Below are 70460 nucleotides of genomic sequence, written 5' to 3'. Positions count from 1 at the left end.
GGTAATTGGGATTACAGAGGCTTGCCACCATGCCCAACTAATTTTGTATTTTTAGTAAAGACAGAGTTTCACCATGTTGGCCAGGCTGGTCTCCAACTCCTGACTTCAGGTGATCCATCTGTCTTGGCCTCCCAAAGAGATTACAGGCATGAGCCACCGTGCCTGGCCTGGTAATTTTTTCTTTTCTTTGTTTTTTGAGACGGAGTCTCACTCTTGTTGCCCAAGCTGGAGTGCAATGGTGTAACTTCGGTTCACTACACCTCCGCCTCCTGGGTTCGAGCGATTATGTTGCCTCAGCCTCCCGAGTAGCTGGGATTACAGGCACCCACCACCATGCCTGGCTAATTTTTTGTATTTTTAGTAGAGACGGGGTTTCCCCATGTTAGCCAGGTTGGTCTCGAACTCCTGATGTCAGGTGATCCACTCACCTCAGCCTCTCAAAGTGCTGGGATTACAGGCATGAGCCACCATGACCAGCTTGGCCTGGTAATTTTTTAGTTACCATTTTAATCTCCCTGCTTGTTATTTGTCTGTTCAGCATATTTGATTCTTCCTGATTTAAGCTAGGAGGGTTGCATCTTTCTAGGAATTTATCCATCTCTTCCAGGTTTTCTAGTTTATGCGTATAGAGGTATTCATAGTAGCCTTGAATGATCTTTTGTATTTCTGTGGTGTCAGCTGTAATATCTCCCGTTTAATTTTTTATTGAAGTTATTTGGATTTTCTCTCTTCTTTTCTTGGTTAATCTTGCTAAAGGTCTATCAATTTTATTGATCTTTTCAAAGAATCAGATTTTTGTTTTATTTATCTTTTGTATCTTTTTTGGTTTGTTTCAATTTCATTTAGTTCTGCTGTGATCTTGTTTATTTCCTTTCTTCTGCTGTGTTTGAGTTTGCTTTGTTTTTGTTTCTCTAATTCCTTGAGGTGGGACCTTAGGTTGTCAGTTTGTGTTCTTTCAGTCTTCTTGATGTAGGTGTTTAGGGCTATGAACTTTCCTCTTAGCACTGCCTTTGCTGTTTCCCAGAGGTTTTAATAGGTTATCACTACTGTCATTCAGTTCAAGGAATTTTTAAATTTCCATTTTGATTTCATTTTTGACCTAATGTTCATTCAGGACCAGGTTATTTAATTTCTATGTATTTGCATGGTTTTGAAGGTTCCTTTTGGAGTTGATTTCCAGTTTTATTTCACTGTACTCTGAGAAAGTGCTTGATATAATTTGAATTTTCTTAAATTTATTGAGGCTCGTTTTGTGGCCTATCATATGGTTTATCTTGGAGAAAGTTTCATGAGCTGTTGAATAGAATGTGTATTCTGCAGTTGTTGAATAGAATGTTTTGTATATATCTGTTAAGTCCATTTCTTCCAAGGTATAGTTTAAATTCATTGTTTCTTTGTTGATTTTCTGTTTTGATGAGCTGTCTAGTACTGTCGGTAGAGAATTGAAGTCCCCCACTGTTACTATGCTGCCATCTATCTCATTTGTTAGGGCTATTAAGTAATTGTTTTATAAATTTGGGAGCTTCAGTGATAGGTGCGCACATGTTTAGGATTGTGATATTTTCCTGTTAGCCAAGGCCTTTTACCATTATACAATGTTTCTCTGTCTTTTTTAACTGCTGTTGCTTTAAAGTTTGTTTTGTCTGGTATAAAAGTAGCTACGCCTGCTCAATTTTGTTGTCCGTTTGAATGAAATGCCGTTTTCCACCGCTTTTTGTTGTTGTTGTTGTTGTTGCTGTTGAGACGGAGTCTTGCACTGTTCAGCCCAGGCTGGAGTGCAGTGGAGCGATCTTGGCTCACTGCAAGCTCCGCCTCCCGGGTTCACGCCATTCTCCTGCCTCAGCCTCCCGAGTAGCTGGGACTACAGGCGCCCACCACCACGCCCGGCTAATTTTTTGTATTTTTAGTAGAGACGGGGTCTCACCGTGTTAGCCACGATGGTCTCGATCTCCTGACCTGGTGATCCGCCCACCTTGGCCTCCCAGCGTGCTGGGATTACAGGCGTGAGCCACCGCGCCCAGCCTCCACCGCTTCTTAAGTTTATGTGAGTCCTTATGTGTTATGTGAGTCTCTTGAACACAGCAGATGGTTGATGAATTCTTATCCTTTCTGCAGTTCTACATCTTTTCAGTGGAGCATTTAAGCCACTTACATTCAATGTTAGTATTGAGATGTGAAGTACTATTCCATTGATCATGCTTACCCGGGTTTTTTATTTTTGTTTCTGCTTTTTAAATTGTATTTTTGTTTTATAGGTCCTGTGAGATTGATGCTTTAAATAGGTTCTGTTTTGATGTGTTTTCAGGATTTGTTTCAAGAGTTAGAGAAATTTTTTTCTTTTTTTTTTTTTTTTTTTTTTTTGAGCCGGAGTCTCACTCTGTCGCCCAGGCTGGAGTGCAGTGGCGCCATCTCGGCTCACTGCAAACTCCACCTCCCGGGTTCATGCCATTCTGCTTCAGCCTCCTGTGTAGCTGGGACCACAGGTGCCCGCCACCATGCCTGGCTAATTTTTTTGTATTTTTAGTAGAGACGGGTTTCCCCGTGTTATCCAGGATGGTCTGGATCTCCTGACCTCATGATCCTCTCGCCTCAGCCTGTCAAAGAGCTGGGATTACAGGCGTGAGCCACCACGCCCGGACAAGATTTGGAGAACGTTTCAGCAGTTCTTGTAGTGGTGGCTTGGTAGTGGCGAATTCTCTCAGCATTGGTTTGTCTGAAAAAGACTATCTTTCTTTCATATATGATGCTTAGTTTTGCAGGATACAAATTCTTGGCTGATAATTGTTTTGTTTGAGGAGGCTGAAGATTTGGCCCCAATCCCTTCTAGCTTGTAGGGTTTCTGCTAAGAAATCTGTTGTTAATCTGAAGGTTTTACTTTATAGATTACCTGGTGGTTTTGTCTCACAACTCCGAAGATTCTTTCCTTTGCCTTAACTTTAGATAGCCTGATGACAATGTGGCTAGGCGATGATCTTTTTATGATGAATTTTCCAGGTGTTTTTTATGCTTCTTGTGTTTGGATTTCTAGGTCTCTAGCAAGACCAGGGAAGTTTTCCTCGATTATTCCCCCAAATATGTTTTCCAAACTTTTAGATTTCTCTTTTTACTCTGGAACGCCAATTATTCTTAGGTTTGGTCATTACATAATCCCAGACTTCCTGGAGACTTTGTTCATACTTTTTATTTTTTTTTTCTTTGTGTTTGTTGGATTGGGTTAATTCAAAGACCTTGCCTTTAAGCTCTGAATTTCCTTCTTCTACTTGTTTGATTCTATTGGTGAGACTTCCCAGAGCATTTTGCATGTCTATATATGTCTCCAATGTTTCCTGAAGTTTTTATTGTTTTTTATTTATGCTATCTACTTCATTGAATAGTTCTCCCTTCACTTCCCCCCCCCCCCCCCCCCCCCCCCCCCTCCCCGCCCAGGGAGAGGAAGTCTCATTGTGTTGCTCAGGCTGGAGTGCAGCCACACGATCTCAGTTCACTGCAACCTCCGACTCCCGAGTTCAAGCGATTCTCCTGCCTCTCGGCCTCCTGAGTAGCTGGGATTACAGGTGCATGCCACCACGCCCAGGTAATTTTTGTATTTTTAGTAGAGATGGGGTTTCACCATGTTAGGCAGGCTGACCTCAAACTCCTGACCTCAAATGATCTGCCCACCTTGGCCTCCCAAGGGATTACAGGTATGAACCACTGCACCTGGTCTCTCCCTTCACTTCTCGTATCATATTTTGGATTTCCTTGTGTTGGGCTTCACTTTTCTCTGGTACCTCCCTGATTAGCTTAATAACTAACCTCCTGAATTCTTTTTCAGGTAAATCAGGGATTTCGTCTTGGTTTGGATCCACTACTAGTGAGCTAGTGCGATTTTTGGGAGTGTTTCCTTCAGATTAACAATAGATTTCTTAGCAGAAACCCTACAAACTAGAAGGGATTGGGGCCCAATCTTCAGCCTCCTCAAACAAAACAATTATCAGCCAAGTGTTTCTGCTTCCTTCAGAGGATCCGTGGGTCCTCTTGGGTTTCGTGATTTATTCCTGCAATCGTTCTGGAGCTAAAATTCATGATGGGGGTCTCCACAGGCTGCTCTGTCCGTTCAAGTCAGAGGTGCAATCTAGTCCTGTCTCTCGTCTGCCATGATGCTCCCAATTCACTCCCAATGGTCAATTTTCAGGCTTCAATTTGCTCAGCCTCTCAATGGCATTTGGCCCAGTTGATATTCTCCCTTTATGAAAACACATTCCGGCCAGGCGCGGTGGCTCACGCCTGTAATCCCAGCACTTTGGGAGGCCGAGGCAGGCAGATCACGAGGTCAGGAGATTGAGACCATCCTGGCTAATACAGTTAAACCCTGTCTCTACGAAAAATACAAAAAATTAGCTGGGCGTGGCGGCGGGCGCCTGCAGTCCCAGCTACTTGGGAAGCTGAGGCAGGAGAATAGCGAGAACCCGGGAGGCGGAGCTTGCAGTGAACCGAGATGGCGCCACTGCACTCCAACATGGGCGACAGAGAGAGGCTCCGTCTCAAAAAAAAAAAAATAAATAAATCAATAAGAAAAAAAAAGAAAACACACTCCTCATTAGACCCCTGAGGGTCTTCTATCACAAAATCCCTGAGTGTTAATGAAAGATCTGAAGTATACCAGCCTCAGGTTTACGAGATGACCTCTTTTAATCTTTTTCACAGCAGAAAGGAAATCATAACTTCCTTGAGTGTTGCTAAAATTGTTTTATTATTCAGGGAGAAGCAGTCTCATGACCCAAAGAATGAGTATCTGAAAAGAAAGAATAGCCATTGGCAATCATCCTGTTACCTCCAATCACTTATAAACCATTATTGTCTATCAGAAACCATCCATTTTTATCTGTTAAGCCAGACGTTGTCCTTGAAGCTCACTGGGACCTCTTAATTCTTTATTCTTTTCATAAATAGTGTTTCCCCAAACTTTGGTGAACCAGTTGCTTTTGGTGTTCAACTTTTTAGGGAGCCAACTGATACATAGCCATACCAGACCCTTCCACCCCCCCCAAAAACATAAATCCAACATAATTATATAATATATAATATATGCATGTATTACTTTAACATAAAATTTTAAAAATAGATGTTTGAAATTATGTTTCATTCTGTAATATTTGCTTTTCCATTGCATAACTGTTATTATTTAAACAAAATAATAGGACTAGTTAATAATGGCAGTTAGTAGTAATTTATAGTAGGGCTAATTACATAAATAATATGTTTGGGAAAAATATAACAATATGTTTTTATTATTTCTATCTGTTCTCATGCAGTGATTTAACTTTTTTAAACTCTTTATTGGATATTTAAGTCTCATAGGCTATATTATTTCAACTTTAAGGTACGTTAATAAAGGAAAAACATAAATACAAAAATGTAAAATACAATAAGAATGTAAAAGAAGAACATAACTACAATAAAACTACTTAAGCAGATATTACCTATATTTAATGAAAAAAAAATGGCATTTCTTTCTGTTCCATGAAACAACTGAGTATCTTTACCCTTTCTGTTTCTTTTTCCAATATTTTTTCTGTGATCTGTCTGCAACATTTAAGACATCTTTATTTTCTTTAATATAGTGGTAATACTGAATACAGTCAAAGATAAAATTCACTTTGAATTACAGCTCTGCTCTCTTATCAAGCCCATATTACTTAGATTCCTGGTATCATTCTAGTGTGATAAAATCACACTAAATATCGTCTCAACAAAAGCATTTGAGCATTGAATACTCAGTATCTAACTTACTAGCAATAGCAGGCTGTTGCAGCAAGCTGAGATCGCACCACAGTACTCCAGCCTGGGCAACAGAGGGAGACTCCATCTCAAAAAAATAAATAAATAAAATGAAATAAATAAATAATAAACTTGGGAAACAAAGCTTGGATTCCAAATAAATTGCATTTTTAGCAAGAGATTGATAAAGTCCTATTTAACTTGCATTCTGAAGCAGTCTTTTTAAAAAAAAAAAAAAGAATTTTTTCTTAGTGTATGAATCTTTATGTCACAATCTACATAACATAACATTGTTAAAATTAATGGGAGGCTATTGTTTTGGAATGAACTCCTGCACTAGGTTCCAACAGACGAGACCAAACCAGAAGGGAGTCACTTGTGCAGGGTACCAAGTGATCAAACTGAACTTTAAAATAGGTCAGTTTTCCAAAAAACAGGAGATTCACAGCAACCAGTAGAAAAAGGTCCAGTCTACCTCAGCCAGCATGATAAGGAAGTATTCTCTGCTTTAACCTACAAGGAAAGTCACTTTGAAATTACCAATCCACTTATTGTTCCTTGTTTGTAGTTTCTTCAGCCTTTTCTACCTATAAACCTCATCTCCTCATCAGAGCACCTTCTTATTTCGTAGATGAGATGCTGCCTGATTCATAAATTGCTAATAAAAGTTGATCTGATCTTTAACCTAAGTGTGTTGAAATTTTGTTCTTTGACAACATCAAACAAATGAAACTGTAAATTTCTGTTTTATGGTAGTTCTTTTCTCTATTCTCACTCTTAAAATATTTTCAAATTAGAGAATAGCATTCCTCTTGTCCCACACTTTGAAAATATGATTTTACACCAAGTAAACATTTTAACATCTATCCTATGGCCAGCAATAATGATAGTCAACTTTAGACATTTCTAAGGAGGCTACCTCCTTTCGTTTTTATAAAGTGAAAAATCTTATTGTTTCTGCACATTTTGAGGAAACTAAAAAGTGACTATAAATCTCAATAAGCCATGAAAGCCTCAATATCACCAGTAAGCAAATCACAGTCCTTCTTAGCAATGTTGTTTGATTTGTTTTGTTTTGTTTTGTTTTGTTTGAGACGGAGTTTCGCGCTTGTTGCCCAAACTAGAGTGCAATGGCGCGATCTCGGCTCACAGCAACCTCTGCCTCTGGGGTTCAAGTGATTCTCCTGCCTCGGCCTCCCGAGTAGCTGGGATTACAGGCATGTGCTACCATGCCCCGCTGATTTTTTGTATTTTTAGTAGAAACGGGGTTTCACCATTTTAGCCAGGCTGGTCTCAAACTCCTGACCTCAGGTGATCCACCCGCCTTGGCCTCCCACAGTGCTGGGATTACAGGCCGAGGCTCTCATGCCCAGCCTCTCAGCAGTGTTGTGAACAACGTGTGCAGAACAGTTCACATGTAAGATCTTTTCATTTTCTTTGGTAAAAAGTTTATAGTCTGAATGGAATTTGCCAAAATTTACATTTGCACTGTCTGCCAAATATGCAGATAGATGAGCAAGGTCTAACTTGTAGTTGACCAACGTATCAATGATTGTTCATGTTTCAAGTGGTTTCATTAAGTCTTCATACATACCAAGAAAGATGATTTTCAACATCAGCTGGTCATCTGATAGAATCAGCTGTCCACTGCAAGAGACCAATATGTGGTATCCGAATTTCCTCCTGTTCACCTACGAGATGCAACCTCTGCATCAGGAAATAGAGTAATTAAGGAAGCCATAAAATAATGTGTGTTCTTTTCTAATATTCTGCCCAATGCTATTTTCTTGTATTTATTTTTAATTTTAATTTTCTTTAAGGTCTGCTTGTAAGCAAACCCAATGCTATTCTCTACAGAGTGTTGGCGTCACTTTTGGGAGACAAAAACTCTTTAGATTGGTTCACAAATTCTTGCCTGTCTCATCCCAGACTGGAGAGATGCAGTGTCCCTGTGTACTTTCACATCCAAATCTGTTTTGAATATTGTGTAGTATGCTCCGTTTTGATTATTTATTCTCCAAATCCAGTTGTATGTGTCCTTCTATCTGTCATTCAAGTAACAGTCTGTTTAGAGTTTTTCAGTGCTATCTGAGTTATGCTGGCATTCGCATGATAATCGTTCTCATTTTCGTTATCTAAACTCTAAAAATCTGGCCATAGTATTCACAATGTTAAAAATTAAACTGGCCGGGCGCGGTGGCTCAAGCCTGTAATCCCAGCACTTTGGGAGGCCGAGACGGGCGGATCACGAGGTCAGGAGATCGAGACCAAACTTCGTCTCTACTAAAAAAAAAATACAAAAAAAAAAACTAGCCGGGCGAGGTGGCGGGCGCCTGTAGTCCCAGCTACTCGGGAGGCTGAGCCAGGAGAATGGCGTGAACCCGGGAGGCGGAGCTTGCAGTGAGCCGAGATCGCACCACTGCACTCCGTCTCAAAAAAAAAAAAAAAAAAAAAAATTAAACTAAGGCCGGGCGCGGTGGTTCAGGCCTGTAATCCCACCACTTTGGGAGGTCGAGGCGGGCAGATCACTTGAGGTCAGGAGTTCCAGACTAGCCTGGACAACGTGGTGAAACCCCGTCTCTACTAAAGATACAAAAAATTAGCCGGGAGTGGTGGTGCAGGTTTGTAATCCCAGCTACTCGGGAGGCTGAGGCAGGAGAATCGCTTGAACCCTGGAGGTAGCGATTGCAGTGACCCGAGATCACGCCATTGCACTCCAACCTGGGCGACAAGAACGAAACTCCGTCTCAAAATAAATAAATAATTAAATTAAATTAAATTAAACGAGCACTGTCTCAATACAAACTAGCACTATGTAGACACGACAGTCTACAGTCAAAGACCGAGTGTTACGCTCACGATTACAAACGCTAACATCGCGCATTTAAGTCGCTTCACTCAAAGAGATGCACGGTCCAAGGTTGTCACCATCAGCGGCCAGGGGAAAAACGGCCACAACTACAAAAGTGGGATAACCTAAGCCCTATTATCCATTGGCAATAAAATCAGTGTTGCTTTCAGTCCTGGGGCAGGGGTGGGAACAAGGGTGGGGTTGTCACTTTTTGTGTGTGTGTAATCTCTCCAACCTATCGCCAAAAACCGAAAGCCCAGACTTTTCACATCCCAGGTAGGGTTTTCCTGGGAGGTGGGTCTTTGAGTGCTAAACCTCAGATAATCCCCTGGCAAACAAAGTCAGTGGAGAAGATAAGCTTTTCACCCCTTCCTGCTTATTACGACCGCTCTCACATCCTAGCAGATGCCCAAGAGTTTGCACCAAGAGCGCCATATTCTTTACACCATGAAGTTGCATTTGTCCAAATCCCTTTGGACTTCCTCAAGACCGAGACGGAGGCGTGATCGGGGAAGATTGCAGTGGGTTGAAAAGTCAATGGGACTTGGGGAGGTATTTTCTTAAAACAGACGGCCTTACAAGAAGTTTGCTGTACATTAGGACAGCCTTACAAGAAGTTTGAGCATATGAGATAGCGACAGGTGGAGACGCCTGTCAAAGGAGGTTGTTTTGTTGTTTAAGATAGTAAAAGCTTCAATGCTTCCCGATGGGAAACACTGGATCACTTTTCCTGTGGGAAAGAACCGGTATGGAGGGAGAGAGGAAACAGGCTGGTTTCCTGTTCTCTCCAGACAAAATGGATGGACGCCCGTGCAGGTTAAGTGTCAGGTTTCTGGACAGGACGTTTAGGAAATTTTCTACTTGAGGTGAGAAGTGGGGAGTCATCAGCTCAGAATGAGAAGGCAAAAGCAGCGGATCAGCAGCGACTTTCTTCATCTGATTCAAGTTTTGGGAGCTGTTGAGCTTTTAAGAGGTTTCATAAGAATATTTTATCTTAGAAATTTAAAATAAAGGTAATGTAGACATTAAAAAGTTTAAATGAAGTAAAAACCAGTGTTGAAAACACCTGACGAAAAGCCTCCGTTGTCTGCCTCCTTAGCGCAGTAGGCAGCGCGTCAGTCTCATAATCTGAAGGTCCTGAGTTCGAACCTCAGAGGGGGCAGCTGCCGTTTTGTCCCCAACTTAAAAAACTAACCGTATTTGTTCATTATGTAATTATCTCTATAATGCCTTGGCCCCGTATATGTTGTCAAACAAATGAAGCCTCAGCTCTCTAAGTCCCGACGGAATATCAAGTTTCAGTAAATCTCTTTTAGTTTTTGTAGTACCATCTCTTTCCAGAGGGCATACTGTTTTGTCCAAGTTCCTCTGATCTCAATTCCCTCTTGGGACAGTATCCTCCTACCGGTGCAACTTAATCTATTGAAAAAATGAATAGACAGATAAAAACCTGATATTCAATTTGTTATGGCAGCCCTAGGAAACTAACACACCATCCCTTCTCTCACCAACCTCCCATCACGTCACCTCAAGCTGTTTTATTTTCTTCATATAATTTTTACTATATAAAATTTCCTTGTTCTTTTATTTTTTAACTTCTTTATTGTCTGTTGCCCACCCATCCTCCTAGATTGTAAATTCCGGTAGAGACTGAGTTTGTTTTATCCACTTCTATATTTTCAGTGCCTAGTACAGTATCTGATAAACAAGTATTTCTCAAATCAATCACTTAATTTGCATATTAAATGTTATGGTTTTCTTTCCATGCTTCCTGTCACTATCTTACTGCACAAAATCAACATTTCAAACTTAGATTATTTGCAATCATTACCCCAGCAGTTACACATACTGAAATTCACCTTACAGGCTATACCTCTCTGGCCCAGTTTGTGCTGGAAAAAGAGAGGGCTCTCCTTAGGCATCTCCAAAATGTCTGGACTTCAAGGGTCTGTATTTCAGGACAACTCTCTTAACAGTTCATTCTGGGGTCGACTTAAGGAAATGTTTTATAGGGAACATCTTAACAGTTTCTTCTGGACCCTAGGCCTCTGGTTCCAGGAGTCTGCAGCTACCACAGTTAAGGAAATGCTGTTAAAGATTTGGAAGAAGGCTAAGAGCTGGGTTGTCTGGCTGTTCAGGCAGCTCTTCAGAGACTGCTTTATCTTTATCGGAGCCATCACAATTCAGAGTCTGTTCCTCTCCTTTGCAGAATCAGACACTATTTTTATTTTATTTATTTATTTGTATTATTTATTTTGAGTCTCGCTCCGTCTACCAGGATGGAGTGGAGCGGCGTGATCTCGGCTCACTGCAACCTCTGCCTCCCGGATTCCAGCGATTCTCCTGCCTCAGCCTCCCCAGTAGCTGGGATTACAGGCGCGCGCCATTACGCCCGTCTAATTTTTGTATTTTTAGTAGAGACTATTTCACCATGTTGATCCGGCTGGTCTCCAACTCCTGACCGCAGCTGATCTGCCCGCCTACGACTCCCAAAGTGCTGGGATTACAGGCGTAAGCCACCGCGCCCCGTCAGAAACTATTTTTAAATTCACCTAGTTTTTCAGACTTGCAGGGCTGACTCACAATAACTAAATGCCAGAAACATGTCAAGACAGAATATGAACATATTATAACTTTCTTGATAATTGATCAGTATATTCCCTCCTATGTAAAATAAACTCTGTACTGGAAAGCAAGTAACAACAGAAGATTACTCTGGCACCTGTAAACAGAGTAACAGGAATAATAAAATATTAAATACTTCGTATTCTAAGGTTATCCTTAAATGCTAGTTTTCTTCCGAAAATCTGGGGCTATCTCACTGTAGAGGTCCCATGTATTCACCTCACTACTTTTATTTTGCATCAGAGTTACTTACCTATCTGTGGGTTGAAATTTGGGGCTCTAACGGGTTTTGTGAAATTTCGCAGTATATGTAATCTGCCCAAAAGGGAAGTGATTCTTTCCTTTTTAACTTTTCCAAACGTGAAGTGAGAATCAGGTGCTAAAAACCACTAACCACGCCCGAACAGGGACTTGAACCCTGGACCCTCAGATTAAAAGTCTGATGCTCTACCGACTGAGCTATCCGGGCTCCTTGTAAAGCTGCTTCTTCATGCATATTCCAGTGAGTAAGAAGGTGCACAAACTCGATACCTTCCAATCTAAATCCTGTCCCCAGCCCTTTTCTTTATTCCCACCTATACTTTTGTCCTCTTTGAATATGGCTCACAGTTATTTTTGTCCCCAGCTCATGGAAAAAATTAACTCCCATCCTTGTGTAATGTAATCCAAACAATTCCTTGTAAAAGTAATGTATAACTATAGACGTAATCGCCGGGTTTGTCTGGTCTTTAGTCTTCAAAGGTTATGCTCCAGTCTCGCCTGTGACCTTAAGAATACCTGTCACACGGGCGCCGTGGCTCACGCCTGTAATCCCAGCTCTTTGGGAGGCCGGGGCGTGCGATCACAAGGTCAGGAGATCGAGACCATCCTGGCCAACATGGTGAAACCTCGTCTCTACTAAAATACAAAAAATTAGCCGGGCGTGGTGGCGCACGCCTGTAGTCCCAGCTACTCGGGAGGCAAAGGTTGCAAGGAACCGAAATCACGCCACTTGCACTTCAACCTGGTGACACAGTAAGACTCCAGAAAAAAAAAAAACTACCTGGCACAAAAATAGGTTTTGAGAACTTATTTTGAGCAAGGCGCTCAGCTGTTGCCTGGGTTTACTGCAGTGCAGAGGTACTACCTCAGCCCTTGGGGGGTTCATACTTTAAAAGCGAAAGGCAGCAATTAAAGGACAAATTACACTCTGTTTAAACAGCCATTGTGATAAATGCTCTCAATAAAAGTTTAGGTTACAAAATGTTGAGAAAAACAAGCATAATCTCATGACTTAACTTTGCAAATTCATTGAGATAATATAAGCAAACTCCTGCTGACATTTCCGTGAAAATTAAGTGTTATCACAATTATTAATCTTATTATTGTAAAATAGATCATTTAGAACACTGTATTTAACTACTTTGGTTGTGCCACTTTAGACAAGTTTCTTAATCTCTCAACCACTTCACTTCCTTAAATCTCACAACAGAAATCCCTTCCTCAAAGGCTAGGTTTAGCACAATGGTTGTCATGTGGTACATTTCCGATCAGGCATTTATTTATGCTACTAGTGCAAAACAGATTCAAGGTTATCTACACAACTATACTATAAGATAAAGTGAAAAATGTTAATAGATTTAAATCAAGATAAAGAGAACACAGAGGAAGAAAAGTAAGGTGAGACAAAATAATGCACACTGTAAATCACACCCTGCCCCCTGTCTTCGAGAGCATGGATTATAAAGGGAGATGACCCCTTCCAGGAGATTAGAGAAGACTTCTCCCAGGAAGTGATGTTTAAACTGAAAACTAAAGGCCTCGTTGGACAAAAATGTGACTCCAGCATTCCAAGAAGATCAAAGAGCAGAGCACTTTCAGACACCTGATAGAAGTCCTGAGCAGCTTGTGTACAGACAGCTCAAGACAGTGTTGATGAGGGTGGGGGCTGAGGTGGACAGGAAGGCAGGGACAGACCAGTGACTCACAGGCTCAGAGGTTATGGCTAGTAGTACAGAGAGCTGACTGCACCCTAGCAGCAATGTGAAGCCACTGGGAATTCTAAGCAGGAAGTAACGACATGATGAGATTACTTTTAAGAGTACACTGGCTTTATGTAAAGAATGAGTCAGACTGAAGGAAGAGATGATGCAAAAACATAAATTAGGCCATTGTGCAGAAGAAGGCCATCCAGACATGGCTTAGCGACTATGTGGCAGTGGGATGGTGCAGAGAAACTGGGGAACAGCTAGAAGAAAGAAAATTTGGGCCCAGACTGCCCCTGGGAACCTGGAGGGCAGGAGGTTTCAAGATGTCTCAGCTGCTTATTTACCAAAAGAAGCTCTTTACAGGGAAAGGCAATAATAAAGCAAAACAGGGCAAGGCCAGTGGCTCCCACCTGTAATCCCAACATTTTGGGAGGCAGAGGTGGGCGAATCACTTGCGGTCAGGAGTTCCAGACCAGCCTGGCCAACATGATGAAACTCCGTCTGTCTCTACTACAAGTACAAAAATTAGCCAAGTGTGGTGGCGCATGACTGTAGTCCCAGCTACTTCAGGAGGCTGAGGCAAGAGAATCACTTGAACCTGGAAGGCAGAGGTTGCAGTGAGCCGAGATCACACCACTGCACTCCAGCCTGGGTGACAGAGCAAGACTTCATCTCAAAAAAAAAAAAAAAGAAAGAAAAAAGAAAAATTAGAAATAAACCGGAATAGGAAACAGCACCTTATAGCTTTTGAGAGTTCTCTGGGAAGCATAGAGCATTTATTCTGCTCTTGATGAGTCTTGTGAAAACCTGAGGCAATTGCTGCTAGTTTTAGCCAGTAAGCAAGGCCTGGATGACCAAATAATAACGAGGAGAATTTTGGGAGGAAGTGATCTCTCCAGAGACAGTCAACATGGGATAAAGGAATACAGGCTGAGTAAGTCCTTGACGGGGGCTTCCAAAATGTTGCCACACTGATGGCATTCAAATCTCCTGAAGTCACTGTTAAAAACCCAGATTTAGGCCACTTGCGGTGGCTCACACCTGTAATCCCAGCACTTTGGGAGGCCCAGGTGCACGGATCATCTGAGGTCCGGAGATCGAGACCAGCTTGACCAACATGGAGAAACCCCATCTCTACTAAAAATACAAAATTAGCTGGGCTTGGTGGCGCATGCCTGTAATCCCAGCTACTTGGGAGGCTGAGGCAGGAGAATCACTTGAACCACGAGGTGGAGGTTGCAGTGAGCCAAGATCGTGCCATTGCACTCCAGCCTGGGCAACAAGAGCGAAACTCCATCTGAAAAAAAAAAAAAAAAAAAGGAGTTTCACAGATTCTATCTCAGACTCACTGAATCAGAATATTCTCAAGGTCTGGCTGACCTCCACAACTTAATTCACTGTTATCTTTTCTCTGCCCTATGCAGTGAAATCCCTCTCTGAACATGATCGTGACCTCTGAGACCCTACATGATCTATGTGCATCATGTAGGGTCTATGCGTATCTAACCCCCTCATCTCCTATCAAGTTCTCCCTTGTTTACTGATCTTCAGCCGCACTATTCTCCTCCGTCGTTCCTTAAACATGCCAATGGCATTCCGGCCAAGCCTTTTGTAATTACTGTTCCCTCGGCCTGAAATTCTCTTTTCCCTGATAGCCTCACAGCTCACTTCCTTCAAGTCTCTGTTCAGATGCCTCCTTATCAGGAAGGCCTCCTTGGTCACCCTTTATTATAAAGCAATCTCCTCCCCTTTGTTCTCCATTCTCTTGCTCTTTTTCTTCATGGCATGTATCACTACCTCACATTTTATATATCTGGTTGAGTTTATTCTTTATCATTCCCCACTAAAATGTAAACTCCATGAGAGCAGAAGCTTTTTCCGTTGTGTGGAGTGCTATCCCTGCGCCCACTATGTATGGTTCAGGTCTAGTTAAGAAATAAGGCCTGGAGCGGTGGCTCACGTCTGTCATCTCAGCCCTTTGGAAGGCAGAAGAGGGCGGATCACTCGAGGTCAGGAGTTCAAGACCAGCCTGGCCAACATGGTGAAACCTCTTCTCTGGTAAAAATACAAAAATTAGCTGGATGTGGTCACGGCGGGCGCCTGTAATTCCAGCTATTTGGGACGCTGAGGCAGGAGAATCACTTCAACCTGGGAGGCAGAGGTTGCAGTGAGCCGAGATCATGCCACTGCACTCCAGCCTGGGCAACGGAGCAACACTCTGTCTCAAAAAAAAAAAAAAAAAAAGAATAAGACTAGGTATGTCAACTAGGCACAACACAGTAACTCAGAGATAACAACTACTGGGAAGTAGCTACCACCTTGCGGGGCTGGAAGAACGAAAAGGAAGAGGTTGAGACCACTGAGGAAAGGCACCCTGGAGTGCTAAAGAGGACGCGCTGCAGCTGGACTAGTACTTATTTATGTAAGGGGCAGTGAGACATTCTGGAATGCATGAAGAGAACAAATAGAGATGGGACTCAACTGCCATTGTTGGAGTGACCTGACAGGAAGAACAAAATTTAGAAAGTAGCCCTTGCTTCTCTCCTCTTGCTTTCTAGTCTCTTTCTGGTTCCTCTTACTGACAGAACACAAGAGGAAGCCAGTGGGCAAAGGAGTTTGGGAAATGTCATTTGCAGGTGCCCAGCCCCAATGTCACAAAACAAAGTATATGAGGGTGATTTTAAAGCTGAGAGGGAATGGATTAATAGGAACACAGCTTTGAACAAAGTAGGACTCAAGAGCAGCACATTAATTATCAGTCTTGTTCATTACTATTTGAGTTAGGGGCTCATCTTGACTGTAAATATCAGCTTGTCTTCTTCACTTCTTGTTTCTCTTTTTACCCCTTCCTGCATCTGGTAGTTTGGATGACTTAGATCTAATCAACAGGACTGGAAGCAAGAGAAAAGGTCCAATGCAATGAGACTGAGGGGGTAGTTTTTTGTTAGCTTTTTGTTTCCTTTCTTTTTTCATATGGAATGTTATTGGTGGCAACCTGGTGGTAAGCCGTTCCAGAAGAATGGTAAAAGATAACCAAGTCAGTAATTGATAATTAGATTCTATACCTTCCACACCCCCTAGTACAACCCTCCACCCACTCTTTCTTCTCTTAGTACTCTAAAACTGGTAAGTTTCTTGACTCTGGTGTTTTTAAAACAAAGACAAACGCCAAGCATATCTGAAAAACATTTGAAAATGCTACCAGCTCTATCTCCAATTGGTATGCAGGGAGGGAGGGGACATGAGAAGAATTTTGGAGAATTAAATTCTTAATGAAAATCACTGTTTTGTAACTGAACATGGTTCTATTAAGCAGCAATTAACTGTTCTGTTCCATCAAAGCAATTTCCTTAGATTTTTTCTTTTTTCCTTACCAGACATATTGTACTCTTTTCTACAGAGAAAGCGGAGTAAGAACAAGGATTTGCCAACTTCCTTCGTTGTCTTACTCATTTTGGGTCAAGAGGAAGAAAAATGGCAAAACAGATGCGTTGCCCCCTCTGAGGTTCGAACTCAGGACCTTCAGATTATGAGACTGACGCGCTGCCTACTGCGCTAAGGAGGCAACTGTCTTTTTTGTTTAAGCAAGGACTCTACCAACGTGATTATGAGGACTATTAATAAGGTTTTAAGTTATCCGAACTATAGTGTTTCAAAATAAGATGGAAATATGATTTAATTCACTTCTAAAACACCTTGGATGACAAAACTACGTAGTACAAGGCAGGGGCCAACTCCTAAACCAACCTCGTTCTCCCACAGCCCTTCCTAAAGAGACTTCAAGGGCTGCGAAGGCAGTTGAGTCCAGACTTTGCAAAAGTCCTTCCCGTACGGGGCCCTGGATTTCTCATCTCATTTCTGGGCCAGGAACGAGCAGTCTTTCCCTCTATGATTAGGGCTTTCGCAGATGTATCGCCTCTGAAACGAAGACAAGACAAATAATAATGAGCGCACTCTTTGCCTCCCTTGTGAAGTTCCGTGGAGACACTCGGTCCCCTGAAATGGACGAAGGGCAAGGGGAGGAGGTCTCAGGATTTTTCCACGCTTTTCTTGGAAGCAACAGGCTCAAACCAAACGGTTGGACTTGCTTATTCCTGAAGTCTAGAGGCTTACTTCCTGGAGTCCAAGCGGATGTGGAGCCCGTGGCGTCCTCTGGCGCTCTCGGTCTCTTCGACCCCTTTTCATTGTGTTGATGACAAATGGGGCAAGATTGCCTTCCTGCACCACCTGCAGCATCCTGTCCGGGATCCACCTGGGAGCTGAAAGGAAGCAAAGTGTCGGGGATCGGGGGTTCTCGGGCTGTGCTGAGAAGCGAGGAATGCTGAAGAAGGGGCCCGAGGGAAGGATTTATAGCGATGTGGGAATGGGAATGAAAAGACTGGAAAGGGGCGATAGTCACTTGGGTGAAAGTGCAAGCGGTGACACAGCCTGCGGGCGGTAGCGTGGCCGAGCGGTCTAAGGCGCTGGATTAAGGCTCCAGTCTCTTCGGGGGCGTGGGTTCGAATCCCACCGCTGCCACAGTGAGTTTCTTTTCTGACCCAGGAGAGGTCCATTTTCAAGCCTTGTGTGGGCAGTTCTCACTGCCTTCTAAGTGAGGCAGGTCCCTCTTCTGTTTCCCAAGGGGCCACCGATAACACCCATATGTACAGTCGCCCAAACACTGCCCAACTGTTTCTAGATTTAGGAGCTCAGAAATCTCTTACCCTTGTTACTCCCTTCAGTGGCCTTCATGTGTTTTCATTCACTTTGCAAGATTTGTGAACCAATCATGGGCAATTCTAAGGAAAAAGTACAACCTTCTTAACTCCAGACTCAAGAATAAATAAGCCACGCACGCTCATCTGCCCTATTTTCCATTGTCTTCTCCAAGGATAAATGTGCTAAGGCTGAAAAAGCAAACGAACCAACAAACGAAACAGTCACCAGACACCTAGAGCCTTTCCCCCTTCACCTATCCTCAGAGAGCAGTTTAAGGCCCTTAGTTGAACACAGTTGAAGAGTTAGCTTTTGAGATTCTGATATTATCTTAAACAGTAACCATTTTTTATTTTCTTTTTCCTTTTTCCTTTTTCTTTTTTTCTAAGAAATAAGGTGGAGGCTCATAGAATAAAAAGAATGACACCTGTTTTAGGGAAGAAGGACTTGATCCGTTATTTACCTGGATCTGGAGCAGTTTAGACCATCTTTTAAGGCTAGGAGACTCGAGGAAATAGAATGGAGAGTTTGTGTGTGCAGGGAGGTGGGTAGATGCTTAGGAGCACTTTACAGTCGTCTAGCCAGAAGTCTTTTAATTTCACTGCTTCCTTCCTCACCTTCCAAAAGATGTATCCAATACATACATACTAATTGAGCAGATAGTTTGTAACAGGTACCTTGCTTGGTTGGAGATACAACGAAAGGATGAATACCAGCAAATGATTCCAGGGTTTCTTAGCAATTCAGTCTTGAGAGGCTAGAGAAGCACATTAAGCATAATTGACCTAGGGCTGGCGCGGTGGCTCACGCCTGTAATCCCAGCACTTTGGGAGGCTGAGACGGGCGGATCACGAGGTCAGGAGATCAAGACCATCCTGGCTAACACGGTGAAACCCCGTCTCTACTAACCATACAAAAAATTAGCCTGGCGTGGTGGCGGACGCCTGTAGTCCCAGCAACTCGGGAGGCTGAGCCAGGAGAATAGCGTGAACCCGGGAGGTGGAGCTTGCAGTGAGCCGAAATTGCGCCACTGCACTCCAGCCTGGACGAAAGAGCAAGACTCCGTCTCAAGGGAAAAAAAAGCATAATTGACCAATAATTAATATTAAGATTGACTGAAGTAGTAATTTATACCTGAGTATTTCTTCCAGACAAGCTACGTATAATGTGGTCTATTTATTTTATGTTGTTCTTACAGTTACTAGGTAAACAACCATGTTATCTTAATAAAGTTAAGATTTGAAAAAATAAATGACTACGTCCAGCATTGTAACATCCTTGTTTGGTCATCCATACTAAAGGACACCAATTTGTGGGGCCATTTGGACGCTAAGATGTCCACCTGGGAGCCGGGACCTGGAAAGGCGAAAGAAGATAGGAGGAAGATAGGAGGAGGAGGAGTTCCCTTTTGAACTTTTAAATTTTAGCCTAGCGAATGAAGGCAAAAAAGAAGTCTAAAGTCTTCCAAAAGTCTAAGCTGGGCTGTCCCACTGAGTATTCATTCATTCGTTCATTCATTCACTCATTCTTTCATTTATGTATTCATGCAACAAACATTGATTGAGCTTCTACAAAGTAGCAGACCGTGGGCTATCAAAGAGGAGTGAGACTCAGTCCTGCACTTAAGGCATTTTGCAGGAATGCGGGAGACAGATTTTAAAAATTCAAGCCCATGGTTACAACTGAGGGGCAGTGCCAAGATACTCGGAGGTTGTTCTAGAGGCATCTGTAGGTATCGTACGATGAATAAATGAGACTGCAGAAAGTAGATAGTATATTCTTCTTTTCTCTCTTTTCTCCCTTTCAAACTGTGAGACTAAAATTCAATCTATCTTTTCGTGGGCTGGAATCGGAAGAAAAATATCCAGGAATAACCGTATTCCCAGATCAGTATACTGCGCTGCCCCGAAGGATGGAAAGAAACCTGGGAGAAAGGCGCAGTGGAAACAGTGTGTGAGCCCTCCCTCTCGCACCCCTGTGTTTGGTACTCCAAAACAAAAAACTGCTCCTGCAAAATTACTTCAAATCAATTAGTAAGTAGAAGAAAAGAGAGATCCCAGGTGGATCGAGTATCCGACCGTTCCTAAGGAGGGTTCCATGGTGTAATGGTTAGCACTCTGGACTCTGAATCCAGCGATCCGAGTTCAAATCTCGGTGGAACCTTTCGTATTTCTCTCTTTTTGCCCTGTTTCCGGTAACTTGAGCGTGAACCTTGCTGCTTTCAATTTCACTTTCATCACTTTGATTTTTGATGGTGTCTGGCCGTGAGGAAAAACACGTAATCTGCAGTCCCAATAACCTATGAGCTCAGGGCCAGTATGTAATAATGGAGTCTGTATACATGTCTTTCTACCCCCACCTAGTTTGGTTTCCTCCCAGGACGCCTCTGGGTGAGTGCTCATGTAGTAAATGAATGCGCCTTTTAACGAACTGACCAAAGCAGAGCAAAACGTGATTCGCTATTAAACAGCGAACAAGACTGAAAAGGAAGAGGATAGACCTTATTGATAGTGTATCATTTTAGTTAGGATAGAAAAAGTAGGGAGAATGAAAACACAGAAATGGCTGAGAAAGTAGAGTGAAGGGAGAATAAAACACATGTGTCAGAAGTGGGATTCGAACCCACGCCTCCATTGGAGACCAGAATCCTCAGCACGAGGAAGCCAACCTTGAGTCTGGCGCCTTAGACCACTCGGCCATCCTGACACCTGGGACACTCGCGCTCGCAAATCAATATAATCTTCAATTGTAATGAATGTGCAACCAGCGTAAGTCATTACTACGTTCGCGGTTTAATGAAAGCAATGGAAAAGGAAATTCCTACAAGTTAACAAAACGTTCTATCTAAATGGAATCAGGAACCGTAACTCAACTCGCGAGGCTCTCCTCCCAATTCAGGCTAGAGTTCAGCGTTTCTCGCCCCTCGCCCCCTTCTACACTTCCCTGCACGTCCCGGGTACGGGGCGCAAGCATCCTAACAACCCAGCCGCGACTCTCCCCTGAACGAGAAAGAACACATAGCATGACAAGAAAAAACTCACATCTAGCGCAAGAAACAACATGTAGCACGGGGGCTGTTCCCGAGATGCTGCTTAGCAAACCAAAGAGCTCAGCAGGGAAGAAATGAGTGAGCCAATGTAGACCGGAAGTGAAGCAGGAGAGTTAGTGGACACTGGGGGATGAATGAGGTCTTGAACATGAAGAATGACTGTCGATGTGAGTAACGAGAGTTAACTTGGTCAGGAGTTGAAAAAGGGTGAACTGCAGGGGTGCAAAACCAGATTAGCATGAAGGAAATGTCAGCACAGAGCCGAAATCCCCAGATCTCTTCCCTCACCACATTCCCAGAACTAGTCAAACAGGCTCATCTCCCCTCCCACTACCTCTCCCAGGAGGTTGAAGGAGTGTGTCAAGGGAAACTGAGATAAAGTTTTCCAGACATAAAGAAAGACAGATGAGATATCCAAGTAAGTTTACGAGGAAAAGATAAAAATTAAACCAACGACAAACACTGGTATTTCAGGGTCTCCCAAAGAAATGGCTGGGTCTCCATAGAATCCCCAAAGACTCTCCAGTCTACAGGCTTGGCCCAGCTCCACAGAGCTTCCAGAATCAGGTGTTTTGTGCCTTACTTAAAATATGTACGACAACCAAGGATAATCAGATGGTTGTGAAAACATTTCTACAATAAGACAAGGTTGAATACCAACAGAAGGGGGCAGGAAAAACCTAAGAGGAAACAAATACAGTGGAGGAACCTGGATTTTTGTTTGTTTGTTTTTGTTTTTGTTTTTGAGACAGATTCTCGCTCTGTCGCCCAGGCTGTAGTGCAGTGCCGCGATCTCAGCTCACTGCAAGCTCCGCCTCCAGGGTTCACGCCATTCTCCTGCCTCAGCCTCCCGAGTAGCTGGGACTACAGGCGCCCGCCACCACGCCCGGCTAATTTTTTGGTATTTTTAGTAGAGACGGGGTTTCACCATGTTAGCCAGGATGGTCTCGATCTCCTGACCTCGTGATCCACCCGCCTCGGCCTCCCAAAGTGCTGGGATAACAGGCGTGAGCCACCGCGCCGGCCGGAACCTGGATTTTTTAAAAATTACAATTAATCCTTGGGAAAGTAAGAGAAGATACGCTGCACTCATGAAACAAAAAGGAGGGGGGAGCTCTTAATATTATTAATAATATTATAATGGCCGGAGTTTTAAAATTTTCTTTTTTTTGTATTCTTGAGACGGAGTTTGGCTCTTATTGCCCGTATTAGAGTGCAATAGCGCAATCTCGGCTCACAGCAACCTCCGCCTCCCAGGTTCAACCGATTCTCCTGCCGCCAGAGTACCTGGGATGACAGGCATGCGCCACCACGCCCGGCTAGTTTTATGTTTTTAGTTAATACGGGGTTTCTCCATTTTGGTCAGGCTTATACTCTAAAGGCTTGTGCACTTTATGTATATTTTACTTCAATAAATTAACAATATGAGACAGTTTATAATTTAATGTCAATTAAATGCTCTACAGCATAAACTCTAAAAATGTTTGATATAGTTTGGATATTTGTCCCCACTCAAATTGGATATTTGTCTCATATTGAGATGTAATCCCCAATATTCGAGGTGGTGTCTGGTGGGGCCTCCTTCCTCCATTCTCGCCAGGCGACGTACCTGCTCCCCCTTTGTCTTCCGCCATGATTGGAAGTTTCCTAGGCCAGGCGCAGTGGCTCAAGCTTGTAATCCCAGCACTTTGGGAGGCCGAGGCAGGTGGATCACTTGAGGTCAGGAGTTTGAGACCAGTCTGATCAACATGGTGAAACCGGTCTCTACTAAAAAATACAAAATTAGCCAGGTGTGGTGTGAGCCAAGACAGCGCCATTGCACTCCAGCCTGCGCAACAAGAGCGAAACCCCGTCTCGAAAAAAAAAAAAAAAACACCCAGAAGTTTCCCAACGCTTCTGCAGAAGCAGCTGCCACTATGCTTCCTGTACAACCCGCAGAGTCATGAACCAAGTAACACTCTTTTCTTATAAATTACGCAGTCTCAGGTGTTTCTCTTTGTTTTGTTTTGAGACGGAGTCTCTCTCTGTTGCCAAGGCTGGAGTACAGTGACACAATCTCGGCTCACAGCAACCTCTGCCTCCCAGGTTCCAGTGATTCTCCTGCCTTAGCTTCCCAAGTAGCTGGGATTACAGGCATGTGCCACCACACACGGCTAACTTTTTATATTTTTAGTAGAGACGGCGTTTCACTACGTTGGCCACGCTGGTCTCAAACTCCTGACCTCAAGTGGTCCGCCCACCTCAGCCTCCCAAAGTGCTGGGATTACAGGCGTGAGCCACCGCACCTGGCCCTCAGATATTTCTTTATAGCAGTGCAGGCACAGCCTAATACAATGTTAAAAAGGGAAAAATTGCTGTGACCTGGGAAGATGGGAAAAGTTTTATGAGAGGCTGATCTGGAGGGAGTGGTCATATGGAAGGAAAGCAGAGGCACCTGCTTATTCAAGGAGTTTAGCCCAGAAAGGGAAGAGAAATAGTTCCAGAGCTCACAAAAGCATTGAAATCTTCCTCAGACCCAACATGTCTAGGTCCTTCAATTATTTCTCCCTTGCAGTTAGGGATGCCATTCCCACCCACTGTGTTATTCTTTCTCATAGCATCCTGTCTCATCCTTCATAGCACTTGTCACAATTAGTAACCACATATTGATTTGATTAATAACTGAATGCCAGTCTTTGTTCTGATTATTTCATACTGTATAACAAACTGCGCAACAGGTAGGGCTCACTGGGATGATTTTTCTGTTACACCTGGCACTGACTAGTGACTGAGAATGTATCCATTTGGCAATTGGGCTGCTCTTCATTGACAATCCTCATGCTTTTGTCAGGGAATGGCTGGAAGCATGGCCTCAGTGAGCTCACTCCCCTTTTATGGAGTCGCATAGTAGAGCAGTTGGACATCATTATGGACCAAGTTGTGTCCACTCAGCCCACCACATACACACAGCTCCCAACTCATGTTTTGGAAGTTTAACCCCCAATGTGACTATATTTGAAGACAATTTTTTTTTTTCTTCAGAGTTTTGCTCTGTTGCCCAGGTTGGAGTGCAGTGGCACAATCTTGGCTCGCTGCAACCTCCGCCTCCTGGGTTCAAGCGATTCTCCTGTCTCAGCCTCCTGAGTAGCTGGGATTACAGGTACCTGCCACCACACCCGGCTAATTTTTGTATTTTTAGTAGAGACAGACTTTTGCCATGTTGGCCAAGCTGGTCTTGAACTCCTAGCCCCAAGTGATACACCTGCCTCAGCCTCCCAAGAAACTGGGATTACAGGCATGTGCCACCACACCCAACTAATTTTGCATTTTGTATTTTTAGTAGAGACGTGGTTTCTCCATGTTGGTTAGGCTAGTCTTGAACCCCTGACCTCAGGTGATCTGCCTGCCTCCGCCTCCCAAAGTGCTGAGATTGCAGGTGTGAGCCACCGCGCCCGCCCTTTTTTTTTTTTTTTTTTTTTTTTTTAATACGAGGATCTCACTGTGTCCCACAGGCTGGAGTGCAGTGGTGTGATCATAGCTCACTGCAGTCTCCAACTCCTGGGCTCAGGCAATCCTCCCACCTTAGCGTCCCAAGCATGTGCCATGATACCCAACTACAGGCATGTGCCATGATACCCAACTTACATATCTTGGTGATCCAATGTCATGTGCATATGAGATGTCTCTAAGATACTGACTATCTTGGAGACAGCTACCATCCCTGCCTCCATCCAGCCCCCAGTGGCCTGTCAGCTCCATAAGGGCAGGAATCTTGTCTAGTGCATTTACCAGGTATAGTCTGCTTATATTCAAATGCCTGTGTCAAAATCAAGGAAATCCTCAACCCCTTGCTGTTTGAAAGAATGGGTCAGATTAGCTTTCCCTCCCACTGTCTTCAAAAATTTTATCCCCAGGAAATAGAATATAGTTAAATGTTGGGAAGCACACAACCAGTTCAAAAATAAATGATATTTAAACGACTAATGACAATTACATTTTTCAGTGAGTCTTGATGCATAGACTAGTGAGCATTATCTCAGTTCCCTTGCCATAGTAATTGGTTCAGGAATAGGTAGTGTAACCAAACTTAAGCCAGTTGGCATATGAATTTCTCTGTCCACAGGGATTAATCCAATCAATAAGAGCAAAATATAAGGCTTTGCTGGCTGGGAAAGACAAGTCATTGATGTTGTGATTGCAGAAATTTTTTAAAATTTATTTTGACATAATTGTAGATTCACATACAGTTATAGGATATAATTAAGATCCAGTGGCTGGGGGCAGTGGCTCGCTCCTGTAATCCTTGCACTTTGGGAGGCAGAGGAGGGAAGATTGCTTGAGGCCAGGAGTTCAAGATCAGCCTGACCAACATGGCAAAACCCTGTTTCTACTAAAAATACAAAAATTAGCTGGGCATGGTGACACAAAGCCTGTAATCCCAGCTACTTGGGAGGCTGAGGCATGAGAATTGCTTGAACCCAGGAGGTGAAGGTTACAGTGAGCTAAGATCACGCCACTGCACTCTTGCCTGGGTGACAGAGCAAGGCTCTGTCTCCAAAAAAAAATAAAATAAAATAAAAATAAAGATCCAGCATACTCTTCACTCAGTTTCTCCCAATGGTAACATCTTGCATAAATGTAGTACAATATCACACCAGGAAATTATTACTGATAAAATCCACCAATCTTACTCAGATTTCACCATTTTTACATACACCATGTGTTCGTGTGTGTTTAGTTCTATGCAATTTTATTGCATGTGTAAATATCACATAGGAACAACAAACATTACAGTCAAGATACAAAACTGTTCCATCACAAGGATCCCTCAGGGTACTCTTTTATAGCCATGGACACCTCCTTCCCTTCTCTTTCCCTAATGCCTAGCAACTACTCATCTGTTCTCTATCTCTATAATTTTGGCATTTCAAGAATGTTATGGGCTGGCCACAGTGGCTCACTCCTGTAATCCCAGCACTTTGGGAAGCCGAGGCGGGTGGATCATTTGAGGTCAAGAGTTGGACACTAGCCTGGCCAACATGGTGAAAACCTGTGTTTACTAAAAATACCAAAAAAAAAGTAGCTGGGCATGGTGGTGCATGCCTTAATCCTAGCTACTCGAGAGGCTGACACAAGAGAATCACTTGAACCTGGGAGGCAGAGGCTGCAGTGAGTCGAGATTGTCCCGCTGCACTCCAGCCTGAGCAACACCGTGAAACTGTCTCAATAAATAAATAAATAAATAAATAAAAGTAAATAAATGTTATTAATGGAATCATACAAATCATAACCTTCTGAGATTGACTCTTCTTACTCAGCATAATTCTCTTGAGATCTATCCAAGTTGTTGCCTATCTCAGTAGTTCATTCATTTTTATCGCTGGGTAGTATTTCACAATGTGGATGTGTCACTGTTTAACTCTTCACCGTTCGAGGACATTTGAATTCTTTCTAGGCTTGGCTATTATGAACAATGTTTTGTGCGAATTCTTGGGTGAACAAACATTTTTATTTCTCTGAGATAAATGCCCAGTGACATGCATACTTGAGACTCTACACTGCAGCAGCTGTTTGGCTACCTCATCAGAGAGATTCCACTCTGATGACCCAATACAAAGTAATAACCATCACTCTTCATCTTCCATATTCTGATTCATTTCACTTTATGGCATGTTTCATACCATGTATTTATTGCTTGCTTTGCTTATCATCCGTCTTTCCCTCTAGAAACTAATTCCATGACCCCAGCAACTTTGTCTGTTTTGTTCCACACAGTGTCCTGGAATGTAGAAGACTGGCACATAGTTAAGACTCAACAAACATTTGTTGAATAAATTAATGAGTAAATAAATCTCAGACAGCTTTCCCTATTAGTAGATTATTATTTCTTCTTCTCCTCCTCTTCCTTCTTTTTCTTCTTCTCTTTTCTTCTTCTCCTTTCTTCTTTTCTTCTTCTTTCTTCTTTTCTTCTTCCTCCTCCTCTTCCTCTTCCTCTTCTTCTTCCTCCTCCTCCTTCTTCTTTGCTTTTGTTTTTGGAAACTGCATAGCATTTCATTGTACACCTGCATAATATTTTCATTACCTTATCCCCTGTTGGAGCATATTGATGTTGGTCCCAGTATTTTACAAATCCAAACAATGCTGTAATGGCAATCCTTGTATAATCAAACATCTCTGTCCAGATGGGAGAGAAGCAGAGTAGAAGGTTCTAAGAGTGTGTGTATTTAAAATTTTTTAGTGATTGTCAAATTGCTCTCTTTCTTTCTTTTTTTTTTTTTCTTTTTGAGATGAAGTTTCGCTCTTGTCCCCCATGCTAGAGTGCAATGGCGTGATCTCGGCTCACCGCAACATCCGCCTCCCGGGTTCAAGCAATTCTCCTTCCTCAGGCTCCTGAGTAGCTGGGATTACAGGTGTGCGCCACCACGCCTAGCTAATTTTGTATTTTTAGTAGAGACAGGGTTTCTCCATGTTGGTCAGGCTGGCCTTGAACTCCTGACCTCAGGTGATCCACCGGCCTCAGCCTCCCAGAGTGTTGGGAGTACAGGCGTGAGCCACTGCGCCCGGCCCAATTGTCAAATTGCTTTCAATGGTGTTCTCCCAATTTACATTTCCACAGTGTACTGGAATTCCTCATATTCTCATCAATACTGAATACTGTCAAAGTTTTAAATCTTTGCTAATCTCATAAATTAAAATTAACATCACCTCTTTTCACATGTTTATTGACCATTTGTTCTCTGTACCATCTGTTTATGACCTTTGCTCGTTTTTCTTCTCTCTTTTTTTGCTTTTATTTGTGGAAATATTTTGTCTCTCAAGGAAATTCATCCTCTGTTTTATTTGCTAAAAATATCTTTCCCCAAAATTTTCCTTTATCATTCAGTTGTTTAGAAAATTTTTTTTATTAGAAGTCATCTAATTTTGAATTCTGTATAATCAAATTTATCCATTTGTGACTTCTGTGGGGTCATATTTACAAAGATCTTCCAGATGACAAGTGCTTTTAAAAAAATCAGTTTTCTTTTTCCTAGAATTTTTATGGATGATGTGATTATTATTATTATTACTATTTGAGACAGAGTCTCGCTCTGTCACCCAGGCTGGAGTACAGTGGTACAATCTCGGTTCACTGCAAGCTCCGCCTCCTGGCTTCACGCCATTCTCCTGCCTCAGCCTCCCGAGTAGCTGGGACTACAGGCACCTGCCACCACACTCGGCTAATGTTTTGTATTTTTTAGTAGAAACGGAGTTTCACCATGTTAGTCAGGAGGGTCTCGATCTCCTGACCTTGTGGTCCACCCGTCTCGGCCTCCCAAAGAGCTGGGATTACAAGTGTGAGCCGCCACACCCAGCCGGATTAATTTTCTTTAAAAAATTTCATTGATCAATAATACAGTTCAGTATAAGAAGTGAGATGAGATCTTTTTTCTCCCAAATAGCTAGCCAGTTATTCCATGATCATTTATTGAATGTATAGGGCACCAACCTGCAATTTCTCCTGCATCTTGTACTAAATTCTTTTATTTATTTTTTTATTTTTTGGAGACGGGGTCTGGCTTTGTCACCCAGGCTGGAGTGCAGTGGTGGAGTCTCAGCTAACTGCAACTTCTGCCTCCTGGGCTCAAGGGATCCTCCCACCTTAGCCTCCCAAGTAGCTGTGACCACAGGTGCACACCACCACACCCGGCTAATTTTTTGTATTTTGGTAAAGACTGGGTTTCACCATGTTGCCCAGGCTGGTCTCAAACTCCTGAGCTCACGCCGTGGCCTCCCAAAGTGCTGGGATTACCCTGCATGAGCCACCACACCTGGCCCTTATATTAATGCTAAATTCTTATTGATATTTCATCCTTTTCTCCATTTTCCATTCTGTCTCATCTATATGCTGGCTTCTTAAGTACTGTATTCTTGTATTTATTACGATACTTTTTTATTTTTCCAGACTAAGGTTAGTGTCAGTTGGTGAAAGACAGATAAGAGAGAAGGAGATAGAAGAAGCAGAAATACTTTAGGCCTTATCAGGTCCCACTTAGTTTGCTGCTTGGAAGAAGAATGATCCAACAAGGGAGGGATCAACAGTGACACTTTAATGTCACAGGTAAGTGATGACTATCTGGGCCTGTGGTGTGGGGGGAAAAGATTTATGAAGACAGTTGTAGGTAAAGAAAGGCAGATTTATTAGACAAAGTAGAAAAATATGTTGCCAGGGAGACAACAGGCAGTATCAAGAGAAGTGAAGCTGACTACAAAGAAACAAAGAATTGCTAGGGATTTTATACAATGGAACTTGGACTGACTGAAAACGCTAAGGTAGCAGGAAGCTTAACCCGCATTCTTCTGTCAGCCAAGGTGCTTGATAAATTGAGGCAGTTGATGGTAAGTAGGAAGTTTGTGAGTTACGTACAATTGTCTGTGCAGGAGGGCCATGTGCCATGAGCCATAAAAAAGGCAGACCTATCGCTTAGTTGCTTTATTTCTGCTTTCCCCTGGTCCCACCAGCCTGACTCTTTTTCCCTAATTAGGACTCCACATAAAATGCCTTCGAGATGTTAAGATGAACACTGAAAAGTGTCCCTTGGATTTGGCCAATACTAGTAAAAGTCACTCGTTCCCTTAGGGCAGGGAGGTTTAGAGTGGGCAGGAAGGAATTCATTTTAAAACGCTATATTTTATTTGATTTATTTTTTGAGACAGAGTCTTACTCTTGTTGCTCAGGCTGGAGTGCAAAAGCGCAATCTCGGCTCTCTGCAACCTCCGCCTCCCGGGTTCAAGCCATTCTTCTGCCTCAGCCTCCCGAACAGCTGAGGTTACAGGCACACAACACCACCCAGGGATAATTTTTGTATTTTTAGTAGGGACAGGGCTTCCCATGTTGGCCAGGCTAGTCTCCAACTCCTGACCTCAGGTGATCCACCCGCCTCAGCCTCCCAGAGTTCTGGGTTTACAGGTGTGAGGCACTGTGCCTGGCCTTAAAACAGTATATTTTATTAATAATCTTTTTTTTTTTTTTTTGAGACAGAGTCTCGTTCTGTTGCCCAAGCTGGAGTCCAGTGGTGCTATCTCGGCTTACCACAACCTTCGCCTCCCAGGTTCAAGCGATTCTCCCGCCTCAACCCCCTGAGTAGCTGGGACTACAGGTGTGCACCACCATGTCCGGCTAATTTTTGTATTTTTAGTAGAGATGGGGTTTCACTGTGTTGGCCAGGTTGGTCTTCATCTCCTGACCTCAGGATCCGCCCACCTCAGCCTCCCAAAGTGCTGGGATTACAGGCGTGAGTTACCGCACCTATTAATAAGAATTTGATTAGGCCTTTATACTAAAGAATTTGGACCATGTCCCAGAGACAAAAACAAACAAATAAACAACAACAAAAAAAAAACCACGAAATTTTGAAGATGTCTGAGTAAGAAGTGACAGAATGAGGCCGGGTGCGATGGCTCACGCCTGTAATCCCAGCACTTTGGAGGCCAAGGTGGGCGGATCACCTGAGGTCGGGAGTTCAAGACCAACCATGACCAACATGGAGAAACCCCATCTCTACTAAAAATACAAAATTAACGGGGGTGGTGGCGCATGCCTGTGATCCCAGCTACTTGGGAGGCTGAGGCAGGAGAATCACTTGAACCTGGGAGGCAGAGGTTGCAGTGAGCCGAGATTGTGCCATTGCACTCCAGCCTGGGCAACAACAGCAAAACTTTGTCTCAAAAAAAAAAGTGACAGAATGAAAAGCATTTTCTTCTTTAAGAATTTTTAAGGATGATTCTATTCCTTGAGGTGGTATTGAAATCAGTTAAAAAGTACAAATAGAGGAACTAATGGGAAGGCTGCACAGTTACCGATTCTTTGAAAAATACTTGTAAACTGACACACTGGTGCAATAATATAAGTTAGGATTAGTAATAGAAATTAACATGAACAGGTAAATTAAGCAAATCAAAATTCCATGAAATCTGGATGATGAAGGGAAGTCAGTAAACATTTAAGGAAGAGGGGCTGGGCATGGTAGCTCATGCCTGTAATCCCCACATATAAAATATATATAATATATAATGTATATTATAATCCCCATATGTAATATATCATATATAATGTATATTCAATATATATTTATATATTATATTTATAATATATAATTTATAACACATTTATAATATAATATATATCATATCATATATTATATATTAAATATATACATATATTTATATATAAATTTCCAGAGGAAGCAGCCTGGGCCCTGAGGCCATGAAATCTTGTCTATATTTATATTTTACATAAATATATTTATATATTAAATATATATTACATATTTTTATATTATATATTTAATATACTTAAATTTAATTTAAAAATTAAATGTTTATAGTTAATATATAAATATATAAAATTTATATATTAACTATAAATATTTCCTCCCACTCTGTTCTACCCAACTCATCTATTTTGTTTTACCTTTTAAAAATTTTTTTCCTTTTTTTTCTTTTTTGAGACAGAGCCTCGCTCTGTTGCCCAGGCTGGAGTGCAGTGGCCCGGTCTCGGCTCCCTGTAACCTCTGTCTCCCGCCCAGGCTCAAATGATTCTCCAGCCTCAGCCTCCGGAGTACTTGGAATTACAGGTGTGCACCACCATGCCCAGCGAGTTTTTGTATTTTTGGTAGAGACGGGGTTTCACCATGTTGGTCAGGCTGGTCTTGAACTCCTGGGCTTAAGCAATCGGCCCACCTCAGCCTCCCAAAGTGATGGGATTACAGGCATGAGCCAAGGCACCCCGCCTGTTCTACCCTTCTTTATCCCCAGGTCACCTGCCTCCAGAGGTTATAAAGGGTTGGTAAGATAAACACAATCAATTCTGAAAAACAAAGCCAAACTCAAGGCTTGCATCCCGCAAGTAAGGGGGAAGATGAAGGGCAGCTTTATCTACCTATCTCTCATATTTCTGCACTGTATTGTAATGCTTATTAGTCCTTTTTGGAGTAAACGAGAGGAGACATATCCTTTAATTCTTACAAATTGCATTGTTGATCCAATCTCAAACCAAGACCGGACTGTCGTGTGGCCTGGCCCAAGTATGCTATGTTTTTCTGGAAATGGGCTAGGGCTATTTGGTACTGGAATTTGAACGACTGGGTACTCAGAGTATGGTTGCAAGGTGGATGTGGGTTTGGGGTTGGCAAGTCCACTTAGTCCCTCAGACTTCTTGTCCCACGGGGAAGAGGACCAGAGGGGAACTCTAAAGTGATGATGTGGGCTGCTTTGCCTATGGAGTAGCCATTCTTTATTCCTTTACTTCCTTAATAAACGTACTTTCACTTTGAAAAAATAAAATAAAATCAAGTGAGATCTGGAAGCAGAAGCCCGTATTGCTCAGATAGCAAGACAATATTGAGAAAATCTCGAAGAAAAGTAGGAGACATCAAGCAAGTGATAAGAAAGCAACTTAAAAATGCCGGAGGTCTACTGGATGATAAGACAATGAGTACTGTGGGACTCCAAGACCCTGGGTCACAGTAGGATTCTTAGTCTCTCTATACTTCAGAAAGGAGCAAGCGATTTTTAGTTGCTCCTCAATACAACAACCCTATGTAATGGGCATTTTGTTACTATTTTAATAGATAAACAACCTTATGGTTCAAAAAATAAAAGATGTAACAAAATCTACTTCTTTACTGCGGTACAGTTATCATCCCCATTTCACACGAGGAGAAGCTGAGGTAAATGAATGGTAAACCAACTTGCTTGGGCACAAGCGAGAGGTAGCAGAGCTGGGCTTGTTATTGCCACACAGAAATGTTACCATCTGATAATTAAACCTTTCTTTTTCTAAACAAAACTGCAAGTGCCTACAAATGCGGCTGTTTAATAAAAGGCCTCACCTATCAGGTGGGCTCAGTCGGTGACCCTCCTCATCCTCCAGCCTCTTGGGGAGGCCAGATGTCTGCGCTCCCCAGCACCTATACAAAGCCAGCTTTCTTTCTTTTTTCTTTTTTTTTCGAGACAGAGTCTCGCTCTGTAGCCCAGGCTGGAGTGCAGTGGCGATCTCGGGTCACTGCAACCTCCGCCTCCCGGGTTCAAGCGATTCTGCTGCCTCAGCCTCCTAAGTAGCTGGGACTACAGGCGCCTGCCACCACTCCCCCCTAATTTTTCTATTTTTAGTAGAGATGGGGTTTTACCATGTTGGCCAGGATAGTCTCGATCTCCTGACCTCGTGATCCACCCGCCTCGTCCTCCCAAATGCTGGGACTACAGGCGTGAGCCACTGTGCGCGGCCAAAGCCAGCTTTCTTTAGCAGGGGCTGAGACCTGGGCACCAAGAAGAAACCCAACAAAAGACTAGGGGCCTGGGCCCGGCAGTCGCGGAAGCTTGTAGGCCCGGAGCGTGTGGCACCATCTGCTTTTGTGACCAGTCCCCTAGCCTAGAGCTTCGGCGCGACCCGCCCAAGGGAGAGTGGCGGAGCCTCCTGGGCCTTTCCAGAGAAAGCAGCCCGGGCCCCGAGGCCACGAAATCTTCTCACACGCTAGAAGCGCGGGCCAAGCCCCGCCCCCCCCGAGCCGCCTCTTCCGCTCGCGCCGGGGTGGGGTCTACGCCGCCGCCGGGATCCGCTCCGACGCGGCCACGTTGTCTTGCGCGCTTTGCGCGCCTGGCCCTAGGATCCTGACCCTTGGCTACCTGTTCCTGCCTGAGTAGCGTGGCCGGGAGCCTCTGTGAGCCGGCTGTATTCCCGCACTCGCTCAGGGGGCACAGGCGCAGGGAGCGGCCCGGCCACTCTGAGCCTTCGGTGCGCGGGCGCGTCTGGGATACAGGCCCGGGAGGCACCGCCCTCCGTCCGCCCCGTGCCTCCCAGGAACAGCGAACGGGAGAGAGCGCCGGAGAGTTGGGCTCCGTGCAGAGCTCGGCGCCGGGGCCCATGCCCGTGAGCCCCCGCAGGCCCGCGCCATGGCCTCCCGGAGCGTGGCCGAGTGCCTGCAGCAGGAGACCACCTGCCCCGTGTGCCTGCAGTACTTCGCAGAGCCCATGATGCTCGACTGCGGCCATAACATCTGTTGCGCGTGCCTCGCCCGCTGCTGGGGCACGGCAGAGACTAACGTGTCGTGCCCGCAGTGCCGGGAGACCTTCCCGCAGAGGCACATGCGGCCCAACCGGCACCTGGCCAACGTGACCCAGCTGGTGAAGCAACTGCGCACCGAGCGGCCGTCGGGGCCCGGCGGCGAGATGGGCGTGTGCGAGAAGCACCGCGAGCCCCTGAAGCTTTACTGCGAGGAGGACCAGATGCCCATCTGCGTGGTGTGTGACCGCTCCCGCGAGCACCGCGGCCACAGCGTGCTGCCGCTCGAGGAGGCAGTGGAGGGCTTCAAGGTGAGGGCGCGGATCCGGGAGGGCGGGAGCGCGAGTCGGACAAAGGGAGGAGAGAGCCAAAGGGGCTTCCCTTTTTCCGCCTAGAAAATGGCTGAGCCGGACGTGTGGTTCACAGCCGTCATTTCCTCTCTGTCCGCTCCAGAGCCTCAGCACTCAGATTTGGAGGAAAACCTGTAGCTGGCGAGGGAGCCAGAAGTCTCCCCACCCCCACTCTCCTTTCTCTGTTTGCACCCATGTTTCCTGTGTCACGGACACATTGTACACGGAGACATGCTTTTGACAGTATGAAAGAAGTGCATAAAATCGCGTGCACATCGACGAGTTGCAGAGACACATGTACTCTCGTCGGCTGTCAGACAAAACGCAGTCGGACATTAACAGACTGATGCCCATTCCTTAGTCTATAAGCATTTCCCCAGCACTTTCCTGCAATACGTCCTGGTCTAGAAACTCACAGAAAAGAACAGCCTCTTCACTGCTTAAGTCATTTAACCGCTCTGAGACTCAGGAGATAACAGTTATGAGGAAGATTGTGGAATCATGTGATGCACAGAGCCCTCTGTGAACTGGCACAGCTAAACAGAAACGTGGAAACAAAATATTACATATAAAACAGTTGTAAGGTGACCTTCAAGGAGTCCATGATACTGTGTATTTTCTGTATGTTGAGGGCTTCAGGAATGCATACACAATTATGTCCGTGTTTAAATATGAATACATTCATGTGTAATTAATCACTTAACATTTATGGGCCTTTCAGCTATATTATTTCACTCACTCTGGTGAGAACTCTTGAGTAGGTTGGGAAGATGGTGTTTGCCCATTTCACACATGAGGGAAGTAAGAAGTCACTTTCACAGTATGCTTGTGTGGAAGAGCTACGGTCAACGTAACTCTAAGCCTCCTACTCCAGTCACAGTTCCGCTAAGTCATGCGATAGCCTACCAGGGACAGGTAGATGATTCATTGTTTAAGATAGACACAAATAATCCTGACGAGGTAGCTGAGTGGTTGAAGCAACAGGCTGCTAAGATAGACACAAATTGCCAAATGAGTGGCTTGTTGGCCCCTGCGCCCTGAGTCTTTCTCTTGTGGGTGGCAGTGTGGCCTGAGAACAAGCGCCAACTAGAGACTTGGCATCAGGTGTGTGGACTCCATGTGTGATTAGAAGTACCATGCTGATGCTAAGGTCTACCTAATTTTGAACTGCCCATCTGTTTTGCTTTTCTCAGGAGCAAATCCAGAACCAGCTTGACCATTTAAAAAGAGTGAAAGATTTAAAGAAGAGACGTCGGGCCCAAGGGGAACAGGCACGAGCTGAACTCTTGGTAAGGGTTGTTGGAATTCACAGTCGCTTCTGCTGGTGCTCCCCTCTTCTGTAGAGCTGATGTTACTTCCCTTAGACTTGTCCAGCATGTCACCCAGAACCTGTAGGTAGAGGGGGATCAACTACACATGGCAGTGGGAACTCACCCAGAGAACTAAGAGATTCCCTTTCTTTTGGGGAAAGCGTGGAGGAGCCAAGTTTGGAACCCTTGGAAATCAGACCTGTCAGTATAGTTTAACCTGCTAACTGCGTAGACCAAGGTTGATCCTTGGCAAAGCTGAGATAGGTAAAATTATTGGATACAGTTAGCTTGCGTTGTTACCATTCTGCAGACAAGTGCTAATAGTGGATTTGTGTAAGTCCCACTGTTGCTTCTCTTTGGGTTATTCTCCTTTCTTGACAATGCCTTAATTCTGAATTTTTTGCTCTGCTCTCTTCCTCCAATCTCTCAAGGCCTCGACAAGTGGCTGATGTGTTAATTTATGATAGGGGTATATGGGAATTTTTTTCTTTTTTTTTCCGACAGGGTCTCACTCTGTCACCCAGGCTGGAGTGCAATGGCAAGGTTTCGACTCACTGCAACCTCTGCCTCACATTTCAAGTGATTCTCCCACCTCAGCCTCCCAGGTAGCTGAGGCTACAGGCATGCGCCAACACACCCAGCTGATTTTTGTATTTTTAGTAGAGATGGGGTTTCACCACATTGACCTGGCAGGTCTCGAATTCCTGACCTCAAGTGATCCACCTGCCTTGGCCTTCCAAAGTGCTGGGATTACAGGTGTGAGCCACTGCACCTAACCGGGAATTTTGTTTTGAAAAGAAAAAAAAAAACAAGGCAGGGCACGGGGGGGCTCACACCTGTAATCCCAGCACTCTGGGAGGCTGAGGTGGGCGGATCACCTGAGGTCAGGAGTTGAAGACCAGCCTGGCCATGGTGAAACCCCGTCTGTACTAAAAATACAAAAAATTAGCCAGGCATGGTGGTGCACACCTGTAATCTCAGCTACTCGGGAGGCTGAGGCAGGAGAATCACTTGAACCCGGGAGGCTGAGGCAGGAGAATCACTTGAACCCAGGAGGTGGAGATTGCGGTGAGCCAAGATCGTGCCATTGCACTCCAGCCTGGGCAACAAGGGCAAAACTCCGTCTCAAGAAAAAAAAAAAAAAAGACAGTACAGAGACATTTATAATACACATTTGTATATCCACCACTTAGGTGTTTAAAAATGTTTTTTGAACAATAAATAAAACATTACCAGTCTCCACCCACTAGAGGTATTTCTGTCTGAAAAGTAAAGTCCCAGACTAGTAGAGTCTAACATCACTTTTTCAGTCCTGGTAGGGTGTAGTAAAGAACTTCTGGACCACGAACTTATTCCCATGGTGTCCGTAGATGCCACCACTTGCTCTGCCCACACAATCCACTGAGACTTGAGCTCTCCTTTTTGCAAACAGGTGTGATGGGCCGGGTGCAGTGGCTCATGCCTGTAAACCCAGCACTTTGGGAGGCCGAGGCAGGTGGATCACGAGGGCAGGAGATGGAGACCATCCTGACTAACGGTGAAACCCCGTCTCTACTGAAAAATACAAAAAATTTGCTGGGTGTGGTGGCGGCACCTGTAGTCCCAGCTACTCGGGAGGCTGAGGCAGGAGAATGGCGTGAACCTGGGAGGCAGAGCTTGTAGTGAGCTGAGATCGCCCCACTGCACTCCAGCCTGGGTGACAGAGCGAGACTCTGTCTCAAAAAAAAAAAGAAAAGAAAATAGGTCTGATGAATGGAGAATCTTCTTAGTGAGCCTGAGTGGACTCAAATCATTATGCACACGATGATATCCTCTGTGGGAGGATTATCAAAGGGGAGAACAGCCCTTCTCTGAGAATCAGGGCACCTGGACATGTTTCTATGCTCTGACACCACCCAGTTGTATAGATGGAGTCATACAACCTCTGTGGGTCTCAGTTTGGTCATCTGTGAAACAAGTAGGTTGGACTAGACCAGCAAGGGTAGTACTGCCTTTTTGTCCTCTGCAATGGTGTATGGGTATTTCTTTGGCTGTCTTCAGAAGAATCGAGTGATTGGGGAGGTTGGGCAGGAATGCTAAATGTCTTACAATGCAAGAAACAGTCCCATGCAAGGCGGAATTGTCCTACCAAGGTGCCAGTAGCACCCCCTTTGAGAAACACTGAATTAGTTGATATTTAAGAATTGTTTCAGCCTTAATTTTTCATTTCTAAGATTATTTTGTATAGTTTATGTCTTTGAAAGAATTACCCAGCTGACATGAAATATGACCTTTGAAAAGGATTTAATAAACAAAAGACATACGTGCATAGTGAGTGTCTTAAGAAGGGTGGTTAGAAGGATAGTCAGTGTGGGAAGGTTCTCAGGAGAAGCTGAGTTTGGAACAAGTGTTGGTAAATTTTCTAAAAAGAGTCAGATAGTGAATATTTTTAGCTTTGTAGGCTATATAGAGTCTGTCATAGCTGATTAGCTCTGTTGTAGCTCAAAAGCAGCCATTGCCAATATGTAAATGCAGGGCATGGCTGTGTCCAATACGACTTCACTTGGCTCCTTTGGAACTCGTTGCTGGCTCCTTGTTTAGAACAAAAGTTTATATTAGAGTCATGTTGGTGGTGGGGGTGGGGTGAAGAAAGAAGGACAGAAGGACAGTAAGTTATGGCAAACAAATCAGCACCAAGAGGGAATCGTGGGGAGACCACCTCTCTACCTCCCACCCAAAGCTGGATAGACAGCAGTTGGTGAACACCCGTGAAGGACAGACAGGGTATGGCTTACATATGAAGGGCCCAGGAAGATTGGGCAAGAAAACTGTTACTGGTTGTTCCATCCTCCATAGGGCACATATCTGACCCTGTCACTTTCCTGTGTGACAGTCTTCCATGCTTCCCAGTTGGGATAGAGTCGTTACCCCCAGCCTCCCAGGCCAGGCATGACAAGGCCTCACCTTTTCTGGTCCCTTCCCTCAACACTCATGTGCTCCAGGCAGATAGCACCATTTGCTTTCTCTCTCCACTGTTTTGCCTGTGCCATTTCTTCTGCCTGGAAAGCCTTCCCGCTCATTGCCTATGTGGTGAACTCTTGTTCATCACATAAACACTGTGTGAAATTGCTTCTGTGAAGATGGTACCAACTTCTTTCTTTTTTTTTTTTTTTTTTTTTGAGACAGAGTCTCGCTCTGTCGCCCAGGCTGGAGTGCAGTGGCGCGATCTCGGCTCACTGCAAGCTCCGCCTCCCGGGTTCACGCCATTCTCCTGCCTCAGCCTCCCGAGTAGCTGGGACTACAGGCGCCCACAACCGCGCCCGGCTAATTTTTTGTATTTTTAGTAGAGACGGGGTTTCACCGTGGTCTCGATCTCCTGACCTTGTGATCCGCCCGCCTCGGCCTCCCAAAGTGCTGGGATTACAGGCGTGAGCCACCGCGCCCGGCCACCAGCTTCTTTCATTGCAGGCTGTCACCCTCTCTTTAATTACCCATCCATGACTGCGTATATCACATGAACCTGACTCACTTCTCTGAGTTACTTGAGAACAGGGACTGTCTTAATAATCACTGGGGTAAGCCAGGCACGGTGGCTTATGCCTGTAATCCCAGCACTTTGGGAGGCCGAGGTGGGCGGATCATGAGGTCATGATATTGAGACCCTGGTTAACACAGTGAAACCCCATCTCTACTAAAAAATACAGAAAGTAGCCAGGTGTGGTGGCGGGCGCCTGTAGTCCCAGCTACTCTGGAGGCTGAGGCAGGAGAATGGTGTGAACCCGGGAAGGTGGAGCTTGCAGTGAGCCAAGATCACGCCACTGCAATCCAGCCTGGGTGACAGAGCGAGACTCCGTGTCAAAATCATCATCATCATCATCATCATCACTGGGGTAATTCAGTTCCTGGCCATTATATATGCAGTCAGTAAAGACTGGAAATAATGAGTTGGCACTTTGCTTGTTTTATCCATAATGAGGTCTTGGGGTAGGTGGTCACGGGAGAACTATGAAGGCCCTAGAAATGAGCCATTTTTCTCTTTACTGCCTTTCCCTGTCATCTGCATAGAGCCTAACCCAGATGGAGAGGGAGAAGATTGTTTGGGAGTTTGAGCAGCTGTATCACTCCTTAAAGGAGCATGAGTATCGCCTCCTGGCCCGTCTTGAGGAGCTAGACTTGGCCATCTACAATAGCATCAATGGTGCCATCACCCAGTTCTCTTGCAACATCTCCCACCTCAGCAGCCTGATCGCTCAGCTAGAAGAGAAGCAGCAGCAGCCCACCAGGGAGCTCCTGCAGGTAAGGCTTGCAGAGCCCTGCCAGAGCAGCACCCACTGAAAATACCCTCCCTTCTCCTTTGCCAAGTAGTATCCAGGACCCCCTGTCTTTTTAACTCTGCAGGAATAGCAAGAGCTTGCCAAACTCTATATGGTGCACCTTGGAAGGAAACTATGTAAACTAGAAGTTCTGGTTCACACAACTTGAATTAGTCAATTGCATTGTCTCATGGAAATGGCAAAAAGAAGACCTGGTGCTTGGGCCTGCCCAGCACTGACAAGTGGTCTGATTACAGGCAAGGCTCTCTACCTTTTTGGGCCTCAGTGACCTTATTTGTTCAATAATGAGGGGCTTAGACAATATGTCATTCAAAGACTCTCCTCGCTCCAGTATCTTATAGTTTTAACATATTACTACAGCCACAAAACAATGAGCGCTTGAGCAGGAGTGGTTAGGTTAACTGAGCAGTCCTGTGGTTTAATGTTGGTAGAGCAGGTGATAAAGCTGCAGCAGACCTACCCCAGCAAGACTACAGGAAATGAGCTAATGCCTGTCTGTCGTTTGCTCATTCAGTGCATATTAATTATTTGCTTTGTGTCAGGCACTATTCTAGGCACTGAGATTAAGTGCCAGATAAGCTTTCCTGAATTATATTTTAGTGTGGCGATCAGACAGTTCTTATAGGTATTGATAAAAGCCATTAAAAATGGATGATGGCAGGCCAGGCGCAGTGGCTCACACCTCTAATCCCAGCATTTTGCGGGGCCGAGGAGGGTGGATCATGAGGTCTGGGAGTTCAAGACCAGCCTGGCCAATAGGGTGAAACCGCGTCTCTACTAAAAATACAAAAATTAGCCGGGCATGGCGATGTGCCTATAGTCTCAGCTACACGGGAGACTGAGGCAAGGAATTGCCTGAACCCAGGAGGAGGAGGTTGCAGTGAGCCAGATCACGCCACTACACTCCAGCCTGGGCGATAGAATGAGACTCTTGTCTCAAAAAACAAATAAAAAATAAAAATGGATGATGGCATAGGGCAAGGGTCAGCAAATTATGGTCCATCACTTGTTTTTGTATGTCCTGGGCAGTAAGTATGGTTTTTACGTTTTAATTTTAATTTAGTATTATTTATTTATTTTGAGACTGAGTCTTGCTCTGTTGCCCAGGCTGGAGTGCAGTGGTGCGATCTCGGCTCACTGTAATCTCTGCCTCCTTGGGTCAAGCGATTCTCCTGCCTCAACCTCCTGAGTAACTGGGATTACAGGCGCACACCACCATGCCTGGCTAATTTTTGTATTTTTACTAGAGATGGGGTTTCACCATATTGGTCAGGCTGATCTTGAATTCCTCACCTCGTGATCCACCTTCCTCGGCCCCCCAAAGTGTTGGGATTATAGGCGTGAGCCACCGCACCCAGCCAGGTTACATTTTTAAATGGGAAAAATCAGAAAAATGTATTTCTTTTTTCTTCCTCTTTTTCTTCTTTTTTTTATTTTTGAGATGGAGCAAGGAGGGAGTGGACAACATAGTAATGCAATTGAGGTCAAATAATATCAGAGCTGATACCCATTTGATTCAATAACATGACCATCATTGTAACCTTATGTAGAACTACCACAATGGAATAATTGGGGCAGGAGCCACATTAGTGGGAGTTGAGTGCTGGCTAGGTTAGGTGAATAGAGACTACACAAGTAGATGACTATTTGAAGTACAACTGTGAAGGGGATGTAATAAAATACTTAAGAGATGAGACAGGATTATGGAGTTTTATCTGGAGGGGTTGGTTAAAGAAACCAGAAGTTAGACATATTTTCAAAATACATATGGAAAGGAGTCTATATTGTAAGGTTTCTAGATGAGGGAGAACATTGAAGCCACAAGAAACCATATACTGGCTGGGCACGGTGGCTTATGCCTGTAATCCCAGCAGTTTGGGAGGCCAAGGTGGGCAGATCGCCTGAGGTCAGGAGATCGAGACCAACCTGACTAACATGGAGAAACCCCATCTCTACTAAAAATACAAAATTAGCCAGGTATGGTGGCGCATGCCTGTAATCTCAGCTACTCAGGAGGCTGAGGCAGGAGAATTGCTTGAACTGTGGAGGCAGAGATTGCAGTGAGCCGAGGTCGCGCCATTGCATTCTAGCCTGGGCAACAAGAGCGAAACTCCGTCTCAAAAAAAAAGAGAGAAAGAAAGAAAGAAACTATGTACTGATCAGCAGTGTGCGGTTCCTGAGAAGGCAGGTGGAAATGAGAACTAAACTACATATGCCAGGAATTAGTTCCAGAGGGTCTTCTGTTGTATGGGAAGAAATGATTGTTTCAGGGTATGGGAAAGAGGGTCTGCGAGAACTAGTAGGAGCATTTGGTCAGTGAACATCTATTTATAATGTAACCATTCTGCCCTGTTGTGTAACTTACTTTTTTTTTTTTTTTTTTGGAGACAAGAGTCTTGCTTTGTCACCCAGGCTGGAGTACAGTGGCGCGATCTGGGCTCACTGCAACATCTCCCTCCCAGGTTCAAGCATTTCTCCTGCCTCAGCCTCCCAAGTAGCTGGGATTACAGACGTGCGCCACCAAGCCCAGCTAATTTTTGTATTTTTTATAGAGATGGAGTTTCGCCATGTTGGCCAGGCTGGTCCTAAACTCCTGACATCAGGTGATATGCCCGCTTCGGCCTCCCAAAGCACTGGGATAACAGGTGCGAACCACCGTGCCCAGCCTCTTTTGTGTAACTTTCTTATCAGTTTTGCTTTCTCAAATCTTGACTGCTCTGGTGTGGGCACTGGGTAAGCAGATGGTCAGTCTCATCCAGGATTGGGGTTTTGCAAGATGGACTTGAGGGTTTTTTTTTTTTTTCCCTTAGTTTTGATTGTTGTTGTTTGAGACAGGGTCTCACTCTGAAACCCAGGCCGGAGTGCAGTGACATGATCATGGCTCACCGCAGCCTTGACCTCCCAGGCTCAGATGATCCTCCCACTTCAGCCTCCTGAGTAGCTGGGACTACAGGCGTAAACCACCATACTTGGCTAATTTTTGTAATTTTTGTAGAAGTGGAGTTTTGCCATGTTGCCTAGGCTGGTCTTTAACTCCCGGGACTCAAGCAGTCTACCTGCCTCAGCCTCCCAAAGTGCTAGGATTACAGGTGTGAGCCACCACATCCAGCCTTCTTCATTTTTTTAATTGTAAAATATACATAACCTAAATTTCACCATTTTAAACTGTAAAACTCTGGCACAAAGTAGCATTTAATAAATCCACAGTGTTGTACAATTATCAACCACTGTCTGGATCCAAAACACTTTTACCACCCAAAAGGAAACCTCATACTAATAAGCAATCACTCCTCATTTCCTTCTACCCCTAACTCCTGGTTCTATGGATTAATCTGTTCTAAATATTAGATATAATTGAAATCATACAGTACGTAGCCTTTTTCTTTCACTTAGCATACTTTTTTTTTTTTTTGAGACGGAGTTTTGTTCTTGTTGCCCAGGCTGGAGTGTAATAGCACGATCACAGCTCACTGCAACCTCCGCCTCCCAGGTTCAAGTGATTCTCCTGCCCCAGCCTCCCGAGTAGCTGGGATTACAGGCATGCGCCACCACGCCTGGCTAATTTTGTATTTTTAGTAGAGATAGGGTTTCTTCATGTTGGTCAGGCTGGTCTCGATCTCCTGACCTCAGGTGATCCACCCGCCTCAGCCTCCCAAAGTGTTGGGATTTCAGGCGTGAGCCACCACGTCTGGCCTATCACTTAGCATATATATGTTTCAGTACTTTATTTATCTTTATGGCTGAATAATATTCCATTGTATGGATATATACTGTGTTTTGTTTATTCATCAGTCGATGGGCACTTTGGTTGTTTATGCCTTTTGGCTATTGTGAGTAGTGCTGCTGTGAACATTAAAAGTAGAAAATGATACAGAAATTTGTGTATTATCCTTGTGCAGGAGCCATGCTAATCTGTGCATGATTCCCATTTGAGGGTATCTGCTGCTGAAGCAAGCACCATAATTAAGGCTTTAAAACCTTTTGGTTTTTTTTTTGAGACGAAGTCTCACTGTGTTGCCCGGGCTGGAGTGCAGTGGTGTGATCTCAGCTCACTGCAACTTCCACCTCCCTGGTGATTCTCCTGCCTCAGCCTCCTGAGTAGTTGGGATTAGAGGCACATACCACCACGCCTAGCTAATTTTTGTATTTTTGGTAGAGACTGGGTTTCATCATGTTGGCCAGGCTGGTCTTGAACTCCTGACCTCAGGTGATCTGCCTACCCTGGCCTCCCAAAGTGCTGTATTACAGGCGTGAGCCACTGCACCCGGTCGAAAGCTTTTTTTTTTTAAGAATGTTATTTAAACAGATGGAGCATGAAACTGAAGGTGGATGATGAGGAAAGAAGAGAAGGAAAGAAGTAATGGACTCAGTAAGGGAGGAGGGGCTCCATGAATATCAAAAAGTGTTTATGTTGGAAGTCACTGGAAAAGCAGCCTAAATATTATTAATGGGGCAATACTGGAGGCATTCCCATTGAGGTCAGAAATAGGAAAGATGCCCAGTATCATTTATCTCTATTTAACACTGCATTAAAGGTTGTAGCCAGTTCAGGTAAAGAAAATAATTATAGGTATACAAATCGGGATAGAAGTTAACATACAGAAATTAGCAGCCTTCATATGCCAGATAGCAGCCACTAGAAGACATATTAGAAGAGAACATGCTGTTTCCATTTGCAAAAAAAAAAAAAAAGTAGTGATAAAATACCTTATAAATTTATAAGAAATGTACAAAAACCTATGTGGGGAAAATTATAAAACATTCAAACATTCCTGAAAGACACAAAATAAGCTTAAACAAATAACGAGATAATCACTTGTTCTTTGATAAGACAGTGAAAGCAAGTTATCAGTCCTTCACATTCATAAATGCAGTTATTTTTTTGTTTTTTTTTTGTTTTTCCTGTTAAGTGGATATATTGTGTAGTGAAGTCTCAGATTTCAGTGTAACCATCACCCAACTAGTGTACATTGTAGTCATTAAGTAATCTCTTATCCCTCATCCCCCCTCCCACCTTTGCAATTTCCATAAAAATACCAACAAGCGCTTTTTCTGGATCTAGACAAACTGACAGTCAACTTCAGATAGAAAAATAAGCACATAATAATAGCTGGGATAGGCCGGGTGCAATGAGTCATGCCTGTAATCCCAGTACTTTTAGAGGCCGAGGCAAGTGGGTCACCTTAGGTCAGGAGTTCGAGACCAGGCTGGCCAACATGGCAAAACCTTGTCTCTATTAAAAATACAAAAATTAGCCAGGTGTGGTCGTGCGTGCCTGCAATCTAGCTACTTGGGAAGCTGAGGCAGGAGAATCGCTTGAACTCGAAGGTGGAAGTTGCAGTGAGCTGAGATCGCACCATTGCACTCCAACCTGGGAGGCAGAGCAAGACTCCGTCTCAAAAAAAAAAAAAGCTGGGATAGATCACTAGAGCCCAAGAGGTTGAGCCTGCAGTGAGCTATGATTGCACCACTGCACTCCAGCCGGGGCAACAGAGCAAGACTCTGTCTTAAAAAAAAAAAAAAAAATAGATTGGCTATACTGTGAAAGAAGAGCTCTGAGGGAGAGCTGGCCCTACTAGATATTACACTATATTTTAAACCCCATATAATTAAAGCAGTTGGTATTAATACAAGAAAAAGAAAAAAGCACACACACGTTGTAACTAGTCAAAAGGTGGTATTAAAATTGAATATTTGCCACAGATATCACAAATACAAGTGATAGTTCTAACATAAAAAGATCTTTTAAAAATTGAGAGAGAAAAGACCAAAATTCTAGAGAAAAATGGGTTAAAGGCACAAATAGGCAAGTTGCAAAAGACATAAATTGGTTTGTGAACATGTGAAAAAATGCTCAGCTGTACTTACAATAAGAGAAATGGGAACTAAAACCACATTGAGATACCATTTCTTACTCGTTACAATAGCAAAAATTTTCAACTTAATACACTGTTGATGAAGTGTGGGAGAGACACTCATATGTCAGTGGGCTGGTGGGAATGCAAAATCATATGACCCTTTTGGAGGAGAATTTCTCAATATTTAACAAAACTGTATGTGTGTGTGTGCATGTATACACACGGAATTAACAAACAATTTTTCTAGGAAGGGTAGAAGGAGGAGAGATGAGGAGAGATTAATGGGTACAAATACATAGTTTGATAGAAGAAATAAGACCTAGTGTTTGATAGATCAGTAGGGGGACTCGTTTACAAATCTATTTTTTATACATATATGTATATGTATGTATGTATATATACACATATGTGTGTGTGCTTACATACATACATATACATATATACACACATATATATACACACTCATATATATATATATTGTTTTTGTTTTTGTTTTTTTTTGAGACGCAGTTTCGCTCTTGTTGCCCAGGCTGGATTGCAATGGCATGATCTCGGCTCGCCGCAACCTCCGCCTCCTGGGTTCAAGCGATTCTCCTGCCTCCCGAGTAGCTGGAATTACAGGCATGCGCCACCGTGCCCAGCTAATTTTGTATTTTTAGTAGAGATGGGATTTCTCCATGTTGTTCAGGCTGGTCTCAAACTCCCGACCTCAGGGGATCTGCCTGCCTGGGCCTCCCAAAGTGCTGGGATTACAGACGTGAGCCACCACGCCTGGCCTATTTTATATTCCAAAGTGACTAGAGGAGAGTAATTGCAGTGCTTCTTGAGCAAAGAAAAGACAAATACTTATGATGTCATGGATATCCCAATACAGTGATTTCTTTACAAATTATGAATGTGTTAAATTATCACATGTACCCCCAAAATATGTGTTATGTATCAATAAAAAATTTTAAAAATCTAAGAATTTACTTTGAAGATATAATTATGAAAATATATTTGAAAATACATATGCACAAGATTACTTGCTGTAACATATTTGTACTTGTAAAATATTGGAAGTAGTCTAACTTCGAAACCTACAAGTTTGTTTTAGTTAATTGTGCACATATACACTCTGGAACACTATCCAAGTTAAAAAAAAAAGGAAAAGAATGATACCTATGAACTGATACGGAGTGGTTTCCAGTATATATTGCTTTGTGGAAAATAAAAATATAAAATAGAGAGTATGCTACTTTTTTTTTTTTTTTTTCCTCTCCTGAGATGGAGTTTCACTATTGTTGCCCAGGCTGTAGTACAATGGCGTGATCTTGACTCACCACAACCTCCGCCTCCTGGGTTCAAGCAGTTCTCCTGCCTCAGCCTCCCGAGTAGCTGGGATTACAGGCACGCACCACCACACCAGGCTAATTTTGCATTTTTAGTAGAGACGGAATTTCACCATATTGGTCAGGCTGGTCTCAAACTCCCGACCTCGTGATTCGCCCACCTTGACCTCTCACAGTGCTGGGATTGCAGACATGAGCCACCGCGCCCGACGAGAGTATGCTACTTTTTGTGTATGAAAGAAGGGAGAGGCTGCCAGTGGCTCACAGCTGTAATCCCAGCACTTTGAGAGGTGGAGGCGGGTAGATCACCTGAGGTCAGGAGTTCGAGACCATCCTGGCCAACATGGCGAAACGCTGTCTGTACTAAAAACACAAAAATTAGCCGGGCGTGGTGGCAGGCACCTGTAGTCCCAGCTACTCAGGAGGCTGAGGCAGGAGAATTGCTCGAACCCAGGTGCCATTGCACTCCAGCCTGGGCTACACAGAGTGAGACTCCGTCTCAAAAAAAAAAGTATACTGAAGTTCTTTGTACTAAACAGCTTTTCTGTGTATTTGAAATTATTTCATAATAAAAAGAAAAAGATCTGGACAGGTAGGCAAGTTGAGGTCCAATCGTAGGATACTTGAATTAGTAAATTTGAAATCCTGAGGTCCTTGACCAGTGGATGGTGGGTACTGAAGGCGGATATGGGAAGTGCTGGTATAGCAAATAGTATGCATCCCATTTTCCTCTGCCTGCTTTTTAGCTCCTCAAAACTGAGTTATGTTCCAGTGATCCTTTCTCCTTGATTTCTCCCATGAGAGCCAGTCTGTAGTTGGTTTTTCAACAAACATCTGTGAAAGAAAACTGAAGTTATCAATGACTTCTCATGGTTTTTTTTTTTTTCCTTTCTCTTGCAGGACATTGGGGACACATTGAGCAGGTATAGTTTTCTGTTTCCCTAGTATTAAATCAAATATGAGAAGACTGTCTCCTTCACATTTGTAAATCCTGCAAGGAGCCCTGAGCCTGAGGATGGACATCTTATCAAATTGACACATATCCCTGAAGAGAGTCACTAGTATACCAACAATTAGATGAACCACAGCTCTACTCAGTAAAATTCAGGAAGTAGGGGGTTCACGTGGGAGGCTGCTGGTGGATTAGAGGTATGAGAGGAGAAGGTGTGGCCTTACAGAGACCTGGGCTGAGCATAAGGGTAGTTTATGTCTGTTGCTTCCTATACATTTCAGAATCCTTTCCTTATCTCATAATCCTTCATTATCTCATTTTTTTTTCTATAATGGGGGAAATAAAGCCTAAGAAAGGTGTGGCTGACCTGGATTTACATAATTACTGATGAGCCACCTGGATTCTGGCTCTTAGTCTTATTCTTGCTATTTCTTTGTTCCATCAAAAAAAAAAAAAAAAAAAAAAAAAAAGGAGGAAAACTCCCTGGCAGCTGGAACACGACCAAAGAGGGAGAGCTTGGAGGGGCAGTAAGCCAGGGCAAAGCTGTATTTGCAGGATGGATGACCTGGCAAGTGGGATGGGCCTTGGGAAGCTAATGTTTGGTGTAAGAATGCCTTCAGGGGTGGAAACTGACTTTGAGAAAGCTGTACTGTGAAGGTAATTAAGACCCCGAATGGTGAAAACCTTGTAAAGCAAAATGCAGCTTGACTGTGGGAGCATTTAAGGAGACTGGGGAGGTCCTTATAGATGGGGCAGTTTGGCTGGGAGGCCTGTGTTGATTAGAATCATGTTGATGGAATTGAGGTTCCTGAGGGACCCTAGGATGAAGATAAAGTGGAGTTCATACTAGTCCCAGCCAGATGACCCAAGCAAATAATACTGTTACCTGCTACTTTGTGATGCCAGTCTAGCTCTGACCTAACATACGGAGTTAGCTCCCTCAGACCCTAGCACTTTGTGACATTAAGGATAGAATTTGGCTATATAAGATAGGAAACCCAAAATGTTATTGGTTTAAGGGTTAAACATAATAAAATTTTGTCTTATCTATAAAAGAAATGTGCAGGTTGGGTACGGGGCTAATACCTGTAATCCCAGCACTTTGGGAGGCCGAGGCAGGTCGATCACCTGAGGTCAGGAGTTCAAGACTAGCCGGACCAACATGGTGAAACCCTGTTTCTACTAAAAATACAAAAATTAGCTAGGTGTGGTGATGCATGCCTGTAACCCCAGCTACTTGGGAGGTTGAGGCAGGAGAATTGCTCAAACTCGGGTGGCGGAGGTTGCAGTGAGCTGAGATCATGCTATTGCACTCCAGCCTGGGTGACAGAGCCTGATTCCATCTCAAAAAAAAAAAAAAAAAAGAAAGAAAAATGTTCAGGTAGGTAGTCTGTGGCTAGTATGGTAACTCCAGTGATCCTCAGACTCAAGTTTCTTCCCATTCACTGTTCTACCATCCCTAAGGTATGGTCCTCATATAGTCCATGATAGCTGGTAGAATGCCAACCAAGAAGAAGGAGATAAGTCACATCACATTACTTTTTTTTTTTTCTTCTTTTTTCTTTTTTGTAGACACAGGGTCTCACCATGTTGCCCAGGCTGGGCTTGAACTCCTAGCCTCAAAGCAGTTCTCCCACGACGGCCTCCCAAAGTGTTGGGATTGCAGGCGTGAGCCACTGTTCCCGGTCATGTTACTTTTTAAGTAGACTTCTCAAAACATCAAGAGATACATTTTATCTCTCATAGACCAGAACTCAGTCACAAGGTCACATCTAGCTATGAGGGACTGGGCAGCTGTGAGCCATAAAAGGCAGAAGATGGCAGAAGGGCTATTGGATAGGCAACTGGCAGTCTTTGCTATAGACATCCTTGCAGGGCTAGGGAATTGGGTATTGTCCCTCACAGTGCCTTTCTGTCTGAACATGTCATTCTCTCCATATTTGGGAACCTGAGAATTCGGGTTAATTGCCCACCATAAATATCAAGGACTGTCATGGAATCTAGTGCTTTCTGGCAAAGTCAGCCTCATATGTAATTCAGTGAATCTTTTTGAGTACTTAATATTTGAAAAGCCATGAACTAGGTGCTTTGGGGGATATGAGAATGAGTACAATATCTATCCTGTTTTGGTCTAGAGGATCATAGCTCAGGAAGAGAAGATGGGAAAAGCTGTAGTGGTTTAAAGACTGTCCATCTGTGCTAGACAGTTTAGCTTAGCCCCTGTCCTAGTTCCTGGAAGGTCACGGAATTGGGAAAAAGAATTTACTCGTGCCCGGCACGGTGGCTCATGCCTGTAATCCCAGCATTTTGGGAGGCCCAGGTGGGAGGATCACCTGAGGTTGTCAGAAGTTTGAGACCAGCCTGACCAATATGGAGAAACCCTGTCTCTACTAAAAATACAAAATTAGCTGAGTGTGGTGGCGCTTGCCTGTAATCCCAGCTACTTGGGAGGCTGAGGCAGGAGAATCACTTGAACCTGGGAGGCAGAGGTTGCGGTGAGCCGAGATGGCGCCATTGCACTCCAACCTGGGGAACAAGAGCGAAACTCCATCTCAAAAAAAGAAATTTACTCATGTTTTTAAAATTTAGGGCTGAAAGAATCAGGATTCCTGAACCTTGGATCACGCCTCCAGACTTGCAAGAGAAAATCCACATTTTTGCCCAAAAATGTCTATTCTTGACGGAGAGTCTAAAGCAGTTCACAGGTAATGTGAGGAGTGGTGTCATGAGGGGAAATGGATTTATACTCAATATCTGCATATTGCCTGATGAAAGGGTATATTTTCCAGCCAGATAGTGGGATGCAAACTGAATATTTTCTTGTTTTCTTTTCTTAGAAAAAATGCAGTCAGATATGGAGAAAATCCAAGGTAAATTTATCTACCTACTGGGCTTTTGATGTAAAGTTGCTTGGAAAAAAGAACATCTGCACTGAAAGTGGGAAACATGGGGTGATACCCATTGGCCAGCCTTCCCTTATATTTTACATCTTCCCTTGGTCTTAACTAATTTTCTCAACTAATAGCCTCTTGCTCTAATTTGAAGTCTGTTAACTGTATTTAGTCAATTCTCAATCTGCATTGATGGAGGAGAAAAATAAGCAATCCAAAAATTAATCAATCCAGAATTAATTTGATTATTTCGGAAAGAGTATGAACAAAAACTACCTTGGATACATTTCACTTGAGCTAGTGTTTATCATTGTAATTACTGAGTTCCTACTGCTTGTGGGCACAGGTGCCAGCTCGGGCAGGAGGTAATTAAGCAGCGCTGACAGGCAGCACTGCCAGGGACATGGTTAGAAGCGGGCAGTCAGGAGTCAGGCCGCTTGGGTTCTGGGCCTGGCTCTACCACTTAGTAAGGATTCAACAAGTAATTTCCTTATCTGTAACAGAACAGTAATAGTTCTTACCTCCTAAGGTATAAGAATTAAGGTTAGTTATCATTTCTAACACTTCTAGAATAGAACCTGACACAGTAAGTCCTATATTTACGTTTATTAAATAAAGTGTTCTAGGCATTTGGAGAAGCTTTTCCAAATTTAAATTTTCCTGCTCACAAGCCACATTCAGTAAAGAGTTGGCCATATATTATTCCACCCAGGAATACTTAAATTCCTGGGCAGTCTGGTGGATTCTGAAATCCTTATATGTAGGTAAACCCTTCTCTTAATTATTAGAAATTACAAACACCCATAATCTTTGATTTTTTTCTATTTTATATATGCTGAGTTCTTATTTGCATTGCATCTACTCAGATACATACTTTTTGGGGCATCTAGCAACATAGAGTTAGCAGATACATGTCCTCTACAAATGGGGAGAAACTCCACTTAATACAGTGGGTAATAACCAGAAGTGGTTAGTTCAGGCACGACCTTGATCTGGCTCTTCTTTTCTTGCCACTTAAAAGGCTTAGTGGGATAATGTGTGAAAAATTCTGTTTCAACTCTAAAGTGCCTTATAAATGAATGGTCATGTTTACCCCAGAGTGTCAGTGAGTGCCATTTGAGCCATTCAGCTGTCGTACCCAGATGATTTATGAAACTCAAAAGTTATGTATGACGTGGGGTTGGAACTGCGTTTCCCTCTGCAGAGCCAGCTGACTCACTAGAAGGTGGAATTCTTGATCTTGGCTCAGTTTGATCCCATATTTTACCAGTCTCAGGCATGTGGTTATCCCTCTACTTAAGATTCCCAATCCCTCTCCCCTTAAAGCTTTTGGTTGGATGATAGAGCCATACATCATATGAAAAAATTAGTGCATGACTGACAACAGAGGTTCTGGGGTTTCTAATGGAGACCACTGCTTTATGATGACTAACCAAAGCCCCCTCAGTTATGTATTTCCTGGAAACCCTCATGACTTCTATAACCTTTTCTCTTTTGTTCTTTCAGAATTAAGAGAGGCTCAGTTATACTCAGGTAGGTGATGAGAGACAAAACCACATTAGGTTAAGGAGTAACAATCTTTGTGAACCTAACTACTATTATGAATGATTTGGAGATTGCTTAGATTTGGATTCTTTAGGTTACATGTATAAAGATGATACACAACAACCACAAAAATCCACAGTTGTTTCTATGTGTTAACAGTATCTTTGCTTCCTGAAATGCCTCAGAGTTGAAGCCATAGGGTAAAATCAATCTCAGGTGTTAAAGAAAGATTATAGGGTGGAAACCGCAGTTCCCCAAAAGTAGAACAGAGCTGGTACACTAGTACACTGCTGTGCCTCCCAGCTTCAGGGTCAAACCATGGTTTGTGACGAGCAAGACTGATTGAGCTCCACTATTACTCTTGAGTGTTAGAGGAAGTCTAGGAGTCTTGTGTCATCCCATCGCTGTGCCTCAGGGCAAAGTTTGAAACTCCCCTTCCCCTTCACAACCACTTTCACCCTACTGTAGAGCCTGGGTAAATTTAACATTGCAGAAGTCCTCAAATCTAAGGTGTATTCATCCCGCAGTCACAGTCACTTTCTGTTATGAAGTGTCCTCTAAATGAAGAGAAGGACTCTACATACAGTGGATCTGCAGTCCTGGGTGTGCGCTGGCTCTGATCCATATTTATTTCAACAAGTATTAACTGAGTACTTCGCTTGTATCCTACACTGCCTAACATGGTACAGGGTATTTTAGAGGAACAGAAGGGCATAAATCATCCTACTCATGGGGTTTACATTGTCTGGTTGGAGATACACCCATGACACAAGAAGGAGGTAGGCATGTGTTGTAGACAGATTGTTGAACCGGGAACCAAGGGTTCTGGGGTTCTTGGTTATCTCTACCAGTGGCCTGTCTTTTGTGGGAGTCAAAATTTGTGGGCTTAAATTTCTAAGAGGTAATGTTTGGGAATCTTCCTCCTGAACAAGATGTGAAGAGCAAATGAGAGAATACATATCACTGTTTTTTAAATTAATTTATTTTTTGAGTATTTTACTTTTTAAAATTTTTTATTATTCATTTTAGAGGCAGGTTCTCTGTTGCCCAGGCTGGTGTGTAGTGGCGTGGTCATAGCTTGCTACAGGCTCGAACTCCTGGGCTCAAGTGATCCTCCTGCCTCAGCCTCCTGAGTAGCTGGAATTACAGGCACACACCACCATGCTTGCCTAAATTTTTACTTTTATGTTTTGTAGAGACAGGGTCTCAGTATGTTGCCCAGGCTAGTCTCAAACTCCTGTATGCAAGCGATCCTCTTGCCTTAGCTTCCCAAAGTGCTGAGATTAACAGGCATGAGTCACACACCCAGCCCATTATCAGTGTTTCTGAAGCAGGAAAACACTTGATGATAGCAAGATGCTGTAATACTAAATGCCAGAGGAGATGACATAGATCATACATAGTTTCAGATTTCAGAACAGGAAGAGTGTAATGGCCTGGGCAGATTAAGAAAAACTTGGAGGATGTGTGTCTTGCAGTGGACATTAGAAGAAGATGAATAGAGCTTTGATGTGCAGAGTAAAGATCTTATAGAATGGATAAAAGAGTGATGTGGGCTGGGTGTAGTGACTCACACCTGTAGTCCTAACACTTTGGGAGGCTGAAATGGGAAGACTGCTTGAGCCCGGAAGATGAAGTCTGCAGTGAGCCATGATTATGCCACTGTACTAGTCTGGGTGACAGAGTGAGACCTCATCTCAAAAAATACAGTAAAAAATAATTGTAAAAGAGTGATTTAAAAGGTAAGCATACTGATACAGGTTCCCAGTCCTTTACCCACAGTTCTAAAATCCCCAATCTCTGAAAGCCACAACCTTTTTCATTATTTTGTAGGAAATTACAGTATCAAAACCTGAATTTATGTGGTGCTGTTTAGAGTCTATCCTTCATTATGTAAACATTCGTGGATCTCATAGCAGATCTATTAATATTTCATTATAGAATGCTGCGCCAGACCCTACCTGTCTAAAACCTGTAATATTCTGAATTCTGTGAAACTTTGGGCCCCTGAAGTTTTCAGAATAAGGGATGATGAGCATGTAAGAAAACCTCAATTCAGTGTATCTGCCAGGCACAGTGGCTCATGCCTGAAATCCCCATTGCTTTGGGGAGTTGAGGTGGGAGGATTGCTTGAGGCCAAGAGTTTAAGACCATCCTGGGCAACAGTAAGACCTCGTCTCTACAAAAAATTTTTTTAAATTAGGGTGGTAGTGCACACCTATAGTCCCAGCTACTTGGGAGTCTTAGGCGGGAGAATCACCTGAGCCCAGGAGTTTGGGGTTACAATGAACTATGACCACACCACTGCGCTCCAGCCTGGGCAACAGAACCCTATCTCTTAAAATCGGTTCATAATGGATATTGTGGCTTCAGATGTGAAAGAAAAGATATGGGGCTAAAATTCAGTATTTTCAGTGTATTCTGGTAACCAGCTAATCCAAGCAGTAATTTTTGAAATGTGAAGTTTAGAATATATTTTAAATAAAATTCGTGCAACCTCTAGTGGGAACCTCTCATTCTTGGGGAGGTAGTAGAAAGGCACTGAGTGTTCTAGAATAGGCTCTCCTGGCCCGTGGCTGACTCTCTTCTTTGTGTCTCTGCAGTGGACGTGACTCTGGACCCAGACACGGCCTACCCCAGCCTGATCCTCTCTGACAATCTGCGGCAAGTGCGGTACAGTTACCTCCAACAGGACCTGCCTGACAACCCCGAGCGGTTCAATCTGTTTCCCTGTGTCTTGGGCTCTCCATGCTTCATCGCTGGGAGACATTATTGGGAGGTAGAGGTGGGAGATAAAGCCAAGTGGACCATAGGTGTCTGTGAAGACTCAGTGTGCAGAAAAGGTGGAGTAACCTCAGCCCCCCAGAATGGATTCTGGGCAGTGTCTTTGTGGTATGGGAAAGAATATTGGGCTCTTACCTCCCCAATGACTGCCCTCCCCCTGCGGACCCCGCTTCAGCGGGTGGGGATTTTCTTGGACTATGATGCTGGCGAGGTCTCCTTCTACAACGTGACAGAGAGGTGTCACACTTTCACTTTCTCTCATGCTACCTTTTGTGGGCCTGTCCGGCCCTACTTCAGTCTGAGTTACTCGGGAGGGAAAAGCGCAGCTCCTCTGATCATCTGCCCCATGAGTGGGATAGATGGGTTTTCTGGCCATGTTGGGAATCATGGTCATTCCATGGAGACCTCCCCTTGAGGAGGTGGATTCAGGCCAAAAGGGCTGTTGGCTGTAATCCTATGCCAGGCACAAGGCATCTTGTTGCCTTGCCACGTCCTGTCACAGCTGGGTATCCTTACCATGTTCCACGCCCTTGCAGTGGGAGACAGGATGTCCATGTTCTCTACCATCCTTTTCCTTCCCGTGCAGATTGTGAAATGCAATGAGATGTATCAAGATATCCTAGAAATAAAAACCAGATGTCCACCTCCAGTGTTTCACACCTTCTGGTTTTACACATTGCTGGAGGGATAAAGAGTATGGATAATCTTTGGATTTGGAGAGCCATTCCAGATACTTCCACCTTCTTGGCTCAGCCTGGCTTCCTCTGGTTCAGCCCCACATAATGATTATGGCTGTTTGCTGTCATTTCTGGGTTAGGGCTCCTTTCTAACAACCTAGACTGGAACAAGGCCCTGTCAGCATGGCTCCGTTATCCCAGTTTTTCCATCTGGGAACAGTACCTCTGCCCCTGATTCCCAATCTGCCATAGTTTTATTAACTCCATTAAAGAGGCCTGTATGTGTTTTGGTTAGTTACAGTTATTTTACAATAATGGTGGGTAATGGCCCCACCTCTGTTATGAGATAATGTTCTAATCAATGTCTCTGCCTTTGTATCTTTTCTGAGGGTTTTTGTCTGCTCCCTTCATTCTAATGAAAGGTGTATTCTAGTGCTGGGCGCATATCATCCAGGATAATATTCTGCCCAACTCCATCCTCTGTTACTAGATCCCTTACCAGTCACATTTGTGGACTGGTGGTCAGTGGTATACCATCCCTGGAAGGATTCTGGGACAGTATTCCAGGGATTCATTGACTTCTTGGCTCCTTTTCTCCATTTCCTTTGGGGGATAGGGGAATTGACCATTCTTAAGTGCATACTGTCAAGGGGCAGCTCCACCCCCATGGCCATTGGATCATGAGACACTCTGAAGTCAGAAGGCTGGGGCAGATCACTTCAAGTAAGCCCCCATGATGGTTCTCAGTCCTGCTTCTCTTTGGGTACATGCCCCTCTGTTTAAAAATAAAGTGAATATGGATGTTTACATTGTTGTTGCTTTCTGGGCATTGGTAGGATTGGGTTCAGATGTTGGAATGGGTGTGGGGAGGAAATGGTTAATGGTGTTGCTTTCCCATATGGGTCCCAAAATCCCACTCTGGCCAATAGTTTACTTCAAACTGGAAAACAAAACTACTGTCTCCGTATGATATCACTACTTTCTAGAGGTGCTAAGAAAGTAGTGTTGGACATTCATAGCCTACAGTTCTTATATTGATTAACCCTGTAATTTTACTGGGAAAGTATTTTCTCAAGTCCTTTTTGTAGTATTGTGCCAGGCATTGGGGTTCCATGGCTGAGGTTCATGAGTTGGTGATATCATGTCCTAATTCTTCATTTACTCATCAGGTTTTAAGGGAGCTATAGAAAGTAGCTTCCATGAGGCTAGGTTAGCTTTTGCTGAATATTCTGAGATCTAAATGTATGCAGTTATATATATATATATATACATACACACACACACACACACACAGGTACATACTACTAACAAACATAGAGCAGTGCTTGGAACATCATATGAAGAGCTTTATGTACAATAACTTACTTAATGCTCATGATAACTTTATCAAGTATGTACTATTGCCTTTACAGATAAACTGCAGCAGAGGGGGTAAATGACTTACCCAGGGTATACAGCTAGGAAGCAGCAGAGCCAGGATTCATACTGGGATGGAACACATGATCACATACATTAGATCCTGCCCCACAATGTTATCGATTATGGTTTCCTGCATAGAAGGGGCAGAGCAGAGACTGGAAGCCTTAGAGTACCAGTTCATTGACCTGGGATGTCTGCGTTATAACAGTGTCTACTCTAAACTCAAGGATCTGCAACTGGCAAATGGGGTGAACTGCCCTATTCAAAGTCATCTTCCACTTTCACTTAACTTAGTCAGTTGGGGCAGGGAGCAAGAATAAGGGCTCACAAAGAGGATACCTTGTACCAGTCCAGGAAAACGTGCCCTTGGGATGGACTTTTGGTTCTTGCTGCCCCAAGTGATAGAGCTGTCTCCAAGCTATTTAGAGAATCCCACGCTGGGTCTACTTTATTCCCAGTAGACCTAGTGCTTTAGGAGTGGCATCTTACTGCACTTTTATTGACAGCATCAGCTGGACCAGAGATAAACAATCTTGTTGGATTCAAGAAAATTTCTTGCGATTTGAATGGGGATGTATCTAGGAGGGTGAAGAATTTTACCAACAATGCCTAGTGAAAAAAGTCTCAGAAGACTGTATACCTTATACACCCTTTATAATATGAACAAAAATAGAATGGTCACCTATGGAATGTGAGAGAGGATGGGATAGAGGATAGGGCATAGGTTGACATGTGTTATTGGTTATCTTCTAGTTCTTGTGGGTGGTGTGTTTATAGTTTCTTATTTAAATTTTTAGTTGTAAAAGCCTGCCATTTTGAATGGAATTAAATGAACTTGTGGTTCTAAGTTTACTCATCTGCAGAAAGGTAAGCAGCTTTTGAGTTCAAGAACTGAGTCACCAAACTGAGTCACTAAAGGCAGATATGGGGCCCCACTGTGATTCTTTTGTCTCCCCTCTTTCCTCAGAACATCTGCAATTCTTAATTATACATTAGGGTTTCAATAACTTCTCCTTCCTTAATTCTTTTGCTGTTCCAGGAAGTATGTTTGTGCATGCACGCACGTGCACATGCCTGTGTGTCTTCAGGTGCTGTTGTTTTTTCTGATAAAAGCCAACATGCAAAGAAGACCATCTTCCTCAAGAGCATAGGTTCAAAGAATAAAGGGAAACTGAGCATGGCCCCCACCCTCCACCATGTACAATTAAGTGAGAAGATGAGAGAATGCATGTAACTGCCTAACACTTAAAGGCACTATGAAATTAAAAGCAAATAGTTATCAGATGGTAAATGAGAGCCATTTGTTAATGCCTTTAGTTATCGGAGATCCAGACCAAAGAGTATAGATGGAAATCACGTATCTCCTTCCAGCAAAATCAAAAAAGGTTCTTAGCATACCAGTGGTGGTTGAGTTGTTTCTTCACAAATGAAAGACATTATTTTATTCAAACAGACAATTCAGCCAGTGTTGGGTGCCCCAGCTGAACTTGTTCCTGAAGAGAATACAGGAGAACATGGCTTCTATCCTTTGAAAAGTTAGTTAATTAGGAGAGGGGGAAAATAACGTGAAAAAAAGTAGAGTACAACTAAAGACAATCTGGGGAGAAGTGAAACCTGTGCTCCAGGAGACCTCATTGCAGACCACAGTAATGTAAGAGGAAGCCTAAATGCCTGGGCTGTGTTTCTTAGTGCCCTTTTTCTTGAGACTAAAAGACTTGCCCACTAGCTCCGTCCTGCAATAAATTTTGACTTAATGATGTAAGCACCTTACTAAATCCTGTACTTTGTTGAACCCAGAAATTCCTCCTATATGAAGTCTCTGAGAATAATAATAAGTCCAACCAAACGAGCGTTAGAGAAAGGGTCTGTCTTTGTCACCAAGGCTGGAGTGCAGTGGCAAGATCATCACTCACTGCAGCCTTGAACTCCTGGGCTCAAGGGATTCTCCCTCCTCAACCTCCCAAAGTGTTGGGATTACAGGCATGGGCCACCATGCCAGGCCAAACAGTACTTCCATTTGACAGTATTGCCCCATTACATTTCCTTTTTCCCTGTGGAAGATAGATTTCTTAGATCTGGCTTATCTGTTGAATTAATTTTGCATTTGAAGTTTGAAATGTAAGCAGGACATTTGAAGGTAACCTTTACAGATACACACGTCTCTACCAGATTCTTCGTTCAGAGGATGTGAAGAACTTGGATTTGTATGGGATGTGATTGCCAAACCCAGTTTAGGGTTTTGATGCTCAAAAAGAATATAATAGAAAAAAGTGAGAAATACTAATTTAGATTAGAAAGATTTCAACCTACATATTTCTTTAAAAACTGGGAAGAAATATGCCAAAATATTAGCATAGATGCTTTTGATGAGACTTGGTGATTTTTTATTTTTTCTGTATTGAATGAACTCTTCACTATGGAAACCTTTAACCATACATAAAAATGAAGAAAATACACAGCGAACCCTCCTATATCATCTCCCAACTTCAACAACTACCAATTTATGGTCAATCTCATTTGAATACAGCCTCATCTCAATTTCCACCCCAATCCCTGTTAATCTCACGTAATCCTGGACATATCGGAAAATCAAATTATATAACCTCACACAAAACGGTCAAGGGACTCATTTCAAGGTTGGAAATGAAATCCTGTTTTGTTTTCTTTTCCATTTTCATAGACCACCATTGTCAGCTTCTTTCTCTTTTAGTCGCCCTGCTTCCCACTTTAAATAATTTGTCAGGCCTTTTAAAATTCTTACAGATGTTTTCATAAAAATGTAGAATGGCCTGTGGGGAGTCTTACTGTGCAATAAATATTATTAGTAAATAGTTAAAATATTTACATATTTAATTATATTTTACCTTATTCCAAAAAGGACTTAAAGCCATTTAAAACATAAAATCATGTCTGGGCTCGGTGGCTCACACCAGCACTTTGGGAGGCCGAGGCGGATGGATCGTCTGAGGTCAGGCGTTCAAGACCAGCCTGGCCAACATGGTGAAACCCCATCTCTACTAAAAATACAAAAATTAGCCAGGTATGGTGGTCAGCATGTCTGTAATCCTAGCTACTCCGGAGGCTGAGACGGGAGAATCGCTTGAACCCAGGAGGCGGAAGTTGCAGTGAGCCAAGATTGCACCACTGCACTCCAGCCTGGGCGACAGAGCAAGACTCCATCTCAAAAACAACAACAGCAACAACAAAAAACCATAAAATTGAGATATCAGGAGTTTAACATGCCATAAAGGAAGAAAGAAAAAAAATATGGTTCAGCCGGGCGTGGTGGCTTACACCTGTAATCCCCGCACTTTGGGAGGCCGAGGCTTGCAGATCACGAGGTCAGGAGTTCGAGACCAGCCTGGCCAACATAGTGAAAAACCCTGTCTCTACTAAAAATACAAAAATTAGCTGGCATGGTGGCAGGCGCCTGTAGTCCCAGCTACTTGGGAGGCTGAGGTAGGAGAATTGCTTGGACCAGGGAGGCAGAGGTTGCAGCAAGCCAAGATTGCGCTGCTGCACACCTACCCGGCTGACAGTGTGAGACTCCGTCTCAAAAAAAAAAGAAAGAAAAACAAAAAGAAAAAAGATGGCACAAAAAATGACCATGATTAGAGGTAAATCTATAGTATGAAAACATTACGAGGACACTAAATGTGGGCCACAGTTGGGTTTTAAAAATTGACATGGGAACCTTGTTAATTGTATGACTCCTAGTTTCCATAAGATGGAAATAATTAAATATTTAAGGGACATAATGGGATTCTTGTTAGTAAGAGAGAGGAATTTCTGCTTGGGTTCTCGGTAAATGGAAACTGTATCCCAAGAGTTTACTTTTCATAAAATAAGTCTTACAAATCAATAAGGAAAGATGGACACCTCATAAAAATTTGGTAAGCAGTTTACTGAGGAAGAAGTATAAAAATCCTTTAAACATGAATATTGAACCTCACTAATAACAAATCTGTAAAAAAAAAAAAAAAAAAAAAAAAAGCCATATCATTTTTTACCTATTAAAACGTACTGGTCACGGTGGGTCACGCCTGTAATCCCAGCACTGGGAGGCCGAGGCGGGCGCATCATTTGAGGTCACTAGTTTGAGACCAGCCTGACCAACTTGGTGAAACCCTGTCTCTAAAAATACAAAAAAATTAGCCGGGCGTGGTGGCGCATGCATGTAGTTCCAGCTACTCGGGAGGCTGAGGCAAGAGAATTACTTCAACCCAGGAGACAGAGGTTGCAGTGAGCTGAGATCATGCCACTGCACTCCAGCCTGGGCAACAGAGCAAAACTCAGTCAAAAAAAAAAAAAAAAAAAAAAAGCTGGATAAACATTGATGTAATGGTTTCACTTTTAGAAATTTAAGGAAATAGGCCGGGCGCGGTGGCTCAAGCCTGTAATCCCAGCACTTTGGGAGGCCAAGACGGGCGGATCACGAGGTCAGGAGATCAAGACCATCCTGGCTAACAGGGTGAAACCCCGTCTCTACTAAAAAAATACAAAAAAACTAGCCGGGCGAGGTGGCGGGCGCCTGTAGTCCCAGCTACTCGGGAGGCTGAGGCAGGAGAATGGCGTAAACCCAGGAGGCGGAGCTTGCAGTGAGCTGAGATCTGGCCACTGCACTCCAGCCTGGGCGACAGAGCGAGACTCCGCCACAAAAAAAAAAAAAAAAAAAAAAAATTTAAGGAAATAATTATGGATGTTTGAAAATATTTATGTAAGGATAGTTTTTACAGCATTGCTCATGAAAATAAAAAATTAGAAATAATTCAGTGTTCAAGAATACCAGTTTGATATGGAATATCTGCAGTAATTAAGATTTATACAGGCCGGGCGCGGTGGCTCACTCCTGTAATCCCAGCACTTTGGGAGGCCAAGGCGGGCGGATCACGAGGTCAGGAGATCGAGACCATCCTGGCTAACACGTGAATTTAAAAAAAAAAAAAAATTAGCCGGGCGTGGTGGTGGGCGCCTGTAGTCCCAGCTACTCAGGAGGCTGAGGCAGGAGAATGGCGTGAACCCGGGAGGCGGAACTTGCAGTGAGCCGAGATCGCGCCACTGTACTCCAGCTTGGGCGACAGAGCAAGACTCTGTCTCAAAAAAAAAAAAAAAAATTTATACAAAATATCTATAGTACTTAGCAGGTATATATGTTCGTAATATACTCATTTAGAAAGTAAGTTAGCAAATTATTTACCACACATGACCATTTTTTGGAAAAAATGTATGCCATATGAAAGACTAAATATATAAAAATGTTAATAGTTACTTCTGACTAGTAAGATTATGGGTAATTTTAATTTTTGACATGTTTGTATGTTCTACAATTTGTGTGTACTTTGCAATTAGAAAAAAATAATTATAAGTAGGGTAAGATTACAGTTGCCATGTTGGGAATCACTTCCTGGACAATTTCCTTCCAATCGAAAGAAAATACACAAATCTCATGTATTGGAGGGAGACTGGGGAACCAGTGTTCACTGTACTTCTCGAACTAATTTTCTCTCTATCAAAAATAGGATATGAAACCAAGGAAGTCAATGGAAATTAAGATAGAGCCTACTGAAACTCAGTTATTTTTCCATGCAGAAAAGAGACCTAACTTTGCCTTACAAAACGGAAAATAAAATTTTTTTATGTTAATAAATACAAAAAGTAACGTATTAGGACAAAATCTAATTAAAATATCCAACTTTATATTTCCTCTATCTGAACTTCACAGCCCCAAATACAAGAGTTAAGACGGTTGAGTTAAAATATATCTATTGAACCTCTACCGTGTTTGCCAGGCACTGTTACCTGGACTGCATTGGTCTACACATGTTATTTTAGCAGTGCCCCCGGCCTCTAGGGGCTCTTGTTCTAGTGGGAGGCATGATTTCTGTTTAGTTTCAGGGCTCCATTAAAATTTGTGACCTCGGGGTTTCCCGGCCTGATGCTCAGATCGCTGAGGCAGGAGAATGGCGTGAACCCGGGAGGCGGAGCTTGCAGTGAGCTGAGATCCGGCCACCACACTCCAGCCTGGGTGACAGAGCGAGGCTCTGTCTCAAAAAAAAAAAAAAGAAAAAGAAAAGTGGGTTAGGCAATGTTGTGCACTCCCCTTAAAAACTGCCGCCGTGTTCCCCGACCTGGCAGTGGACGCTCGGAGCCCATTAATCGGTAATATCTGAGAGCGATAAGGAAGGCCGCGGGCGAGCGCGTTGCTCCCGGAGTTTCCCCGACCTGGGATGGCCGATCCCTCGGCGCTGACACCAGCCTCGCCCATGTCTTCCCCGTACGGACCTTCCCAGCAGTTCCCGGCTGAGACTTTCAGAGTCCAAGACAAACTTCGACGAGTGGCAAGGCGGTGACAAATGGAACCAAAATAGAAGGGCTAAAAGGGGACTTTGCCATAGAACCGGGGTCTTTTGTTAGGGTTTTGTTTTGTTCCTCACCGTCTTCCAAACAATGAAGTCCTAGGGGGAGGCTAACCATAATCAAGATTTCAGTAAACATCAGACGCTGGAGAGCCGATCCAGCGACCGAAGCAAAAGATGTTCTTTCCTTCCTGAAACCTGGGCAGGCTGGGGGCAAAAAAAAAAAAAAAAAAATTGCACGCGTTTTTCGAGATGGGGATGACAGTTGTAAGGCCCGTAAGAGACTTGATCCAGTTTTATGCATAAATATTTTCTAGTCCTGCGAAGTCTTTTCCTTTTTTAATCCACAAGTGGCTTCCTTCCCTTTTGTTACCAAGCAACCCTGACGTCATCGCGTTTCTGCGTGCATGCACGTCACAAAATCATTGCTTGTTGATCTCTATTTTAGTGGAAAAATCGTCTCTCTCACTCAGGGTGTCAGGATGGCCGAGTGGTCTAAGGCGCCAGACTCAAGCTACGCTTCCCCGCGCTGGGGATTCTGGTCTCCAATGGAGGCGTGGGTTCGAATCCCACTTCTGACACATGGTTTTTTTTTCCTCTCATTACTTTTGAGGTATCTTGATCTCAGCAGTAGGCATAAACAATTACCAACGTATATTTTTAAGAATCGGCTTTTAAATTTTTCTCAAAGGGATTGTCCAAACTAGAAACATTAAAAGTGGAAGCATCGCGATATTTTTACGAAGCCGCGAGATTTGGGGTAAAAAACGCCTAATAAATGGCAAAGATTACTAGAGGTTGGTGTCTGTGCTGCAATGCGAGATAATCCGGAAGTCGTGGAATTCGGAACCCAGGTAGCTTCCTGCCTCGCCGAGGGAATGGAGAGAAGGGGCTCTGGGCGGATTCTTTTGCCGCTTCTCGACCAGGGGCACACCCTGTGTCTCAGATCCAAGCCCTCCCCTGGATACTTGCTGTAGCACTTTCTTACCAATCTCACAGCCCTGTGGCTCGTGACAGTGCAGTCTCTTTAAAAATCTTACACAGGTCCTCTGCTCTCCTATTTTCAAAACTCATGTAGCCCGTTCTCAAAAATGTCTTTCGTAAACTATGCACATTCACACTCGTTTCGGCATCTGATCATTACCGTTCAGTCAAAATTGAGTACCATTTTAACCACTGAATGAAATATGAAAGCTGTACCTTCCTCTCCCAAATGTAATCACCGTGAAAAATTTATTGCATTTCTTACAGTTCTTTTTTCTCTGCATTCGCATATATGTATAACATTTTGGGGTTTTTTTACAGAAATGTAGTCATACTACTATACATAGGGTTCTATGACATTTTTCACTTAATGTATCTTGGGTTCTTTCCATGTGGAACACTCATTCTTTTCTCTTACAAAATAAATATTGCTGGCCGGGTACAGTGGCTCACACCTGTAATCCCAGCACTTTGGGAGGCTGAGGCGGGCGGATCACCTGAGATCAGGAGTTCGAGACCAGCCTGGCCAACATGGTTAAACCCTGTCCTCTACTAAAAATTAGTCGGATGTGGTGGCGCACGCCTATAATCCCAGCTACTCGGGAGGCTGAGGCAGGGAGATCGCTTGAACCCCGGAGGCGAACGTTGCAGTGAGCCGAGATCGCACCACTGCACTCCAACTTGGGCAACAGAGCGAGACTCGGTCTCCAAAAACAAAAAAGAAAAATATTGCAAATCATTCTATAGCATGGATATAACCACTTCTTTTTTTTAACTCAACATTTAGAATACTTTCAATTTTCGTAATTTAATGAATGATTACTATATGTCAGGAGATGCAGCCCAGAGGATATAGGAGTAAAAATATAAAATTAAAGATGAAGAAAAAAAATTTTTTTCTGCCCATGCGGAGTGTATATTCTAGTTAAACGACTTTGGCTCTGCCTCAGGAACACCAAATTCCAAGATTTCCTTTAAAACTTTTTTTCTTTCTTTTTCTTTTCAACTTATTTCCACATTACAAGATTTCCTTATTTTTCAGGAGAAGAATGTAAATTCTAGATCTAAGCTTAGATCTAAATGTCTAATACAAGCTACTGAAGACTCCTATCTGCATAACCATATATTTCTCTGTCATTACGATCACTCATAACTGTTTAAGTGATTTTAATTTCAATTTTAAAATTATTTTTATTTTTTTCAGCTCCTAGACAGATTAACACATTGATTATTGATTTTAGCCTCATAGAATATGAGACTGGACAGAAGAAAGCTGCTTTATCCAACAATAAAATTCTCAGGAGACATTCATCATAGACATAATCAAGTTGTTCCATTTGAGAAGCAACATTCTGAATTCAGATAGCTTGAACCAAATAGTTTTTTGTTTTTCAGGTTGAGTTTCACTCTTGTCACCCAGGCTGGAGTGCAATGGCATGATCTCAGCTCACTGCAACCTCCGCCTCCTGAGTTCAAGCGATTCTCCTGCCTCAGCCTCCCGAGTAGCTGGGACTACAAGCATGCTCGGCTAATTTTTGTGTATTTTTAGTAGAGATGGGGTTTCACTACTTCACCTTAGGTGACGTGCCGGCCTTGGCCTTCCAAAGTGCTGGGATTACAGGCGTGAGCCACCACGCCCCGCCCCTGAACCAAACAGTTTTAACTACAGTGCTTCCAAACTGTACCAGATTCCTGCCATACTTAAATTAACTGTGGGAAAGTGAGATATGAAATGGAATTTAAAAGCTTATGTCAGGGAAATGAAACTAATTGTCATAAGATTTCTATTGTTACTATTAAATATATAAAAGTTGGCCGGGCGCAGTGGCTCATGCCTGTAATCCCAGCACTTTGGGAAGCTGAGGTGGGTGGATCACCTGAGGTCAGGAGTTCGAGACCAGCCTGGCCAACATGGTGAAACCCCGTGTCTACTAAAAATACAAAAATTAGCCGGGCATGTTAGTGGGCGCCTGTAATCCCAGCTGCCCGGGAGGTTGAGGCAGGAGAATCGCTTGAACCAGGGAGGCAGAGGTTGCAGTGAGCCGAGATCGCGTCATTGCACTCTAGCCTGGGCGACAAGAGTGAGACTCTGTCTCTAAATAAATAAATAAATAAATAAATAAATGTGTATATATGGTATAATATAACATGTTCATGTACAGCTGCTACCCTAATGATTATTTTTTTCAGATGAGCAGATAAGTAGCTTTGATGACTCTAAAAAAAATTACAGTTCCTTTTGCAGAACCAGGTGAGTTGGAAAAAAGAAGATCATATAAGGAGGAGGAGATAGCACCTGTTTCTCCTGTTAATTTCCAGATGAAAAAAAGCAAGGATGCTGCCATAAATTACTTTTCTGAGACTGTTATATTCGATTTTAAAAAGTTGATTTTAGGCTAGGCATAGTGGTTTATGCCTATAATCCCACCACTTTGGTAGGCCGATGTGGGAGGATTGTTGGCATCCAGGAGTTTGAGACCAGCCTGGGCAACATGGTGAAACCCTGTCTCTACTAAAAATACAAAAATAAATAAATAAAAATCATTTGGGCATAGTTGCACATGCCTGTAATCCCATCTACTCGGGAGGCTGAGTCATGAGAATTGCTTGAACCCGGGAGGCGGAGGTTGCAGTGAGCCGAGATCATCCTGCATTCCAGCCTGGGTGACAGAGTATGACTCTGTCTCAAAAAAAAAAAAAAAAAAAAAAAAAAAACTCTTTAAGTCTAATGAGAAAAATTTACAATCTATTCTCTCTGAAGCTTGCTATCTGGAGGTTTCATCTGCATGATAAAAGCTTGGTCTTCACAACCCTTTATCCCATTACTTTCTGTTGATAATAACTCAACCAATTGCCAATTAGAAAATCTTTTAATCTGCCTATGACTTGGAAGCACCCCCACTTTCAGTTCTGCATTTCCAGACCCACTCAATGTATATCTTTTATGTATTGATTGATGTCTAATGTCTCCTTAAAATGTATAAAGCCAAGTTGTAGCCAAAACATTTTGGGCACATGTTCTCAGGATTTCCTGAGGGCTGTGTCACAGGCCATTGTTCATTCACAGACTAAATCTCTTCAAATATTTTACAGACTTTGACTCTTTCTATGGACAACATTAATGCCACCCAAAACAGAAATGTGAGCCAAAGAAGGTAAAAACGCTTATAAACACTTACTCAGATTAATCATTCCTCTTCCTATACGGAAAAGCAAAGGATAGGCGGGAAAAAGGGCTGAAGTAGCTTCTCGATAATTCCAAGAGTCATCTGTGAGTGACACGGGAAAGATAAATTTCCTCTTAAAGAGTAGTTTTCTAGGCCGGGCGCGGTGGCTCAAGCCTGTAATCCCAGCACTTTGGGAGGCCGAAACGGGCGGATCACAAGGTCAGGAGATCGAGACCATCCTGGCGAACACGGTGAAACCCCGTCTCTACTAAAAATACATAAAAAACTAGCCGAGCGAGGTGGCGGGCGCCTGTAGTCCCAGCTACTCGGGAGGCTGAGCCAGGAGAATGGCGTGAACCCGGGAGGCGGAGCTTGCAGTGAGCTGAGATCCGCGGCACTCCAGCCTGGGCGACAGAGCGAGCCTCTGTCTCAAAAAAAAAAAAAAAAAGAGTAGATTTCTGTAACTATTTTTTAACAAAAATTAACTTTTTTTTTTTTTTTATACAGGTTCTCTGTTGTCTAGGCTGGAATGCAGTGATGTGATCACGGCTTACTGCAGGCTCACTGCAGCCTCCACCTCCAGCGCTCAAGCGATTCTCCCACCTCAGCTTCCCAAGTAGCTGGGACATGCACCACCACTTCTGGCTAATGTTTAAATTTTTTTATAGAGATGGGATCTCACTCCTGGCCTCAAGTGATCCACCAGCCTCGACCTCCCAAAGTGCTAGGATTACGTGAGCCACCATGCCCAACCCAATAAACTTTTAAAAAATGTGTCCATATTCAGAGCAATGATCAATTGCATTCCACTGAACATAGTTCATTTGTATTTCTATGGATGAAAATCATTTGGACTATTCTCAATTTTCTGTAATTTGAAGAGTTGTAAGATAACACAAAATCGATGAAAAATGCCCCTGACAAGGTACTCAGGAATCTTTTCTCCCCATTTGAAACTTGTTTACACTTTTTTCTGACAGCATTCACATGAGACATTGATGCGATTATTACCTTCAAAACTGAACACATCCATCCGCTATTCAGCTAATACGATTTCATAGAATTGTTTTTTGCTGTTGTTGTTGTTGTTGTTTTGAGACAGAGTTTTGCTCTTGTTGCCCAGGCTAGAGTGCAATGGCATGATCTCGGGTCACCGAAACCTCTGCCTCCCGGGTTCAAGTGATTCTCCTGGCTCAGCCTCCGGAGTAGCTGGGCTTATAGGCATGCCCAGCTAACTTTGTATTTTTAGTAGAGATAGGGGTTTCTCCATGTTGGTCAGGCTGGTCTCAAACTCCTGACCTCAGGTGATCTGCCTGCCTGGGCCTCCCAAAGTGCTGGGATTACAGGCATGAGCCACCGGGCCCGGCCAGAATTGGGTTTTAGAGTTGAATTTTTTAAACAAAAATTATGAAAAGCTCTTGTTTTGGATTGACAAAACACTAAACCCCAACACAACAGACCAAACCAAAATAGAGTCACTTATGCTAAATGCCATAAAATCAAATTGTCGCTTTAGGGAAACAGGTCCCCCAAACAGACCAGGTTTTCCTAAAAAGAGGAGATTCCAGTCAACCTGAGTCAGATTAACAAAGAAGTCCCCTCTGTTTTAACTCATAAAAATTCTTTGCTTGGCCAAACTTTAGTCAGACTTCTGAACCTTCTCCTAGACCCATCTGTGCACTGCCTTGTAAAATCCATTTAGTAAAGAACCCTGCTAAATCAGTTTAGCAAGAACCCATCATCCTTGATATCTGATCATCCTCATATCTGATGAGGTTCCTCATCCTCCACCATTGGCCAGGTGATGTCTGATCACCCTGGCAGGTCTTCAGCAAGAAACCTGTTAGGTTGGGTTAGCCAGAATTCTGCTTATCCCTGTTGTTTCCTCTTAGTAATTTACCATCCATTGACTCCCACCCTGATCCTTGGCTATACATTTTCACTTGCCCATGCTATGGAGTAGAGCCTGTCAACAGACAAAATTAAAACAACTTGAGTTACAGATCTAATTGTCTTTTATTTGTGATTAATGAATTAGGTCAGCCTCCATTCTACAAAATAGAATGAAAGCTCCTACTTGGCAATAGCAGAACAATGGATTTTGTAAGGTGGGAACAAGAAAACAGAACAATACAGGGGGAAAATGCTGGTTGGTTAACATCAGGTTACTTCAAGTTCCTTTTTTTGTAAGGGTGAAAGGAGAGGGGATTTTCCTGTTAACCTAATTCAGGTTGACTGGCATCTATCTCCTGTGTTCAGGAAACGTTCGACTGTTAGGGGATCTATCTGCTTCCTTAAAGTTTGATTATGTGGCATTTAGCATGAGTGATTCTATTTTGGTTTGGCCTGGTGTACTGGGGCCTAGCACAGGAGTTCAGTCCAAAACAATGGCCTCTTATAATTTTCGTTTAACAAGCCCAATCTCTCTCCGCACTGCAAGACCCCATTACAGTGGTCTCTATACCGATTGCAATGGTCCTGAACACAGTCTTCCCTACTGTGCTTGAGCAACAAGTATCATTGAATAATTTTTTCTTTAACAGAAGTCTCACAAGAAA

At 43.4% G+C, this 70460-nt stretch overlaps 2 protein-coding genes, 7 non-coding genes and 1 pseudogene across 10 annotated transcripts; 5 read left to right on the top strand and 5 right to left on the bottom strand.

Annotated features, from left to right (window-relative positions):
* The first annotated feature begins 9700 nt into the window (after nt 1-9700).
* On the top strand, nt 9701-9773 carry TRNAM-CAU. Its single transcript has one exon. It is a non-coding gene; the product is annotated as a tRNA-Met (tRNA).
* A 1859-nt stretch (nt 9774-11632) lies between these two features.
* On the bottom strand, nt 11633-11705 carry TRNAK-UUU. Its single transcript has one exon. It is a non-coding gene; the product is annotated as a tRNA-Lys (tRNA).
* Nucleotides 11706-16695: 4990 nt separating this feature from the next.
* Nucleotides 16696-16768, bottom strand: TRNAM-CAU. The gene has a single exon. It is a non-coding gene; the product is annotated as a tRNA-Met (tRNA).
* Nucleotides 16769-16805: 37 nt separating this feature from the next.
* LOC112622546 lies at nt 16806-20871 on the bottom strand. Its single transcript, XM_025382318.1, has 3 exons — nt 20772-20871; nt 19195-19254; nt 16806-17631 (listed from the first exon to the last, which is right to left on the bottom strand). Exons 1-3 carry the CDS (start codon nt 20869-20871, stop codon nt 17096-17098), a joined length of 696 nt encoding a protein of 231 aa, XP_025238103.1. The 3' UTR covers nt 16806-17095.
* On the top strand, nt 17640-17721 carry TRNAL-AAG. The gene has a single exon. It is a non-coding gene; the product is annotated as a tRNA-Leu (tRNA).
* Nucleotides 19990-20061, top strand: TRNAQ-CUG. The gene has a single exon. It is a non-coding gene; the product is annotated as a tRNA-Gln (tRNA).
* TRNAL-CAA lies at nt 20500-20604 on the bottom strand. The gene is made up of 2 exons: nt 20567-20604; nt 20500-20544 (listed from the first exon to the last, which is right to left on the bottom strand). It is a non-coding gene; the product is annotated as a tRNA-Leu (tRNA).
* A 12103-nt stretch (nt 20872-32974) lies between the features above and the next one.
* TRIM27 (tripartite motif containing 27) lies at nt 32975-56783 on the top strand. 2 transcript variants are annotated; one of them, XM_025383003.1, is made up of 9 exons: nt 32975-34276; nt 35509-35604; nt 39670-39900; nt 48028-48050; nt 50669-50784; nt 50917-50949; nt 52477-52503; nt 55119-55230; nt 55511-55720. In XM_025383003.1, exons 1-9 carry the CDS (start codon nt 33857-33859, stop codon nt 55527-55529), a joined length of 1077 nt encoding a protein of 358 aa, XP_025238788.1. In that variant the 5' UTR covers nt 32975-33856; the 3' UTR covers nt 55530-55720. The 2 variants fall into 2 exon arrangements, with proteins under 2 accessions (XP_025238788.1, XP_025238787.1); XM_025383002.1 differs by having other exon boundaries at nt 33498-34276; nt 55119-56783.
* On the bottom strand, nt 43793-43892 carry LOC112623936 (annotated as a pseudogene).
* A 7444-nt stretch (nt 56784-64227) lies between the features above and the next one.
* On the top strand, nt 64228-64332 carry TRNAL-CAA. Its single transcript has 2 exons — nt 64228-64265; nt 64288-64332. It is a non-coding gene; the product is annotated as a tRNA-Leu (tRNA).
* The last annotated feature ends 6128 nt before the right edge of the window (nt 64333-70460 follow it).

Source organism: Theropithecus gelada, chromosome 4 (assembly GCF_003255815.1).
Source record: "Theropithecus gelada isolate Dixy chromosome 4, Tgel_1.0, whole genome shotgun sequence".
In the NCBI taxonomy this organism is placed as follows: Eukaryota; Metazoa; Chordata; class Mammalia; order Primates; family Cercopithecidae; genus Theropithecus; species Theropithecus gelada.
The sequence above is the reverse complement of the archived record's forward strand: the minus strand, read 5'-3'. Positions and strand labels throughout refer to the sequence as shown.

What these genes read in the sequence shown, in the direction of transcription:
- LOC112622546 (XM_025382318.1), bottom strand. Translation starts at nt 20,871, where the DNA reads ATGCTTGCGCCCCGTACCCGGGACGTGCAGGGAAGTGTAGAAGGGGGC. An exon ending in TTGGGAGGAGAGCCTCGCGA is followed by an intron (nt 19,255 to 20,771) that starts GTTGAGTTACGG and finishes TCGCCTTTCCAG; the next exon opens with GTCCCGGCTCCCAGGTGGAC. An exon ending in CCACAAATTGGTGTCCTTTA is followed by an intron (nt 17,632 to 19,194) that starts GTATGGATGACC and finishes TACCGCCCGCAG; the next exon opens with GCTGTGTCACCGCTTGCACT.
- TRIM27 (XM_025383002.1), top strand. Translation starts at nt 33,857, where the DNA reads ATGGCCTCCCGGAGCGTGGCCGAGTGCCTGCAGCAGGAGACCACCTGC. An exon ending in AGGCACGAGCTGAACTCTTG is followed by an intron (nt 35,605 to 39,669) that starts GTAAGGGTTGTT and finishes TCATCTGCATAG; the next exon opens with AGCCTAACCCAGATGGAGAG. An exon ending in AGAGGCTCAGTTATACTCAG is followed by an intron (nt 52,504 to 55,118) that starts GTAGGTGATGAG and finishes GTGTCTCTGCAG; the next exon opens with TGGACGTGACTCTGGACCCA.